Source organism: Rhinatrema bivittatum, chromosome 16, assembly GCF_901001135.1.
Source record: "Rhinatrema bivittatum chromosome 16, aRhiBiv1.1, whole genome shotgun sequence".
In the NCBI taxonomy this organism is placed as follows: domain Eukaryota; kingdom Metazoa; phylum Chordata; class Amphibia; order Gymnophiona; family Rhinatrematidae; genus Rhinatrema; species Rhinatrema bivittatum.
In genome coordinates this window covers 22,787,506-22,855,155 of record NC_042630.1, presented here as the reverse complement: position 1 = coordinate 22,855,155, position 67,650 = coordinate 22,787,506, and the positions used below count along the sequence as shown (strand labels likewise).

Here is a 67,650-nt window from a genome sequence, read left to right as displayed (position 1 = left end):
AAAGCAGAGTTGCCAACCTGAAACAGGTGGTCTCTGAGGATAGCAGGATAAGTAGCCACACACAGAGATAATGTCTCAACAGTATTCCTAGAAAGCTGTAGAAAAGCCTGGAAAGCTTTTCAGGATTTATGCAGGATTTCCCACTCAGCTGCTGCTACTGGTGACCCACTCAACATATCTGGGAACTCTCCTGCTTTCTCCTGGAGACTCTGGGAGTTTGAATTAAATGTCAGGAGAAACACCAGAAAGCTCCAGTTCCTCCCCTTCAGGAAGCCTGCAGGGAACAGGAGAGGCAGGAGAAGGGATCAGAGCTATTGTTTGCTGCTCTGTAATTTCCGCTCCAACCTTTCCCCTTGCTCAGGAAGCCTGCAGGAGCGAGCCCGGAGCACACACTGCAGATGGAAACTGGAGAGGAGCTGCAAGACACGGAGCTCAGCCTGCAGCTGTGATTCCAGGACTTGGCACATGGCTGAGGGTAGAGGGAGGGTGCCCAAGTTAGGGAGCTGTGATTTAGAGACGGGTGGGGGCAAAGAGATCGCTGGGGTCAGGTAGGGAGGAAAAGGATGAATGCAGGGGACATCTCTGGAGGAGGGAAAAGTGGTGAGGGGGGGGGAGAAAGAGTGTGGATTAGCAGGAAGGAGAGGTGGAAGAAAGAACTGATATACAATATTCCTCCCCTGCTCCCCCTCTCCCTCCTCCAGCTAATGAAAAGCAATCTCAGGGTGAACACAACTCAGATGCTCAGCTGACTGGTGATTTTCTGATCTGGAACCTTTTGTTCTGGGTTCAAACCACACACACACACACACACACACAGTCAATACATCATGGTTCCAGGTCTTTATGAAGTTTATTTGAGCACTAAGAGGATAGAACAGAGAATAAATAAAATCAGATAATACACAAGAATTAATTGCAGATACTAACAACTACTAAAGAGAATACCCACTGCCGCTCTTTCAGTATTAAGTCACTTCACCCTCTGTTGCCGCAGGTACAGACTTAGGGCCAGATTCATTAAGGTTTTTCCCTCATTTTGTGTCTATGGCAAAAACACAGAAACGGTAACTTTGAAACAGCTGCGCGGGCACATATGTAGGTGCGTATGCCAGCTCAAGTCCAGAGAAGCGTCCAATTTATAACATGCACGCATCTATGCGAATATGTTATAAAAATCAGCAATGCGTGCACGTGCGTGCAAATGCTGGCTCTACCGCCTAAATGGGGAGATTTTCTTACATACGCTCACTGACGCAATTACCTGTTTTCCTAGTCCATTCCCAGTTCGCGCATTTAAAGGCTAGGACTTCCTAACCCCCTAATTAATCTGCCTCCATTTTACCCTTTTGGCCTCACTAACTAGCCTTGGGGGTTTTTTTATTATACTAGTTACATGCCATCCATAGCAAAAGTAAAGCTATGCGGATAGGGACCCAGGGCGCTCTTGCGCGCGTAAATAGTTATGCACTGTTTTAATGCTAAAATCCAGAAACGTGCTCACCCCACCCCTTTTTTCCCCCAAAAAAGATTTTTGTGCGTGTATCATGAGATACGTGCATATGCACGTGTTTTTAAAAATCCGCATGGCGCACGCTGGCCTGAGCGACGCGCATATCTCCTGGCTCTGACACGCCCGGGCTTTTAAAATTTACCCCTTAGTGAATCAGGTACTTAAACTGTAAATCCTCTGGGGATAGGGAAATGACTACAGGACGTGTATATAATCCGCTTTGAAGTGTAACAAAGCGGAATATAAATCAATATAAATAAAAAATCAGACCTAAATATGTACATTATATATATATACACACACACACACACACACACACAGACATATATATGAGTACACGGCAAGGCAGCTGATCCAGCATTTCAGTGTTGTCTACTGATACTTTGAAAGAACACAGCAATAGAGAATACGGCGCTGCCTATGTCGTGTGGCGCTATAAAAATGTTCATCAATCAAATGGGCACATTACAAGCCAGTTTGCATAGTGTTTAATGATGTGAAAGGTAGAATGGCAGCACCTGCTGAGATGTGAGAGCAGAACGAGACACAAAGATTGTTCAGAGGCTTCAACACCCGCCGAGACGTGGACATCTGCTGAGACAGGAGAAGAGCAGAGCAAGATACCTACTGATGGGTTGGAAAATCAGATAATCGACACAGTGTCACTGAGAAGAGAACTATTTAGAGTTTCCCCTGAAGAAGCCCCAGCTGAGGGTGAAACAAGGGCATTTTTCAGGTGCTTTGGAGAGATGGAGTGCTTTACAAAGCTGAGTAAATAAGTTGGTGGTTTATATTCTCTATCAGTAGTGGATCTAAGAGAAGCGATATTTCACAGAGTTGGTTGGAAAAAAAGATGCTGTACTGCACTATTGGCCTTTTGGTGTTCTTACTTCATGAAATAAGGTTCGGTGGATATGGGCGGAGCCACTTGAAAAGGACACCATATTATATTATTGGGTTTTATACTCCTTTTGAAAAATAAGGTATTAAAATGATTTCTGCTTACTCAGTGGTATTTATCTATTGCATCATTAGAAATGTTATTGTCTATTATTTGCATTATTTATATAAATGGATATGGTTTTATGGTATTGGGATATGACTGAAAAGTTATATGAATGGTACATGAACGAAGAGTGAATGGTTTGTTTTATTTATATTTCAGATCTGTTTTGGGAATTATATTCAAGAATCTTGTAAATAAAGGAGAAATTGTGTGACTCTATACAGGAGTTCAATCACTAGGGGGTTTTTTTGTATTCTGTATGCAGCAAAAATAAATACACAAACTTACAGAAAAGCTTACATCTCCAGAGGATCGGTCTGCTCTGTCACGCCTGGGAAGTGAGCTCTCTCCCCCTCTAGCTAGCCTCATGTTTTATGCACTAAAAACTAGTAACTGCTGGGGATAGGAGCAGTGTCCCCCTCCCTCTTCTGTAAATCATCCCTCGCTCAGATTTTTAGCAATCACGTAACTGCTTGCTTTTCCACCACGGGGCTATTGGCATAACTACATTTTTCAACTTCTTGCCTGTTCATAAGCATTTTTTTTTTTTTTAGCATTTCACAGTGTAAAACTGTGAATTTGAGTTCACTAAGAGATTGGCCTGTGGCTATCAAAAACATCTGTTATAATCTATTACTCCTTTTGAACTTGTTTCCTATTTCCTCGTGCAGCCGCCGGAGTGGAAAACGGAGGCCATCGCTGGCACCAATCTAGTCCTTTTTTGGTTTTTTTTTTAGAAAATTACCACTGCAGATCGGCTGCATAAGCGGGGGTAGAAGGGTATTTGTGGCTGCTTATGCTGCTATCCTTAGGGAACTCCTTTTAAAAGGTAAGCAACTCTGCTTTGGATGAAGACAGCCAGGATAACGCAACTGTGCATGTGGGAATCCCTATCTGAGGATTGTCTTCCAAGAAAACAAAAAGCAATAAACCGATATAGCAAACCAGCAATGGGTAAGAAAATGTGGCTCAGATGGGAAAATCAGAACATTTTGCAAGAAGGTTAAAATTGTGTTGTTGGTTTTTTTTTTTTTAACTTTCCAAAACTTTCTCCCATTACAGCTCTGGACATGTTAAGGAAGTTCTACACTGAGTTGTTAAAAGGTTTCCTAGATGCTATTCCTTCTGTTATCCTCCTACTGGGAGGAATGAGGAGCCTAAGGCTAGTTCCTCGGTCATATGAGATTTGTCGACTGAGAATTGGGATGTAGCTGCAATCTTATGTCAGTCTCGGGAACAATTTTTCTTGAGTTCAGCTTGGCTTGTAAGCTCTGCATTAGAATCAGATAATAATAACATGACCTTAAAATTGTCTTTCAGACTTAGGAAAAATTATTTGGGGATTTTAAATCGGTGGTCTTTCCTGGTGTTTCTAAAGCAACCCAGCATAGGCATAGATTTTTCCTAGAGAAAAAGCAGAGGGGAATTGTTTTTGGAGCCTCCTGTTTGTTAAGGTTCTCAAGCAAATGTTATATTAAACTAGGAGATGCAGGATTTCTTTTTTTGTGATCCTGAGCAACTTGAGAATTTTCTTCAGAATAGGATTGCCAACCCCTGTGTTAGTAGAACCAGGAACAGAGTCTACTCTGGATTGAAACGTGTGTAGTATGTGCTCATTTATGAACAAAAACCTTTGAAACGCCCACCCTACTGTGGCCTCAAGACCACTCCCTGAACATCTCTATGTGTGTGTTATCTGCAGTGTGATTGCTCTCATTTCATGTGATCTCATAAGGTGCACATTTCTCTGTGATAGCAAGCTTTTAATGGCCTCTGAAATTTGATCTGAACCTTATTTTTGGGGGGGTCCTTCCTGACAGAGCCCATCTGGCAAAACACGGTCATATGTTGGGGGACTGCACCTACTGTGAAGTTTAACTAATACATTGTTCATCTAAGAATTAAATTGGATCGTTGCAAAGATTTTTCCTCCTCAACTTTTGCTGATATTGACACATACTGAATCATATGTGCATGCGCTCGGAAGTGGACCTATGCATATTTTATAGATGTACACTTTGGTGCACAGTCAAAGCCTTCAGATTTCTTATCACATCTGCTTGGGTATAGTGCTGCCCCTTTATACTCTGATCACCTTAGGGGCATTTGTTGTATTATTTTTTTTAAATAGCATCAACTTTTTGGGATACACAAACGTTAGTGCTCAACTGTCTTGTAATGACGCACTGGAGACAATTGTGTGGCGATGTCCTTTTTTAACAGCAGCTCTTTGCCAGGTAACCCTGAAACTCTCTGTTACAGTAAACTCCCCACAGCGAAACAAGGTCCCTAGCTATCAGGCTGAAGCATATACAATCCATGATTTGGTGGAAACCAACATGGATTCTTATGACAGTCAACAACATGACCTCTTCAGAGTTTCCACAAGAGAAAAGATACACTCAAACTTTCTAAATGAAATCTTACGGGCACACGCATTGCATGATATATATATAATGTGAGCACCTGAAGCATAAGTAAGGCAGTCCTCCAAGCAGCTTACATAGTAATGTGCATACAGGTCATTGCTATGGTGTGTGTTTTGGGCATACCAACTGATATGGCTATATCCACTTCATGTGAAGATCAGTAAAGCTATCAATCAAAGGCCAGAGTCCAGATGTTGACACACTGCCATGCATCAGAAACCAACCTGTGAAGAAAATAGATAACACATCACTAAGAAAGGTTGTGCCCCCCTCTGGATAATGATAAAAGTTTGTATCAACTCTAATCTAGCTATAGCTCTTGCCAGCTGTGCAGTTTGTGGATAAGGATAGGTCAATGTCCTGCCCAAGTGAAGAAATAAACAAAAATGCAAAGCAAAAATTCTAAGCCTGTTAGGAGAGCAAACATTTCAGAGATGTTGGTGAAGAACTCCATAAGTCAAAGGGAAGCTCTGTGACCAAGAGAAAGCCATGACTGGGTCATAACATAATCCACCCAATCTCTAAGTATATCACCAGGCCTTGCAGAGCCAGTGTTTGGCCAGACATATATGTGGATGTGCTCAGATGCTCAATTGTGCCTGCAGGCTTTTCATTAGCAATCATGTGAGGTCTGGTAGAATGTAAGCGGCAGCTTCATTGTTACAACTGAGGCCTGAACACCCTATATAATTGGTCTTTACCAACACAATGTCACGTAAGTCATAGAGAACCTCCCATAGCAGGGCCGAAGATACACTGGGCAGATATTCTATGCACTTCTAAGTAATCTCCCTGCCCTCTATGTATCTCAGAGTTTTACCTGGTTTGTAGAGGCCTAGATTACATATCAGCACATAAGAGCTGGGACTCCTGCAGAAGAGGAAACAAGAAAAGGCATGAGAGATGGAGAGGTTTAAAGCCAAAGGAAAACTGCACTATTCATTTCAACTATATGACAAGGCAATAAGTGCAACTTACAGGCAAAGTAGCGCTTTATGATGGTGTTTCAAACCTGGCTACTAGGGTGTGTGCTTTTTCTAGTATGTGCAGGGGGACACAATGAATACTCTTCTAGCTTCGGGATCATGTCAGCTGGGATGCCATGTTAGAGAGCTATATTATGAAGCACCCAGAACATCAGAGTTATCTCTGCCTCAATATGAGGGTCATATTTTAAGGCTCCCTCCCATTTTATCTAAACAACGAAATCAACTTTTTAACACACCAAAAGTAAACTCATTGACAGAGTGGGTACTTGTTAATGCCTCATTATACTTCCTTTCATTAGGTATGTTAGGAAGGCAACAGGTGTGAGAAGCTATGTCCAGCAGCCATTTCCCACATCACTTGTGCGAAAAAGAGTTGGCATGGTTCAGTGTGATGGCTTTGGTTTCACATATTGCAGCCTAGCCACACCATTATAAACCCCCATCTGAACTAGATGTAGCCTTCCTTGACCCTTGTAAGAACACATCTCATGAGAACGCACTTCAAGTAACATGTAGTTTACATATTAATAATCATTGTGAGTAACACTAAGGTCCATGAAGACCAGATTCCTGTGTCCAACAGTTCCCAATCCATGTTGCAAGGACCTCACAGAACCCATTAGCTTAATAATCTTCCTGATCCTATGTGACTGTAATAAGTATTAATCTTTCCATCATACCTTGCTAGGAATATGTAAGGCAGTTCTCCTGCATTCACTGGTCCAAACTCCTTTGAAACATCGTTTTGCATGTAGTCATTCGGCTACAGATTTCAGTCTTTAACAGTGCTCTGAGACACACATTTACTTACATTCTTTAGTTTGAAGAAGCTGCTTGTTAGTTGCACAGCTTGCCCCCTTGTTTGAGTATTATTAGAAAGGGTAGATATGAGATGTTAATATTGTTGCACTACAGAGAAAAGTGGGTGTGACCCTTTGTACTGAGGCCTTTGCTTTCAAGAACCAGATTCCAATTCTTGTGACGCAAGAAGTGTAATATAAGAGGTGACCTCTAATACCCATTTTGCATTTCTCCTGTCCTACACTTCATGCATTTGACAATGTGGACTCTGGCCCTCTATTCATTGGCCAGGCTCTAATATACCACCTACCTCTGTCCATAGGGCTATACCAGATTAACATAACTACCTCTCAGTGAATATTCCAGCCACATATTAGCTCAGGGCAAGGAATGTAGTAAAGTCCACTTAAAAAAAACCTCCCAAACCAAGAGCCATGATACTTGATACCTGCCACTATGTGCATGCACATTTCAGTATTCATACTTGGTTTCAGCTAATCAGTCATTCAATGCCAGGTTACACTAGGAGTTATTAGTGAAATACAGTATCAGCTATATTCCATGCCATTATCTCTTGTTAGACCAAGCCTGCATCCCATATCTCTTCCCATCACCTGTACAGCCATCCTGCAGTCTGTGCATTCCGCACTATATTTAATGTAATTGCATGCTGTTGAGGAACTGTATATACATGCAGTGTGTGACATTACAAGAAGAAGAGAGCTATGCTAACACGGGGGGTGGCCAAATGGTGTCTCGCAAACTGCATGCAGCTCTTTTGGAGCACAAACTGCAGCTTGCAAGAGAAATCCAATCTCTACTGCTGACTGTCTCCTCAGCCTACTGTACACTGTGATTGTCCCCCTTCTCAGCAGCCAGCTTGTGGGCAGAAGTTGTAAGTTTACAACTCCTGCCCAAGAATCAGCTTTTGAGAAGGGGGGGGGGGGAGGATCACAGCGTTCAGGAGCTGCCTGCCTTCACATCTGCCTACCACTCCCCAAGAAGCAGCCACACCAGCAGACCATACAAGTGTGGAATAAATTGAAGCCTGCCTGGGGGTCCCTGTGTGAGTGTAAGAATGAATGGGAGCCTACCTGGGGGGTGTGTGTGTGTGTGTGTGTGTGTGTGTGTGGTTTCCTTGTCTCTCAATTCGGCACATTTATGATAAGCTTGCAAAATCGGTGGCTTGTACGCGCCATTGAGCAAGTTTGCTTTTGCGACACGTAGTCCACTCTGGTTTTGTTGCATCAGTCCCAGCCGGTTTGCCCTCTTGAAAGGTACCTGACGGGACAAGGTCTGCCAGTCCCCGTTACTTTAGCAGTCAACCTTCAGTAGGGAATGAAGATCATGGTCCAATATAGAGAAACCCATGAATCATACATTGTTCCTCCTACCTTTATTCTCTAAGACCTCAATTTTATCTCCAACACTTATGCAGACATTTTCATTTGCGCTGTTTTAAGAACCTGTATTTCTGACTCAACCTCTGCGATTCTAGGTTGCGGGTCTAACATTTGTTTTTAATATCGGCCAGTGCCTCGTTTATCTGTTGGGTTTCAATCCAAGAACTTTTATCACCGCCACACTTACCTCTGACACTAGTCCTTCCACTCTGGTCAACACTTTCGGACTATGAGGCCCTTCTGCCATTTTTCCAGCATTTCTCCCAGCCAATTTATTTCTTTTTTTTGGCTTTTGGTCATCATTCCAGAATTATTTTTCACAACAAAATTATTCAGAAGGTTCCCACTCTCCTCGCTGGGAAAAAGTGCTTAGACTGCTTCCTTTTGTCCATCACAAAGTCTATGAATTTAGGGGGAGCACCCGAGCTGGATCAGCATGCGCCTTATCCGCGCATTGTGTCCATATCTAATGATCTTAAGGTGGCCAAACAAAAGCAAAAGCCAGAAAGATGCTGGGCTGCGTCGAGAGAGGAATGGCCAGCAGAAAAAAGGGAGGTGATATTGCACCTCTATAGGTCCCCGATGAAACCTCACTTGGAATACTGTGTTCAATTCTGGAGACCGCACCTTCAAAAGGTGTAGCTGGGTTTAAAAAAGGTTTGGATAAGTTCTTGGAGGAGAAGTCCATTAACTGCTATTAATGAAGTTTACTTAGGTAATAGCCACTGCTATTACTTGCATCAGTAGCATGGGATCTTCTTAGTGTTTGGATAATTGCCAGGAACTTGTGGCCTGGTTTGGCCTCTGTTGGAAACAGGATGCTGGGCTTGATGGACCCTTGGTCACACCCAGCATGGCAATTTCTTATGTTCTTATGGATATAAACTGGTTGCAGTCGGTGCAGAGGGTGACTACCAAAACTATATGGGGACTGACTTAAAGATAATAAACATATAGATCTTAGAGGATAGAGGAGATGGGAGAGATATGCTAGAGCCATTTAAATACCTCCATGATTTCTATGCACAGGAAGTGGGCCTCTTTTAATGGAAAGCAGAATTTAGAATGAGAGGATCTTGGAATAAGGGTGAAAGGGGGTAGATCTGAGAGAAATCTTGGGAAATATTTATTTACAGATAGGGTGGTGGATGCATTGAACAGACTCCCCATGGAAGTGGTGGAGACAAAACAATGCCTGAATTCAGGAAAGCATTGGATAAATACAGGTATCTCTGAGGGCGTCATGGAAATTGTAGTGCTGTATTAGTTGTGTAGATGGGTAGACTAGATAGGCCATAGAGTGAGTTTCTGCCATCACATTTCTGTGTTTCTAAACTCTTTATATATTGTATCTAAACAAATAGTCTTTAACAAATATAATTATAGCTTAAAAGATGCACAGAGACATAAATGCTCATTATAACCCTGTACAGATATCACATGTAACTTATTAATCTTTATGAGTTAAAACATGGTAACTGCAAGACTTTAGTCAAAGCTTGTATAAATTTAATTTTCCCTGAGCTACAGTTCCACAGACTACCACCAGAGTGCAGCAAAGGACTAGATAGAAAAGCAGGTTTTGCAAAAATAAACTTTAAAATAGAAACTAGACAGCAGGAGCAATAAATAAAATACAAGAACTGCTGAGGGAAGAGAAAAGGTCAGGAGGGGAAAAGCAGGGGCAATGACCAGAGGTATAGGAACTGATGAGAGGCGAGAGGGGGCAAGAGCGGAGAAAAGCAAAGGCAATAACCAGAACTGCAGAAGGGAAGAAGGAGCAGGTAGCAGGGTTGCTAACTTTGGTCTGTAAAAAATGAGCAATAAATTGTGTCTGCAAGTTCTGTAAAGATTTGTCTGTAAGAACACCCTGGCATTCCTTTGGTTCTGTACTTTTGAACTAAACTGTGCACAGAGAAAAAAAACTCCAAAGTTTCCTACTGTGTTTCAAAGAACAGTGGTTTGCAGGGTGTGCCAAATATGATTTGTAACCACCACACTGTGCAGAAAACAGGTCTACAGTGAGAGCACAGGATGGAAAAGCGATCAACCACAGCGTGGAGCTCAGTTCATTTGTGATTCTTTGCTATTTGAAACGCTTTCACATTATGTAATACATATAGCCATAAAAAAAAAAAAACTGGCAACCCTGGCAGGCAGGGGAAAGTGGGCAATAAACAGAGACACGGGAACTGCTGAGGGGAGAGAGAGGCAGAAGGGGAAAGGCAAGGGTAAAGGAGTTACAGGAACTAAGGGGAAAAGCAGGGGCAATTACTGATATAGTGGCTGAGGAGGGAGAGAAGGGTAGGCAGAGGTTCAGAAGTGGGTGTGTATCACTCCATGTCTTTCCCTGCCAGACTGGAGGAGGAAAAGCAAAAGCGTGGATTGCTCTTTAATAGTTTCCTGGGAATGCTACAGGCACAGCCTGCCAGGAAGTCATTAAGCTCTTGGCAGAAAAGGTTCCTGGGAAAAAAGGACAAAGCAGCAGGCACATAGCATGGCAGAATACAACCAGGGCAGAGAGGAGAGCTGGAGGGGATCAGAAAGAGATGTGTAAGTGAGGTGAAGGGGGAGGAAAAACAGAGGAGAAAGTAACTTTATCACGTACCTCCAAATGGCAGATGAAAATTAACCTGGACAAGTGCACGGCCATGCATACAGGGAAAAATAACCCATGCTATAGTTACACAATGTCAGGTTCTATATTAGGAGCTGCCACCCAGGAAAGAGATCTGGGTGTTATAGAGGATAATATATCAAAATTGTTAGCTCAGTGTGCTGCGGCAGTCAAAAAAGCAAACAGAAGGTCAGGAATTATTAAGCAGGGAATGGAAAATAAAACAGAGGATGTCCTAATGCCTCTGTATCTCTCCATGGTGAGATCGCATCTTGAACACTGTGTGCAATTCTGGTAGCCGCATCTCAAACAAATACATAGTTGCACTGGAGAAAGTGCAGAGAAGGGAGACCAAAATGATAAGGGGCATGGAATGGCTGCCCTATGAGGAAAGGCTAAGGAAGTTAGGGCTGTTCAGCTTGGGGAAGAGACGGCTGAGTGGGGAGATATGATAGAGGTCTACAAAATCATGAAAGGACTTGAACAGGAAACATGAATCGTTATTTACTCTTTCGGATAATACATAGTAACGGCAGAAAAAGCCCAAAATGGTCCATCTACTCTGCTCAGCAAGCTTCCCAAGGTAGTAACTGCTGCTCCGTGCAGGTTACCCCCATGTTTCTCTTAAGGGTAATACAAGGACTAGAGGGTACTCCACGAAGTTAGAAAGTCACATATTTAAAACAAATTGGAGAAAATTATTTTTCACATAACGCACAATTAAGCTCTGGAATTCATTGCCAGAGGATGTGGTTACGGCAGTTGGTGTAGCTGGGTTTAAAAAAGGTTTGGATAAGTTCCTATAGGGAAAATCCATAAACTGCTATTAATTAATAAGCAATAGTAGATTTAGATTTATTTAATACTTGGGAACTTGACAGGTAATTGTGACTTGGATTGGCCACTGTTTGAAACAAGATACTGGACTTGATGGACTCTTGGTCTGACCCAGTACGGCATCTCTTATGTTCTCAGTTGCAAGCCCCAGCTCTGCCACTCATGGGGGTAAGGTCTCCAAATGAGTTTGCTTTGCACATTGTTGAGTGTTATTAAACAAAGAACCCAATCAATCTGTGGATCAAGTGAGGATACATTTAAACAGTCAATTGTCCCTTGGACAAGTCACTTCGCCCTCGTATTAAGGGCCAGATTCATTAAGGCTTTTCTCCCATTTTGTATCTACGGGGGAAAAACCCTTAGTGAATCAGGTACTTAGATAGTAAGCTCTCTGGAGACAGGGAAATACCTATAGAATCTAAATGCAATCCACTTTGCAGCATCGACAAGCAGAATCTAAATCAAATAAATAAAAAATGTATCCAAGGGTTAATCACTTAAAAACTTTGTATTTTTTTTTCCCTTTTCTTTTTCTAGGGTGCATGCAGGGTGTAATGCAGACACAGATTCAGCTGTGGAAAGCAGATTAATATAACCATAGCCTCTTAGCAATGTCATACACCCCTCACCCAACTAACTTTCTCTGCTGGAACCTCAAGTGTAAGTATATATTTCAGTCCCAATTTAATTTTCAATTTGCCCTATTATATTTAAACCATTTTTAAATTCACATTTGCATGGGCACAGGAACTGCTCCATTAAGAGAATTTCATCACATCTAAGAATAAAGAAGGAAAATACATTGTTTCCAACTAAAGAGAGGAGGAGAGGAAGACTTTTGCTTACGGATACAGTTTTGCCAACTGCTGATTATACTAATCTGCTTTCCACAACAGAACCTATGTGTGGTTTAAGCAGCTCATAAGAGCACTGCACCCTGGAAAAAAAAGATACAATATATAAATAAATACAAAAAAGTGTAAAAACGTTTTAAGTCATTAACTCTTTCATGTGAATGGGGATAATCTACGGGTTGTTTTGCACACACCACGGCAGGGATGAACCTCCCTCCTACACCAGGGCATGCTGGATATTGCTTCCTTCTCTCAGTACAAGATTTACTGCTCGTAACCCTCACATTGTGCCAAGAGGGAACGGCTCCTGGCAGGACAGTGCCTGTAGCTCTGAGATAAGACGGGCTGAACAGACTGCCACCAGGAAGGATGTCTTTAATGTTAATAGTCGGAGGGACAGGCCACAGAGAGGTCTGAAGGAGGATCCTGCTAAGATGACTAGGATCAGTTACGCACGGTCCCGACCTTCCTCCCCAAAGTGGTTTCCCACTTCCATCTCAACCAAACCATCTCGCTTCCATTGCCAGATGAGCTTAAGGATTCGGAGGAATCTCGCCGCCTGCACCACCTCAACGTCTGCAGACTCCTAGTCCGATACCTGGAAAGGTCTGAATCCATATGGAAGATGGACCATCTATTCATCCTTCACAGCGGAAAGAAGCAAGGGGAAGTGGCCTCGCGGGCAACCATAGCCCGCTGGATCAAAGAAGTTATCAAGGCGGCCTACAGGGAAGCAGGCAAGCTGCTGCCTTTGCAAGTCAAGGCCCATTCCGCTAGAGCCCAGGCAGTGTCCTGGGCAGAAACCAAGATGCTGTCACCCGCCGAGATCTGTCGGGTGGCGACATGGTCCTCCATCCACACCTTCTCTAGGTTCTACCACCTGGATGTGCAGGCTCTCCCGAGGGCAGTACTAAGTGGATGTGCAGGCTCTCCACAAGGGCAATACTAAGTGGACCACGGGCAGCCTCCCACCCAGTTCGGGAGTAGCTTTTATACATCCCATTGGTCCTGAGTCCATCTGCTACATGCTAGGAAATGGAGAAATTACTTACCTGATAATTTCGTTTTCCGTAGTGCAGACAGATGGACTCCTGGCAGTGTGATCCCCATCCTCGTAGGCTGGCGTCCGTGGTGAGGAGGATCCAGGTCAGTGAGGATAGCCTCACTCCCTTGCTCAGATGACCTTCTTGTAGCCACCATCTTAGTTGGGTCCGAACTTTGTTCAGGAGCTGGAGGCAAACGGTGTAGTTCTGGGACAGCAGGTTCCATCGTGATAGTAGGGAGCGCTGTAGGAGTCTCATGTGAGCTCTTGCCCATGGCACTACTTCCAGTGTGGACACCATGAGGCCGAGGATTTGGAGGTAGTCCCATGCTGTGGGACAAAGCTCGCTCAATAGGGTTCGCAACTGGGTCATCAGTACTGATCTCCTTGCCAGTGTCAGGATGACCTTGTCTTGTTTGGTGTTGTACCAGACTCCCAGGTATTCCAGAGATTGGGAGGGTTGCAGACAGCTCTTGTTTGTGTTGACCACCCACCCAAGGCTCATGGGTTGAAATGTACCCAGGCAGCATATGGAGATGTGCTTGCAAGGTCTTTTCCATCAGGGCAGTGGGGCCCAATACAATTAATTGGGACTATTTTGTCTGCATCTCTTGGTGCTTGAGGATCCTCGCTCCTTCCATGCCCTTTCTTAAAATATCTCTTACAATGGTATGTTTTATAATACAGAGATTATTTTCATTTGTTCTTTTTCCTTTTGGTTGGGCTCTTTGCACGTTTTCTCATTATAAAACTGTAATTGAAGGATGTAAGAAAAAGTATGACTTGGATGTTTGTTGTACTTTTATTGCAAAAAAAAAAAAATAATGAAAAATGAAAGTTCTAAAAAAGAATAATCGCTTAAGACTGACACTTCTGTTAGCAATGCCTTTCTTCTCCTTTACCAAAATGTCCAGTTTTCTTGCATTGACCTTTTAATTCGTTCAAATGAGAATATCCCAGATAATGCCACTGTCATGATCTACAATTCTGTCAGGGATGTGATCCCAAAGTTTGTCTAGTATAGCAAAGTTATTGTTTATACACTTTCCAGTGGATTAGCCATGTAACTTTATTGTGCCATCTCCAGTTCTGTACTGTACAAACATAAGACTTACCATACTGGGTCAGACCAAAGGTCCATCAAGCCCAGTATTCTGGTTTCCAACAGTGGCTAATACAGGACACAAGTACCTGGCGGGATCCCAAAAGGTCAATAGATTCCACGCTGCTTATTCCAGAGATTAGCAGGGAATTTCCCCAAGGCTACTTTAATAATGAATTATGGACTTTTCTTCCAAGAACTTGTCAAATTCCTTTTTTAAATCCAGCTAAACTAACAGCTTTCACCACATCTCCTGGCAATGAAGTCCCAAGTTTAATTTTGCATTAAGTAAAAAAAAATATTTTCTCCTATTTATCTTAAACTTAGCATCTAGTAACTTCATTGAATATCCCCTAGTGTTTATACTTTCTGAAAGAGTAAATAACTGATTCGCATTTACCCATTCTACTCCCCTTGTTATTTTATAGACCTCTGTCATATCTCCCCTCAGCCGTCTTTTCTCCAAACTGAAGCACCCTAATATCTTTAACCTTTTCTCATTGAGGAATCATTCCATCCCCTTTATCATTTTGGTCACCCTTCTATGTACCTTTTCTACATCTGCTATATCTTTTTTGAGATGCGGTGACCAGAATTGCACACAATACGCAAGATGAGGTCACACCATGGAGCGATATAGCAGTAATATATTTTCTGTTTTATTCTCTGTGCCTTTTCTTATAATTCCTAGCAGTCCATTTGCTTTCTTGGATGCTGCCACACACGGAGCAGAGGATTTCAACTTATCCACAAATGTTGTCTAGATCCTTTTCCTAGATGGTGACTCCCAAAGTGGGTTGCTCTTCCCTACATGCATCACTTTGCACTTATCTACATTAAATGTCATCTGCCATTTGGATGCCCAGACTCCCAATTTCTTACAATCCTCTTGTGATTCAACAACTTTGAATACTTTAGTATCATCGGAAATTTGATCACCTCACTCATTCCCACAAAGCAGTCATTTATGAATATGTTAAAAAGCAGCAGCCCTAGTACAGATCCCTGACACGCCCCTATTCACCTTTCTCCATTATGAAAATTGGAGAAATGACTTACCTGATAATTTCATTTTCCTTAGTATAGACCAGAGCTTTCCAAACTTTTCATGTTGGTGACACACTTTTTAGACAAACATAATTTCGGGACACGGTAATTCAGTCTACTAGTAAACCAGAGGTTAAAGGTTAAACGAACGAAACATATTTCAACAATTTATGTATGTTTCCTTAAATATATACATAAATAAAATGTTTCACGACACAACCTCTCTCATGAAAACCTTAAATTTATATTAAAAATATATATTCCAAGATTCATGTTATTGTTATAATTTATGAGAAACAATAATAAAACAAATTGTCTGTCCCCCACACACTCATCTCTCTCCTCCCCCCAGCACATGTCTGGCCCCCACACACTCATATCTCTCCCCCTCAAGCACATGTCTGTCCCCCCAGCACGTTTGCCCCCGACTCACTCATCTCTCTCCCCCCAGCACATGTCTGGCCCCCACACTCATGTACCTCGTCTTTTTGATTGTTGCCAGTTAAGTGCTTCACTCCCTTCCATGATCACCAGACACTGCTGCTTGCAGTCAGTACTCCTCATGGCCAGGCCTCATCGGCAGCAGCAGCCAATGCAAGGATGGCTGGGCTCGTTCCACCCACCAAGCCCCCCCAAAAAACGCGATTGACAGCAAAATCATCCAATAATAAGCAACCCATAAACTGAAAAAAAAAAAGTGAATCTCTAGAAAAAAAAAGCCCAAACTCGCATCAGAGTTGACCGGGCTTGCGCGACACACCTGCACACTGCAGGCGACATACTAACGTGTCCCGACACACAGTTTGGAAAGCACTGGTATAGACAGATGGACTCAGGACCAATGGGTATAGTGTACTCCTCGTAGCAGTAGGAGATGGATCAGATTTCAATCTGACGTCAGCCCGAGTACATATACCTCTGCAGGAACTGCAGCTCTTCAGTATTCTCCTCAAAAAGCAATCTTGGATATATGCATGACTGAATAACTTATAAAGTTTATCAAGTTATCCAAGTTATACATCTTGGTTATCTTGATTATTTATTTATTTTTATTTATTATTTTTATTATACCGAGTTTCATGATAAGAATCACATCAACCCGGTTTACAATTAACATGTGTGTGGAGGCAGGGAGTAACATAGTGATAAACATTTCCCAATTCAACATTAAATATAGTGTGAAACTTAAAAAATATTAAAACAATAATTAGGACGTGAGAAAGTTACAAAAAACAGGGAATAATAACTTGTGATTAACTTGAACTGATTGAATTGGTTATAGCTGGAGACCACCAGTGCCCTCAACCGAGAAACGTCGACACCCGGTATGATGGGTGTCCTAATTGGAGGGAAGCATGGCTTACCTGTGAATACCTCGCTCTCGGAGATGTTGCCTGAGGATTCCATGAGTGATGGCAGCCGTGGGTGGGATGCTGGCAGTGTGATCCCCATCCTCGTAGGCTGGCGTCCGTGGTGAGGAGGATCCAGGTCAGTGAGGATAGCCTCACTCCCTTGCTCAGATGACCTTCTTGTAGCCACCATCTTAGTTGGGTCCGAACTTTGTTCAGGAGCTGGAGGCAAACGGTGTAGTTCTGGGACAGCAGGTTCCATCGTGATAGTAGGGAGCGCTGTAGGAGTCTCATGTGAGCTCTTGCCCATGGCACTACTTCCAGTGTGGACACCATGAGGCCGAGGATTTGGAGGTAGTCCCATGCTGTGGGACAAAGCTCGCTCAATAGGGTTCGCAACTGGGTCATCAGTACTGATCTCCTTGCCAGTGTCAGGATGACCTTGTCTTGTTTGGTGTTGTACCAGACTCCCAGGTATTCCAGAGATTGGGAGGGTTGCAGACAGCTCTTGTTTGTGTTGACCACCCACCCAAGGCTCTCTAGTAGAGTTTTGACTCTGTTGGTTGCCTGGTGACTTTCCTCTAGGGATTTCGCCCTAATCACACAATTGTCCAGGTAAGAGTGTATGGGGATTCCTTCCTCCCTCAGTGTTGCTGCCACTACCACCATGATTTTGGTGAACGTCCAGGGTGCTGAGGCTAACCCGAATGATAGTGCCCGGAACTGGTAGTGGTGGTCCAAGATCATGAAGCATAGAAAATGCTGATGCTCTTGATGGACTGGAATGTGTAGGTAGGCTTCCAACAGATCCATGGATGTAAGGAACTCTCCCAGTTGTATCGCCCTTATTACCGAGCATAGGGTTTCCATGCGGATGCGAGGAATCTTCAGATGGTGGTTGAACGACTTGAGGTCCAGTATGGGCCGGAACATTCCTTCTTTCTTGGGAACGATAAAATTAATGGAATAATGTCCAGTATTTATTTGTTGTGTGGGTACCGGTGTTATAGCCTCTAAGGCCAATAATCTGGTCAGTGTAGCCTCCACTGCCATCCTCTTGGAAGGGTCGTGGCAGGGGGAAACCACAAATTTGTCCGGAGGGAGGTGGTGGAAATCCAGGTAATATCCCTCTCGGATAATGGCTAGGACCCACTTGTCCAAATTTATCTCGACCCATCTTTGGTAAAATAGGGCAAGTCTGCCCCCTATAGCTTCTTCCTTTGGACGGGTCAGCTGATTTTCATTGTGGGGTGCGGCTGGGACCTGGGCCCGAGCTGGCTCCCCTTTTGTTGTGCTTGTTGTGCTTGTTCCAAAAGGACTGGCTCCTGCCTGTGGGGCGAGCTGCTTGATATGTGCTTCTGTATGGGTTGAAGCGCTGTGATCCTCTGCCTTGTTACTGGATGTGGAAGACTTAAACCTCTACCATTTTGATTAAGTTACACTAGCTTCTTATAGCTGCCCCAATAAAGTTTACATTCGTAATGTTAGTATTTGAGGCCTTGCAGAATGATCACTTACGATTGTTGTCCCATTTTGTTCCTTGTCAAGTGTTATGATCAACCATAAGCAGTGACTGTTCCGGTTTTTAAGGACTCTCTAGTGCAAGCAACTCAGAGCTGAGCATTTTCAATTGCAGGCCCACAGTTATGAAACGGCTTACCATCGGAATTTAAACTTGAATCTGTATTGACTTTTAGGAAAAAGCTGAGGGCTTATCTTTCAATGGCTGCTTTTGCCTATATGAAACGTCTTAGTTTAATCTTTTTTTTTCTTTTACTTTGCAAGCCTGAGTTTTTATATTTGTTTAGTATATTCATGTTTGTCTGTGCTGAAATTGCCGCTTTATATGGCAAGCACATGATCTGCCTTATACAAGGAATAAAGTTGTTTTAAATACATAAATAAATATAGAAACATGATGGCAGAAAAAGACCATTGGGCCTATCTAGTCTGCTCATCTTTACAATTCCTACTACTTCTTCAGAAGTGCCATGTGCTTGTTCCACAGTTTCTTGAATGCAGCTCTCCTCTTTGGCTCCATCACCTCCACAGTAAGGCTGTTCCACACAGCCACTATCCTTTATGCAAAGAAATACTTCCTTAGATTACTCCTCAGTTTACCTCCCTTTCACCCTCATCCCATGCTCCCTCGTTCCACTGAAAGAAACTTGTGCATTGATATGATACAGGTAGTTCATTAAATTATATTTCCCCTAGCCTGCCTTTCCTCGATGATATAATGTTTAGATCTTTAAGTCTATCCCTTCCCTATACAAAGACACAGACCATTTTAGTAACCACCCTCTCTGGATCAACTCCACATAGTTTATATCCTTTTAAAGATGCAGTCTCCCAGTGGTTGTACCCAGTATTCCAACTGAGGTCTCACAGGTTCTTACAGGGGGGACAATATCACCTCCCATCCTATTGGTGTCCATTTTTTTTTGTGTGTGTGGTTCTACTCCTGGCCCTTCAGTGAATACTCAACAGAAAAATTTATTAAGCAATTCCGCTTTTTACTTTTCAGCCTCTACCTATTTCTTTCCTTCACCTCCAAGTCTCACAATGCCACTTCCTTCTATCACTAATGTATTTAAAAGTAAAAGTCTTGTCCCCCACTTTTACCATATTTGCTATTTTTTTCCCCATTTGCATCTTGGCTCGACTACTTTTCCAGCTTCCCTTAGCTTTTCCATATCTTTTTCCAGCTATTACGGGATTGTGATATTTGCCCTTTTGTTATTCTCCTGTATGCTGGGTAGCCGGTCTACTTTTCTAGTTATTCCATATGATCCCCAAATTTCTCCAGAAAATGTCTGCTTTGGCTTTGTTTAATGGTGTTTTACTTCTGTAATCAATAGATTTTCCTTTTATGCAGGTTATGGCTTTGTTGATGTTACCATACTTTTCACCTTGGGAGTTAGGAAAGGATACTTAGCATAAACCCGTCTTCTGGATTCCAGCATATTCGTCCATCTCCATCATCCAATCTGGGAGATCCTCTACCAGTTCTTCCATTTCCTGGTCTCTTAGTTGCTTTCATACATAGAAAACAGAGAAATGACAGCAGACAAGGACCAAATGGTCCATCCAGTCTGCCCAGCAAGCTTAGGGTAGTATCTGCTGCACTGTGTAGGTTACCCCCATGTTTATTAGTTTCCCAGACCATAAAAGTCAGGGCCCTTATTGATTGTTGTTCATATCAGAGCAGGTTTATTGCTTAAAACTCACAGCCCATTATCCATTTTTATCTTTAAAGGTTCACGACTGTACAACAGTCCTTTTAGTTTTTTGTTTTTTTTGGTTTTTTTTTAATAGTTGCTGCGGTCTCTGTTTACTACTACAGCGGATCCATAAACAGGTTCACTATGGCATAAAATCATGGCTTGGTTATTGTCACCTGAAGATTCAGCACTATTGCTACACCATCATTTGCCCTAGTATTAAAGCTAAGGGTGAGCATTTCTTTATCCTCAGCAACATTCGCCCACTATGGATTTGTCTTTTTTTCTTTTCATACTTAAATCTGGTTGGCTTGCTGCAATTCTGTACAAAAATATCACTAGGTGGAGGTACTCAATAAGACTGGGCAAGACATTTTTAATCTATTCTGACTGCGACTTTGAGTGACCTCCTTGTCTCATTGTGCTTCAGCTCTAATTTTTGATTGCCACTGACCATGTGGAAATCACTCTCTCAGGAGTGGGCAATTCTGGTCCTTGAGGACTGCAAATCAGCCAAGGTTCCAGGATATCCCTAATGAATATGTACGGGAGCGATTTTACTTACAATGGAGGCAGGATGTATGCAAATTGCTTCTGTGCATATTCATTAGGGATATCCTGAAAACCCAGCTAATTTACCATACATCCCTCAACAGACCAGAACGGCCCGCCCCTGCTTTATTTCACTATAGCCTTAGTTCTAATCTCTGGCTCGGTCACCAACTCTCTACGTCATAGCAGGTGAGTCACTTGAGCTCCTGTGCCTCCATCCTAATCCCTGGCTGTCACTGAAACAGTGTATGACTTCAGGGGATATCATTGTGGAAAAGTTTGGGGAATATTTTATAAAAATTGGATGGGATTGTGGGGAGTGGTATATTTGGGGTATTTTATGGTATATGCGAATGATGGATGTATGATATCATGTGTGATTAAATTAAGAGGTACTTGGTATTGTGTACCTTAGCAACATATATATTGTGTGAATGATTATTTCATAGAAATTGTATTTCGAGATATGTATACTATGTAAACCATGACTGGTTTAGGTTTTTAAGTTTGTGTACAGCTCAAAAACATTTGCAATAAAAATTATTTGTAAGGATGTATGATGTAATCATATTTACTCCTATTTTTTTTTGTTATGAATGTTGATTTCAGGGCGAGTCACTTTCTCTCACGTTGCCCCACTTTGCCCAACACTGATGGGTAGGTGTTTGTATCTGAAATACTAACTCAGCTGAAAGGTGCTGCAGCTTCTTCCAGAGTCTGCTAATGAAATATCACAGTTGAAGTTAATAATAGCAGTCAGTTGCAATAAATCCTGTTTCAGGTTTACAGATGCTGAAACACTTCCAGTGCAGGCCCCAGCTGGCTATGAGCTATCAGGGAGCAGCTATGAACCTGTAGTTCTTGCTTTTCTTACAGATGAACTACAAGCCCAAGAATGAACGGGGCTAAAACCACACTCGATCAGCCTTGTTCTCTAAAAGCAAAGGACCAGTTGGTCCCCCTGGCTGAAATCTTCAGCACATAATGGTTTATGGATATTCTATATGCCTGGCATCACTTGGCTAGAGCTGCTCTAAAAACCAAAACCAAAGAGATTTATTTTGGCATAACTTGTACAATTTGATTATAACTCAAAAGCTTGAGTCTGCTCCAGCACTGGAACCCCAGCTCCTGGAGAGAAGTGGTCCAGAATACCCCATTCCTGATAAATAAAAAACTTTGATATCTCTATTTCTCATTTCAAATGGCAGAAGCAGGGGCTGCAAGTTCCACAAACGATTCAGGTGATGTTACATTCAAAAACCAAAAATAGGAAAAAAAATAAAATGAGTCTTCCTCTTGGAATTGGGTCACATGCTAGCAATGGCATTGGATCACTTCAGTCTAAGAAGTAAACTTTTCATTTCTAGAGGTGGAGGCCTTTGTTCTCCAGTACGTGCAACCATTACATAGACATCTAAATGCAAATGGATATTAGAATCATGAATGTTTCATGAAGACACCACTGAAATTAGGAAGATTAGCTATTTTTAAAAAGGACCTGCTCCTATATGCATAAATTCATTTCTTGAAGAATCAGTACCAAGAAGGGCCTAATCCACCCCTCTACCGATATTCACCACTATGGACTGTGGCAGTCAGCATACAAACTCAAAACATTTTTTGTTCATCAACAGTTTAATGGAAGAGGGAAGGCAGGATAGCAAAGAAAACATCAATTCATTTTACAGCATTTCAGCTAAGGAAAGTTTTTGGTTTCTTACATAGATAACGTGCCAAGGCACACTAGGAAGTTCTTACACAAGTTGATGGCAACTGAATGGATCTTCAGGAGCAATGCAAGGCTGTTGGAGTTAATTACATTCAAGAACATCTATAGGGTTAAAAAGAGCAAGATTCATTCAAGTTAAATGGATGCTACCACAAGCTATGGTCAACCAAGATCATCCAGTTCTAAGGACCATTAAGACTCAAAGGGGCTCAATGTTACTGAAGTCCATTTGGAGTCATCAAGAGCCCCAGCCTCCAAGGTCATTCATTTCTGAGTCAATTAAGAACCAAGGTCACAAGAGGAAATCAGTTTCTCAGGTACAAAAGTGAATCCATGACCATTTGAGGCCATCAGGAACCAAGATCAGCAAAGACTATCCAAGTTCAGTTGGCCACTGAGAACAAACCCCTTCTCTGAAGAGAATGCAACTTCATGACCCAGTCCAAATCTAAGGTCACTTGAAATGCAAAGTTTGCCCTGGACCACAGAAGACAATGTCAAGGCAACAATGAAAGGAAACACAAAACAAATAAATCAAAAAAGATACTGAGCAGAAGCCATTTTCTAGAAATTCACATACAAGACTCCAAAAGGATGCAAGCAATAACAAAATAGTACCATAAAGAGCCCCATTCATCCACCACCACCACTGGAGAGCTGGCTGGGATTTCCCAGAATACAATCAAGTACTGATAAGTTTAAACTGGTACCATACAATCATCACCATTCAGAAAGACAGGAAATATGTCTGTATTACCTATCAGATTATTTCAATAGAAATGTCTTCCAGCGTTTATGAAACTGACTTGATAAGCAGCAGCATCCCTACCTTCCAGATGTCACTTTAAGGTTGTTGAAATTCTCTCAATTTCCAACTAAGGACCATCATATTAGCAAGATTTCCTCAAATGACATTACACACTGGCCCATAATAACAAAGTCATCAGAAGTGGCTTTGCCAACCCTGCAGTCAGACTGATCCATGGTCCATCTGCAATATCACTGCCAGTATGGACCAACTGGATCTAAAGTACACTTTGAATGTGTGTGTGATGTCATTTCCAAATCTCTGCCAAAAGATGACTGCCTCTTGAAGAAATCATGTTACGCAAAAGCTTAACAGTTTAGCTCCCATGCAAAGGAAGAGACTAATAAAGACATGACGACATCACTGTTAGTTTGAATGTACCACAGCTAATGCAGAAAACTCAAAAAGTAATCAAAATGTTTTTGGGTTTTTCCCCCCAGTGGTTAGTGGCATGGGTTTGCTCTTTTCAAAATGAGCAGATTTTGAATTTGTGATAATGGCTGATCAGAAATACCATTCTAATTTAAAAAAAAAAAAAAGTTCCTTTTTACAAGGAAAATGTTTTGTTCACAAGCTGTATGTGCATAGTGTGTGCACTTTACAAGACACTAGTTTACTCAACATCCCTCTATGCCTACAAGTCTTCAGATGATGCTCATATATCACTGCTCAGCAACTTATTGCATCTTCCCTACATGGGTCTCCTCAGATCATGGAGTTGTTTTATGGGAATTTTTTTAAATGGCTCTTGCTATTCAGTTACGGCAGCATGGCAATGTGTTGTGAAGCTCAGCATGTGTTCACCCTGTTTATGACACTGCCAGGCACTCACTGGCCAGTATCATGACAAGCAGACTAACAGGCTGATCACCAGAAAGGTCTCTATTTTATTTTACTAATAAAAATATAAAGAAGTAACGTAGATCAGAGCTGAGAGTCAGAAGAGACACAAACCTAGGTATCACCCAACAGTATCATTCACACACTGTTTTAGACCAAAACCACAGTATGATTATACAAAAACAAAAAACACATTTTGCACTCTAGCCCTGTAAAGTCTTCCTTTGCCAAACAGTGAAACAGATTTTTTTTTAAAACATAATCAGAGCAGTAAATAAAACCCAGCTCTCCCTCAAAAGTAAATACAAAGAGAACATCCTGCTCTGTCACCCTTAGTCATGTTTTGAAAAATGTACAAAGCAAAAATTCTATTTTTTCCAGCAGGAGCAACCCTTAGCACAAGTAAAACATGCCGCCACAGCTACCACTCAAAACATGAAACAATAAACATTCAAAATATTACAAAATGCACAACAGCAGCAAACATTCAACATATAGAAAAACATGGAGCAGCAATAGCAACCATTCAACATACTGCAAAACACGCAGTAGCAATGGAAGGCTCAACACAGGGTAACACACATAGCAGTAACAATTATTCAACACACAGCCAGACAAGCAGCAACAGTGACCATTAGACATATGACAAAACACTTAACAAGCACTCAACATACAGCAAACCTTACAGTAGCAAGAGCAATCATTCGGTATATAACAAAGCCTGCAACAGATGAAAAGATTCAAAATATGGCAAAGCACAGCAGCAAGAGGGAGCATTCATCACACGGCAAAGCATGCAACAGCAACCATCCAACATATGGAAAAAAAAGCAAAAAAAACGAAACAAAACACATGCAACAGCAAACATTCTACAGCAAAACATGCAGCACCAATTTCCCCTTCATTTTCTAACCCAAATAAACAATAGCAAAGAAGTAGCCTCTACATTTCTCTGCATCTCTCCTTCTGATCTGCATCTTATTTATTGATGATGCACTACAGAAATGGAGAAGCAGGAGGAGGAAACGAGAGCATAAAGCAGGAGTCAAAGTTTGTTTTTTTATGGGAGAACCAGGAAAAGGAACGAGGCAGGAGGTAGCTAGAATAAGGCATGGGTAATCTTGGGGGGGATTTTCCTGCTCTCTTTACATGGTACTTTATATCTGTATAGGTTTTCAGACTTGTAGCTGCCACTTAGGCATTTAAGCTTCAAGATGGTGCATAGATCAAAATTAACACATTCTAGGTCCAGCAGTATAGGATGAGCACAAGACAGGGAGGCCAGAGAGAAACTGTGAAAAGAATTTGAAAGTAGCAGCAGTAGGAAAATCTCTGTACATAATTTACATAGCCTAAAGAGCAGTACTGATGAGGATTACAATCCCTTCTTTTTGTTTGTTTCATTGTCCGAGGAGCTATTTTGGTGCTTACATAGCCTTTGAATGCTCCCCCTGGTTTGTTGGCTCTGCTCTTATAGAAGTAGTTTGGGGCAGGGTCCAGCTGTGCTGATCATCAGAGGACCCTCCCACCATGCACGTAACGAATAAAACACAGCAGGGCCAACCAACTGAGGACTGGACTCAAGATGGGGTTTTATTTTTTCTCTCTCCTCCAAAGAGATGCATGTGACCATAATTATTTCAACAAAAAAAAAAAAAAAAAGAAAAAAAGATTTGGAAATAAAACTAATAAAGCTAATGAAAATGTTCTACAAAAAAAACCCTATCACATTGGAGATGATCATCGTTTATTTTACATTAGGCAAAAGCAAGTCTTGATATGCAAGGTGTACTGGGACAAGTACAGGGGATAAAGTCACAGCAGATGATCCTTTATTCACAGTCTATGCAGCTAAGATCTCCCCCCATGACCCAAATTAACCAGGAGAATACAAAGGTGGCAATCATTAACACAGATGCCAGTCTTAGCAACTAACCTCTGCGGTTTCAAGTCTAGGGGGACGTCAGAAATTAAGGGGAAACGTTTTTTCGGGAGGAAATGTTTAGTTAATATATATCAGGCTGGATGTTCCTGGCGCACAGCCAAGCCATGAGACAGCAGGGACCATGCAGAAGGATCCAGTGCTGACCAGCCAGCCAGATTCTTTCTGGATAACCTAGGTTTTTGGGTTTTTTTTTACAGACATGTTTTAGTTTTGCCATTTTGTGCAGTACTACACTAACTTCCATCTTTTATGCCACCTACACATGCAGCAACTCCCGACTACTGCAACTTCGCAAAGCCTGAGCCCGGATTTGGCATGTAGGGATGTTTTCACCAACATTCAATTATTTTTAGGCAGATCATGTTTGTGGTTTTTTTTTTTTTTGTTTGTTTTATCAGAACATAAGTTTACTGACAGTTGGCAACTCTGGCCAATCATTCCTTAACACTTCCTGCCATGAAAGTGCAAGTGCTCATGAGACAGCAGTGACGGAGCGCCCCTGTTATCACGAGGCGGCCAATACGTCCCCACTAGTGTGCGTGCAGCCCCTGCTATTCCAGCTGGTTCTGATCTGCCTACTGTGCACACAGTAAAACTATAAATCCCAGAATGCGTTGAAGGTTCAGACAAAAGACAGAAGCAGGCCCTCTCCTGTACCGAGAGCTCAGGCCCTGCAGGGGGAAGCAGCCGGGTGGTTTTATAACATGTGGATGGTAAACAGGGGAATAGAGATGCATTGGCAGACAGCTAGGCCAGGCCAGCCAACGCGGAATGAGAAGGGAATTCAGGGGGGCTCGCGCTCTGTAGCTGAAGGGAAATGTCCAATAAGAAAGAAATCCAGCAATAGTGCTGCAGTTTCACAATTCTCTCTCTTCATTCTCCTGAAACACAGCCCTGCCCCACCCTATTCCCATCTTATGGGGTTATCACTTGAAGCCCAGGCATGGGGCAAGCTCGACCTGCTTAACATCAACAGAACCAACATTCTGGTCGGGGGAGGGGGGGGGGGGGACTGGATTTTGGAAAGGGTTGGGGGCTGGAAAAGGTAACACCTGGATTTTGGGCTTCAAACCCACTCTGAACATGGTTGTGTTTCTTTTAGTGCAATCCCTCCCCCCCTCCCCACAATGGCTGAAGGGGGCTTTTAGTTTTAAAAACTTGAGCACAGTGCTGAGGGAAGAGGAAGGTAGACATGGGGGGGCTAAACCCTCTCCCTCGTAGAACAGAGGCAGCTATTATGCTGCCGATGTACATTCTTTTATGGCTTTCAACATGATAATCTCTCTAGTTTTAAAAATATATCTCATTTTTAAATAGAAAAAGAAAAGTCCCACGATCAATAATGCTTTGGGGTCACAATTGATCACATTACCGGCTGAGCAATGTTTAAGCAATATGGCACTCCAGAGACACCATCTCTGTCCCTGGTCAATTACTGATTGGGGAAGGGGTCAAAACAGCAGTGTTGCAGGGCTTACTTCTACGGTGGGTAGTTTATAATACTGTTAACAAAAGTGTAAAATACATTAGAAAGCTTTAACATTTAAGGCTCTCCCCAGAACTGCATAATAAAGCTTTAAACCGTCTCTAGAATTGAATACCGGGGACTTCAGCTTGCCCTGGACGGTGGGACAGAAACTGTCTGTCTGTCTGTCTGTCTTTCCCCACCTTTCCTTCGCCTCTCCCAGAACAACTCCTTGCAGATTCCATTATAAGGTCCGTACACACAGTTTCTGTCTCATCTTAACTGGAAGCAGACCATCGCCACAAAATATTTTCAGATTTTGCCAAGGCCATAAAAGTTACATAAGCTGGTCTCTCTTGGCCCTACAGGCTGCCATCAGAAGCAGGCGCTAGCACCCTGCCAACATTCCAGCAGAGAAAACAATACAGGACTGCCAGAAGAGACATGCACCCCACATAAAAATGGCTCAGTGTTAAGATCAGACCAGACCTAAACACAACCATGCTGGAACTGGCCCTTGTGAAATCAGGCCTAGGGTGGCTTTGCTTGCCTGCTGCAACATTTAGTTCTAATTTGCCCACAGGGGAAAAAAAAAAAAAAAAGACCATAATCAAGAAAGAAGCAGTTAAACAAAAGATCGGTCCTAGTTTAGCCTGTCACAGCTGAGACCGCGCCAACTGGCAAACCTATGGGATGCTTATCCAATTGGGAAGTCCTCACTTGAGGAAGGCGAGATGGGAGGAAACTAACCCCATTTAAGGGTGAGGGCTCTTCTACTCTAGTCTCAGCCAGATGTAAAAATATAGCCTCTATTTAAAAGGAGTGGGGTTTTTAAGTCACACTCTTCTGTCTCCTTTATCCTCATCACACGATTTGGGACTACGACAGCAGCTTCTGATCAGAACCCCCGAAATATCGTAACTTTCAAGAACGCCATCCCACCTACCACATCAAACCGCTGAGGGTATTAATTAAGCCAATCTAGGTTCACTTTTGGACACTGTAACCTCCAAAGCTCTTGTAAGTTTCTCATCTCTCTTTCTGGCCAGCACAAACAGGATTAAGATGACTTTGCGTTAGGGGGGAGGGGAGCATAGATAAGTGAACCCAAACCTGGTCTTTACGGTCATCGAGGAGGAGGTACCACGTTCCCTATTCTGCTCTGGATTAGAGTTCAAATCCCTCTACCAAACTTAACCAAGGCCCCAAATGACCTTGGGCATGTGTCATACTTTTTTTGGTCAGACTGAACTTCTGTCAGCATGGGAAGCAGCATGGGGGAGAGATTTCTTACCCCCACATCAAAACATCCCAAGCAACAACTGCCTCCCCCCTCCCCCTTACAAACACACCCAAACTAAAGAACATTACAGTTATTGCAGAATTGCATACAACACCCCAAAAAAAAGCACAGCCCGCATCAATTCCAGCTAGGAGGGAAGGAGGAGCAGTTTCCTCACAGACAGCCCTGGACAGGTTCAAAGACCCAAGGGCCTGACCCTCCCCCCCCCTTCAGAGGCTCTGGGGAGGTCAGAGGGCACACAGGAAAAGTCCCACAAAAGCTGCCTTCAGATCTGCAAGAAATAAAAAGGCACTTAAAAGTTCATCCTTGGGGGGCGGGGGGAACCAAAAAAAAAAAGTAAAAGTTCAAGTGATAATTCAAGAACTGAGCTATGGCACCCAGCATGTTGGCAATTCAGAACATTTGAGGCACACATCCTGGTGGTGGTGAAGCAAAAAAAAAAAAAAAAAAAATGGACGAGTAGTATCAAAAAGAGATGAAAGTCTTAAAGAAGATAGAAAGGCACAGGAGCTGCTTCCGAGGCCGGGTCTCAGTCTCCCTTCCCCACCGTTCTCTCTGTCATGCCGCTGACGTGAAGGTGAGCAAGAGGTGCAGAGGAGGTGGCTGGCAAGGACCGGACAGGAAAGCATCAGCATTCTTTATGGGGAAGAAAAAAAACCAAAAAAAAACAATAATTCGTTAGTATGGACCACAAACAGGAATTCATATAAACCACTGTAACAAAATTATTAGAAGGGGGAATAAAAGAACACCCCCAAAAGGTGCCACAGCAAGCTTTAATAAATAAATATGGACATGTACTGTAGATTTCATATTTGCTATTTATTTTATTGTTACTGCTGTCTTATGTTTGAATTGGGCTCCACCCTGAATATTGTGGAAGATGTGAAAATAAGAACTTTTTTTTTTGTTTTAAATGTAGTAACAGCCTAGTAGCTTCGGTACAGAACAGGAATTCTGCAAAGCACATTACAGACATCCTCCGGAGCACTAGTAGACCTTAAGGAAGGTAGCTCAAAGCAGTCTGGGTAGACATTGGCACCCCACCCATCTTACAGACTGCTCTTTTCACCTCCGGGGGTTCCTGCTACTGGACTGGCAAGGGGTGCTGTGGATGGGATTGATGGGCACTAGCAGAGCTGTAGAGAGTGGAGAGGGGAAGGCTGCAGATTTCTAGCTGTCCTAAACTCACTAATAAAATGAACAATCCAAACACACTGCAGCTGTACTGTCTCATAAGCACATGCTCACAGGCACCCTCTTTGGGTGGCTGCAGCTTCCAGCACTCAGGTTAATAGCCATGGCAAGGCTTCAGAACCAGGCACCCAACCAGTACAAGACCAAACTCCAAAACAGTGAATTAGGAGGGCAGAGCCTTGACGTACCAGCCATACATTTCTTATGAAATATCTCCACACTAGGCAAATGATATGCATGAGTTTGCTTACTTTAATGGCTCTTGATGATCTGCAGAGCATCTCCTGAAAACACTATGGATAAGCTCAGGTTTACATGTCTAGGCTACAGCTTAACCTGCTAAAGGCTGGCTGGTCACACAGCAAGAGTGGTGGCAGCGGTGGGAATAGAATCTGGCCCTCAGAGCAAGATCTCCGACAATGCAGCAGCTGCCACGATAAATCACCCAGCTTAAGCACCTATCAGGAGCTCCAGCACCCCTGGCCTTTTCCCCCCTCCCTCCCCAAGCAGTTAAATTTATGAGCAAGAGAGGGATATAGGTTCTTTTCATAGGGTTTTGGGTTTCAGCTCTGAAGAGCAACTAAGTAAGCAACGTCTAAATAACTATGTGAGATCCCAGTCATACATACCACAAAATTAAAGCAGAGAGTGCCTCTATCCCTCGGCTTCCCTGGAAAGCACTTATGTTTAGAGCAGCAGCTAGGACAGGAGACAGCATGAGATGCACTCAGAGGAAGAAAGAGAGGCAAAGAGGGAAGAGGCGAGAGATGGGATGGAAGGAGGCTATACCACAGAATCCGGGCTGGTTTCCAAAGCTCACTTTCCTAAATTAGAGCGCCTAGGAGCAGACGGTAGTCAAAGCAGTAATAGAAGCATTTACACACACACACACACACACTGCCTTTGTTCAGAGCGTAAATTAAAAGCTACAGTCCCTAAATTATATACTTCGCCTCCCCCCACCCAAACACATAAAAGAGTTTAATACAGTCACACAATACAGTCTCAGCCAGCATGGAGACCACCAACGAGAACATTTTTATGCCTGGTGCAAGGCAGAAAGGCCAGAAGGTGCTATCAGCAGGGGGGGGGGGGGCAGCAGTAAGGAGCCAATGGGCAGTGAGCAGCCTTTCCCCTACCACCCCTGACGACACTCCAGAGCCAGCAACTCCCACGCCCTCTACCACTAAGTCTACAGTAGCTCCATTCTGCTCCCGCGTATAACATGGAAAGATCTGTTCCCAGTAATGAGAAAAATGCAGTCTACAAAAATGGACTCCCAAGGAGGGGGTGTTTAATAGGTAGCAGGACATCAAAGCTGTTCAGAGAAAGCTCAAAAATAGCCCTAAATTCCCTGGTAAGGGAAAGAACAGAGCCAGAGACTGACACTACTGGAACTGTCGCCTTCCAAAATCCCTATTACACAATTATATGGGACGGGGCCTAACACGAGGAAGCTGAGGAGGCATAGCAGCAGGGACGTCATGGACAACACAGACTCCTCCCCTCAACTTGGACTCAAAAAGATCTATTCTAGAGCATGCACATGGCTACAGGTAGGGCAGAGGTGCAAGGTAGTGCTAGGATTTTCCTCTGTTATAAGATGCCAATCATCCCATTTTAAGGGGTGCAGATGGCATCAGGTCAGAGACATGGCCTGGTTTTATCACTCTGGACAAGTAATTCCAATGTCAAATTTAAAAAATAAATAAATAAATAAATAGATTAAAAACCAGGACTGGCTCAGCCCATCCCCAAGGACTTGGAGCCTGCTATACATTTTCTAAAATATCCCACTGCAGGAGAACTTGAAACAGTCACAGAATGAGCCCAAAGAATTCAAATATCACTCAAATAACCTAGGTAGAAAAGCACATCCTCCCGAGCAATTCTGCTTGCCACGGTCATACAAGAATTGCTGCTAGCTTTACCCCTTATTCAGTAAGGGGTAATAGCGCGTCCAAATGCCGGCGAAGAGTGCGCTGTATCGGCCCGTTAAGCAGTTTAGGGGGAAGCAGCCCCTGCATATGCAGAGACCCTGTTTACTGCCCCAGAGGTTTTTCCCTGCCAATATCTTTATAACTAACTTCAAGCTTGCCCTGCAGCAGTTCTGAATAAGGGGTAAAAGCTAGAGCGTCCAAAATGCGCGTCCAACCCCCCCCCCGAACCTAATAGGGCCCGCAACATGCAAAAATGCATGTTGATGGCCCTATTAGGTATTCCCATGCGATTCAGTAAGTAAAATGTGCAGCTAAGCCGCACATTTCACTTTCAGAAATTAGCTCCTACCCAAAAGGTCGGCGCTAATTTCTGCCGGCACCGGGAAAGTGCACAGAAAAGCAGTAAAAACTGCTTTTCTGTGCACCCTCCGACTTAATATCATGGCGCTATTAAGTCGGAGGTCCCGAAAGTTTAAAAAAGTAAAAAAATAAAATAAAATTTGAAGTCGGCCCGCGGCTTGAAAACCGGACGCTCAATTTTGCCAGCGTCCGGTTTCCAAACCCATGGCTGTCAGCGGGCTCGAGAACAGACGCCGGCAAATTAAGCCTCGGCTGTCAAACCCGCTGACAGCCACCGCTCCTGTCCGAAAAGTCGCTAGGGACGCGCTAGTGTCCCTAGCGACGCTTTTTACCACCGGGCCTAATTTAAATAATTTTTTTTTACTGTATCGCGCGCATAGGATGCTGGGAGAGCGGGCGCTTGCCCGCTCTCCCGCATTTTTACTGTATCGGCCCGTAAATAAGAAATATTCAAGTTCTATAAAGTGCAACAGTGCCACAAATCAGGAACTCAAGCAACAGTGGAGTCCTGTTGCACAGAAAATCAACCAGCTCTGCAGAAAGCTCCCTGCACTCACACATCCTGCCCCTACCTCCACCTGGGCCATGCTGCCCCAGGCATCTCCCACCCCCACACACACCGCTCTGCCCCAGGCTTCTCCCAGTCCTCTGTCCCCAACCTCCACAGTGCCACGCAGACCCAGGCTTCTCACTCCCAGAAAGGAGCAGACAGCTGCTGCTTCTGTTTCGCTTGTGCAATGCGTAACTGATCCCCCAAACACTGGCCACTTTGTGTTGAAATAGCTAAAAAAAAAAATAAAGTTTTAAAACCACACATTCTTGGGGGGGGGGGGGGAAAAATATTAACATTTGTTAAAAGCAACAGTGGTAGTGGTGGTGAAACCGCTCTGCTTTCCTGGGTGCATTCCCAGCCTGAGAGAAAGAGAACCAGATCATGTGAAGCTTTTGGCATGGATAACCCAAGTTCATGGACAGTTTCCTGGAAATGCTTCCTGCCTCCTCCCTAGGCCAAAAGTGCATAAAGGCAGCACAAGACCCAGGCACTGCTGGAGAGCCCGTAGTCAAGAACAGCATTCAGAACCAAGAACCGAGAGAGAGAGAGAGAGAGAGAGAGATCACAGACCGATGCAGTCCATGATGCTGACAGCATCTCTTACCAAGATGGCTACACCCAGCAATTTTAACAGCAACTTATAACCACAGTCAATTTCCTGCAGCAACGCAGGGGCAGATTCTGAAGCAGGAGTTAGCAAGATTCTGCAGCAGCTTTGCATAGATTTAGACAAGGCTAAAACTAAACTATATGTAACCAAACATACCAAAAGACATAGAAAGGCAAACAAGAGGAAACATTTAATAAACTTGCCAGTTACAGGCAAAAGGGCAGTTTCAGCCATGAAGGTACTAGCTCAACCTGTTCACCCTGGCATCCCGTAACCAAAATGTAAGCTGTGCATACAGGAAACTATGGCGTGCACAAGGAAAATGCAATGGTGCTTCAGAACACACCACGCACAAGAACTGTCTACTACACTGCACTGCATACAGCCTGCAAAACGTTAGAGGGAACGTCGCCCCCTTTTCTCTGATGCAACACTATGTTGGGCAGGGGTGGTAGCCACTAACATTACAGAGGCTGCGAGAGCGCCTACTGCTCCCCAAAAGAGCTCATACCTGTGCCCCACAGCGAGCGTACAAGGACCCCATTCACATGTCACCACCACCACAGGCTCGACAGCGCTTGCACTACTGCTATGTGGTCCACGGTCTCCCCTGCTACAGCAGGCATAGGCTCGTCCACTTTCTTGCCTGCTGAACTGTTTGCTAGTTTCTCAGCACATTGGATTCTCCCCCTCCCTGTACACGTTTTTGGTTTCATGGCTAGCCTGCCTTTTTGGAAGTTTTTCTTCACTTGGTGCTGGGTGTAATTGCCTCATTTTTATCACTTATGCAGTCTGAAGTTTGTTTTTGTTTTTTTCTGGTCAAGTATTCTATGCTACCCCTGGAGTTGGGGGCTAGTTTTCTATGAAAGAGCCGAGTAAAGAACTGTGCGAGATCAAGTGAGAAAGCATGCGAGTGTCTGCTACAGAGAGAGAGTTCTGAGTGCCTGAAAGCAAGCGTCAGAGAGACCAGCGGGAGGGAGGGTGTAGAGCAGGATTTCTGTATTTGGAAGTGTTGCCCCAGTTTGTGCATTGTATGATTGCCTCACATTGCCGGACACAACAGCCTACACCTCATCTTAAATTCCTCTAAGACTGAAATCCTACTCATCTCTCCTGAGAACAACACCTCCAACAGTACTCTTCCTACCAATCTGCCTACCACACAAGCTAGAGACCTAGGAGTAATAATAGACAACCGGCTAAACTTCAAGGCACACATCAACAAAACAACCAAAGACTGCTTCTATAAACTCCAGGTCCTGAAAAGGATAAGACCTCTTTTCCACGCTCAAGACTTCAGAACGATCATCCAAGCAGTCATTTTTTCGAACTAGACTATTGCAATTCCCTATTGCTAGGTCTACCATCATCATACTCCAAACCCCTACAGATGGTTCAAAATTCAGCAGCCCGAATCTTGTCAGGCCCAAGGAAAAGAGACCACATATCCCCCGTCCTGAAAGAGCTTCACTGGTTACCCGTCTACTTCCGCATCATGTACAAAGCCATAACCATCACCTACAAAACTATACATCAACTCACCACTCTCGATCTTCAATTCCCTCTCCAAACACATAATTCTACCAGACCTACTAGAGATGCTTATAGAGGCTCCCTCCAAGTTCCCCCAGCGAAAACGACCAGACACATCACCATAAGAGATCGCGCCACCTCCACAGCTGGCCCTCTTTTGTGGAATTCCATTCCTACAGACCTCAGACAGGAGCCCTGCCTCCCAAATTTTAGGAAAAAACTTAAGACTTGGTTATTCAAACAAGCATTTCCGGACACAACCCAATGACACATTCCAATGACTCCTAAAACACCATTCCTCTTGTATATAACATTTATTTTGTATACTATATTTAAATTGTATATTGTTTAACCATCTCTTTTCTCTCCTCTTCTTCCTTCTCCTAGTTCAGCTACCCTTGTTAAATGTAACTGTACCTTCGGACACCACAGTTCTAGTTTTTGTATATAATGCACTCCTGTTCGATGTAAACCAGCAAGATATGTTTTTCATGATTGCCAGTATATAAAAACTCTAAATAAATAAATAAAATAAAAATTTTTGTTTCCTCTCCTACATCTTCTCTAGCCTAGAGTTGGTGTCTGGTTTTCTATGAAAGAGAAGCCATAGAAACATAAAAATGACGGCAGAAGAAGACCAAACGGCCCATCCAGTCTGCCCAGCAAGCTTTCGCAGTTTTTTTTTTCTCATACTTATCTGTTACTCTTGGCCCTTAGTAACCTTTTGGTTCTATTTCCCTTCCACCCTCGCCATTAATATAGAGAGCAGTGTTGGAACTACATCTAAGTGAAATATCTAGCTTAATTAGTTAAGGGTAGTAACCGCTGCAATAAGCAAGCTACACCCATGCTTATTTGTTTACCCAGGCTATGTAATTCAGTCCTTGTTGGTTGTTGTCTATATATAGATCCACTTTTCTTCATTTCCCCCCCTGCCATTGAAGTCTGTATATAGATTCACATTTCTGCATTCTCTCTGCCATTGAAGCAGAGAGCTATGCTGGATATACATTGAAAGTGAAGTATCAGGCTTATTTGGTTTGGGGTAGTAACCGCCATAACAAGCAAGCTACTCCCCGCTTTTTTGTGAATGGAAATCCTTTTTTCCACATTACCTCTTGCCGTTGAAGCTTAGAGCAATGTTGGAGACGCATTAACAGTGTGTATGTTTATTGAATAAGGGTATTATTTGCAGGTAGTAGCCGTCATTCCCGTGAGCCACCCACTCTTCATTCACATCCTCTAGACTTTATGGATCCACAGTGTTTATCCCACGCCCCTTTGAAGTCCTTCACAGTTCTAGTCTTCACCACTTCCGCTGGAAGGGCATTCCAGGCATCCACCACCCTCTCCGTGAAGAAATACTTCCGAACATTGGTTCTGAATCTTCTTCCCTGGAGTTTTAAATCGTGACCCCTGGGTTCTGCTTATTTTTTTCCCCCCCGACAGAAAAGGTTTGTCGTTATCTTTGGATCATTAAAACCTTTCAAGTATCTGAAAGTCTGTATCATATCATCTCTGCTCCTCCTTTCCTCCTGGGTGTACATATTTAGATTCTTCAATCTCTCCTCATAAGACATTCAATGAAGACCATCCACCTTTTTGGTCACCCTTCTCTGGACCGCCTCCATCCTGTCTCTGTCCCTTCTGAGATACGGTCTCCAGAACTGAGCACAGTACTCCAGGTGAGGCCTCAACAAGGACCTGTACAAGGGGATAATCACTTCCCTTTTCTTACTCGATATTCCTCTCTCGATGCAGCCCAGCATTCTTCTGGCTTTAGCTATCACCTTGTCACATTGTTTTGCCAACTTCAGATCGTTAGACACTATCACCCCTAGGTCTCTCTCCTGCTCCGTGCACATCAGCCCTTCACCCCCCATCGAATACAGTTCTTTTGGATTTCCACACCCCATATGCATGACTCTGCACTTCTTAGCATTGAATCTCAGCTGCCATATCTTAGACAACTCTTCCAGCTTCCTTAAATCCAGCCTCATTCTCTCCACTCCTTCCGGCGTGTCCACTCTGTTGCAGATCTTAGTGTCATCCGCAAACAGACAAACCTTACCTTCTATCTCGTCCGCTATGTCGCTCACATAGATATTGAACAGGACCGGTCCCAACACTGATCCTTGCGGCACTCCGCTTAACACCGCTCTCTCTTCAGAGTAGGTTCCATTTATCATCACACATTGTCTTCTGTCCGTCAACCAGTTTGCAATCCAGGCCACCACCTCTGCACTCACTCCTAAGCTTCTCATTTTATTCACCAGCCTCCTGTGTGGGACCATATCAAAGGCCTTGCTGAAATCCAAGTAGATGACAGAGTGCTCTTCCTTGATCCAATTCCCTAGTCACCCAGTCGAAAAAGTCAGATTTGTCTGACAGGATCTTCCCCTGGTGAATCCGTGCTGCCTCTGGTCCAGCAATTCTTCACTGTACGTAGTTCACTATTCTTTCTTTCAGCAGCAACTCCATTACTTTTCCTACCACTGAGGTGAGGCTCACCGGCCTGTAGTTTCCAGCCTCCTCTCTGCTCCCACTCTTGTGAAGCGGGACCACCACCGCTCTTCTCCAATCACTTGGCACCACTCCCGTTTCCAGGGATCTATTGAACAGGTCACACAGCGGACCCGCCAGCACATCTCTGAGCTCCCTCAGTATCCTGGGATGTCCCTCATCCGGCCCCATGGCTTTGTCCACTTTCAGTTTTCCCAGCTCTTCTCACCTATTCTCCTCTGTAAACGGAGTTACATCTACTCCACTCCCCTCCAGTTTCTTGTTAACTAGCGATGGTCCTTCTCCTGGGTCCTCTTTAGTGAACACCGAACTGAAGTATTCGTTTAGTATTTCTGCCATTTCTTCGTCTCTCTCCACACATTGATCCTTTTCACCTTTCATTTTCACTATACCACTTTGAACTTTTCTCCTTTCTCTGATGTATCTGAAAAATGTTTTGTCACCTCTCTTTACCTCTTTGGCAATCCTTTCTTCTGCTTGAATTTTTGCAGTCTTGATTACTTTCTTCATCTCCCTCAGTTGTACCAGATATTCTTCTTTGTGCTCCTCCCTTTGGGATCCTTTATATTTTTTGAATGCTGTTTTTAGCTTTTATTTTGTCAGCCACCTCCTTTGAGAACCATATAGGTTTCATTTGCTTTTCTTTACTTTTCTAACATATAGATTAGTTGCCTTAATACTTGCTCCTGTGACAAAGTGTGTGTGTGTGTGTGTGCGCGCGTGTCAGACTGTCGATCAGCACAAGGCAGCCACACACCCATCTCCTCCCTAGTTCACAATCTGCACCACCTCTGCACACCTGCTCTTAGTCCTGATACAATCAATCACTGAGCGCTATGTGAACCCTGCACCAGTGGAAAGTACACTAATCAGCAAAACCTTTAAACATCCATTTCTAGGGTCCCACTCTGGGTGGGAAGTCAGCAGATGAGACTAAGGATCCAAACACAATCACCAACAGCCCCCAAAATTCCCAGGATATAGGTATTTTCCAATCACAAATATTCATTCTATGTAATGCTTGGGGATAATTGCACGAAACAGCAGAGACTACCACAAGAAGCTTGCTGGGCAGACTGGATGGACCTTTTCTGCTGTCATTACTATGTTATATATTACCTAGGAATTACAAACACAAAATCAACAGGAATACTATACGGTTCAACGATAACACTGCAGCCTCAACATAACCATGCTTCAGCAAAAAAAAAAAAAAAAAAGGAAATTTAAAAACTATTTCTTAAAATAGTATGAAAGCCTCTGTCAATGACACTTGATCACAGATGCTCTTGTATTCAAGAGTCACTTCACGGAGGAGAGGAACCACTAGCAGATGTGAATCTCAGTTCCTTACCAGACACACAGTATAATTTAAGCTCAAATACCCCACAGGTGGTACTTTATATGTTTTGAAGTTATTAGAAGTGTTTTATCTACTATAGATCACCACCCATTCTCAGAGAACTCTCAATTTGTCCCATTTGAATTTTATAATTTTGAGTGTTCTATTTATGCACTAGAATATGCTATTTAAGTACAATTGCTTACCATAAACTGTTTTCTGTAGATAGCAAGTTGAATTAGACATATGTGGGTGAAGTCGTCCAGCGGCACTGAACAGGCTTGTCTCTCCAAGCTAGTAGAACTTTGAGCTCTATTGAGCATGTGCAGGAGGTTTCCGCATGACCATTGCTTACTCAATCTGTTTTTGTCCATGCACAGCCCAGACAGTACTCAAGTATATCCATATATATTTATCAGGTTCTTTTATAATATTGTTTTATATAATATGCACTTTTACATTAAGATGTTATTTTTAATATTTTTAGGTACTTTTAACAGCTATATTCAAGTATTCTCTTTCTTTAGATAGTATTTTAGCTGTTATTACTATTTATTGTATTTAATGTATTTCCTTGTCTAATACGATTGTAAACTGTTGTGAAGGCTCGTCCAATGTGACGGTATATAAAACTAATAAAACCATAAAATATCTCTTTTCTTCATTTTAGTTGCTTTGCTGCCATGCAGCATACATTACAGCACTTTACTGCTACCAAATAAAAAAGGGAAAAAAAGGCAAAAATGCCTTCTAGAAGTGGCCAAAGAATGACATCTATGGTATGATGAAGTCGCGGCTGTGAATATTTCCTCCTGCAGGGCAGTGTTGTCTGCCTCGTCGGGAAAGGAGTTTAGCAGGAACCCTCTGACTCCCCGCAGGCCTAAACCAAAGCCATGGGATCAAGGGTCATAACTGCCCCACATCGAGCCAAAACCCTGGTTGAGGAAATAGAAGTTGTCATCGCACAGTGCGCGGAGGGATGCGCTCGACATGCAGCGCACGGATTCATGCAGCTGTTGAGGCAAGGCCACGCTTGGACATTTGCTGACTGGTTTATTTTATCTTCAATTTTCACAGCCCTCGAATGATGGAAAAAACTTTCACAGCACCTCCCTTGAACAAGCTTCAAAAAAAAAAAAAAAAAAAAAAAGTGCTTCACCACTCACACAAATATACAGCGCCTCACTGGTGACTGAACAAATTTCAAAAGTAGGTTCAGATGCAAATGCATCTTAACAAGAGTTCTCGTGCAAGCGAACACACTGTTGAAGTTTGTTAGGGATCGCTACTGAAGCGCTGTATATTTGCACGGGAGATGTTATACTTTTGAAGCTTATTTACAAAGACAAGAGTAAGTGTATACAATAGCTATAAAGCGACTCATTTCAAAAGAATACAATAAATCACACATTTTCTTTATCAATCAAAACATACATACACACATGTATGTACATTTAGGGTGCTTCTGTAATGAAACGGGTTGCAAATTTAACAAATAAACCTTGATTACTACATCACTAACCAATTCAAGAGGAGTTCCTACTTTTTAAAATATTAGACATCAGAGTTTGGAAAACTAGGTTGCAGTTTCCTTGGGTCTCACCAAGTCCATCTTTGGGGTATATGAGCTTTTGTTATGCCATGTCCCCAGTGGCACCGTGAGAGTCCCATCTGCAAATAGTTCTCCATGAAGAGACCCTTGAACAAAAGAGCATCTATGATCAAGTATCCGATTTTTTCCAGTTCCCCTGAATCAGGGGTGGCCAACCTTTCGCATACCAAGAGCCAAGGAATCAGAATGCACAGGACCAGAGAATCTCAGATTTTTTAAGAGACTGCAGGGGAGGGGGTCTCCTTCAATTCTCCTATGTCTTCCTTAACCCCCCACCCTGTCCTCACCGGTCTCACTCTCAGTTCCATCTTGTTCCCTCCAAATGTCTTTCTATCTCAGATCCCAACAGTTTTATTTTCTCAAACCCTCCTAACCCTTTCCTCAGTCTCTCCCTACCCGAATCTCACCTTGACCCCACCAGTCTCTCTCTCAATCCATCCACCCCTCTCTCTCCATCCCACCATGTCCCCAGCAGTCTCTTTCAGTCTTCCCAGTACTCTTGCTCTCAGTCCCTCCAACTTGTTTCTACAAGTCTCTCTCAATCCTCCACCCTGTTCCCTCCAGTCTCTCTTGGCAGCCCCAGCATAATATCCCCCATAAGAAAAATGATGGGGGCTTAACACCTCTTTCCCTGCCCCCTCTGCACCATTATCCTGACTCCCTCTTACCCCCCCCCCCTCCGCATCTCTCTCCTCCCCTATGCCCAGCACTAGTATCCCACTGTTCCAACTCTTTGCCCTGCCCCCAACCTCTCTCACCTTCCCTGCACCCTTATATTCATCCTCCTCCATCACTCTTTCTGGCTCACACACCCTTCATCACCACTATTTGTCTCTTTCTCTGAAACCTTTCACCACTACCAATCACCAACTCTGGATCTCTGTCTTCTGGTTCTCATTCTCTTTCCCCTTTCATCACCACATCTGGTGTTTATCTTCCCTCTCCCCCTTCAACTCTGGATCTGTTACCCTCTCTATGGCTCTTCCTACCCCTTCACCATGCCTGGCTCTCTGTCACACAATTCTCTCCACCCACAGTTTTGGACTCTTTCATGTCCCCACATCTGGGGACACACACACACACACACACACACACCCCTTCCCTCTGTTCTCTCCCTGGCCCCCTCACACTTACTGCAAAACACATGGCAGCAAGGTCTTTGGGGAGGAAGAAGATGCCAGACCGCTCACTTTGCATGACAGATTTCATAGAGTAGGGGAGAAAATTGACATTCAGCCCTTCGCTACTCAATCCTCTCCATACCTCCTCCCCCTTTTGCATTCACACTTCTCACGCTGCCCCCTCCCCCATCAAGGTAGTCACCCTTTTCCTTTGCCACAAATCATTCTGGCCTGATTGGAGCTCCCCCCTACCCAAGCCCTGGGAGCACAGTAGTCAGACAGGCTTGAAACTGTTCACTCCAGCCGCTCCATCCACACCAGGCAGCTGAACAGCCCTTTAATCCACTGATCAGTTGGCATGGGAACAAGAGGGCAAGAGCCACATTTTGCACATAAGAGCTGCACGTGGCGCAGAGTCACAGGTTGGCCACCCTTGCAATACACGGTCATGTCGGGGCTTCAGTTTTATTTTTGAACCACTTCTTTTAAGTAAATAGTATTTGTAATCAATTTTTTGTTTTTAGAAGTGATGTGTGTGAAATTTATTGATTGCTTTTGTAACTATAGGGAGGGCAATAATGAGAGCCCTTTCTGCAGGTAAAATATTACATTAAACAAAAAAAACTTTTCTATTAATTTCCTTTACTTTAGTCCTGGCTAGACCAGTCCAGACAAGTGGGTTATGTCCCACTTCCAGAAAATGGAGACAATGGTGCTGCCTTCTGCTCTTCGGTAACCGCGTCAAAGCTAAGACAACTGAAGGCAATTATTTTGGTTTCCAAGTCGCCACCACTCGCACAGAGAAGCCTGAAATCCGGGACTCAGCATCCCAGAAATGAGTGGAGTACAGTGGGCTCTGAGAGAACAAGACCCTGTGACTCAGACGCCCAGTTTTCCCCAAACCCCACTTCCAGAGAAGCCAGAATCCCAGGAAAAAAAATCGGATCACAGACGGCTCTGGCAGAATAGACACCCACTCTCCCTGCTGGTACCCTTACATAAATGCATTTTCTGCACTGGAAAATGAAGAAGTCCAAATAACAGAATATGGAGTGATGTCTCAAAGAGAAGTAGTCACCCAATGCACCCAGAAACCCTTCAACATGATTAAATGACTTAAAAGAAAGCTGCTTCTGCTGGGAGATTCAAATGAATCAATTTGGGAACTGATTATGATGGGGACAATAGTTAAATGCCTTCCAAGATCCTTGGCTAACAGAAATGCAAACAAAGTGGTCAACGCAATTATAGAAGAAAGTAAGAAATCTGATATCAATGTTATAAATCCACCTGGGGACCACTGACCTTGCTAGAAGCAAATGCCCATAAAGTACAGAAAGATTTCCAAAATCTAGGAAAAATGATTAGACACACGGCAAAGACTATTGCCTTTTCAGAAATATTATCTGTTTATGGAAAGGAAAGGTCATGCCATATAGATAACGTCAATGCCTGGCTCAAAACCTGGAATATGGATTTGGATACATTGGAGGCTGGGGCCATGTATGGAGCAACAAGGTTATATGGTAATGTTGGCCTACATTTGTCTGAGGCAGAAAAAGAGGATGCTATGTGAAAAAATTCAGATCATACACTATTAGGCATGTAAACTAAGGAATAGGGGTAGCAGAAGGTAGCCAGGGAACTTGGCATGTCACGCCCCCCCCCCTCCCCCACAGGAAGAAGGTGGAGAAAGTAATAAAAACAATCAATCAGTTCAAAAATGTAGAAAAGATGTCTAGGAAGAGCAGCTAGAAAGCTAGGCCTGCAAATGCTCAGTCTGGGTAACAAAATCCCAGACTTGCAGGCCCTAATGGTAGAGGCGGACTTGGACATTGTTGCAATTACAGAGACATGGCTAATTGATTCTCATGATTGAGATATGGCCATCCCAGGCTATAACTTGTTAAGAAAGGGCAGAGGACAGAAAAGGGGGAAGAGTAGCCTTTATGTCAAACACAATATCCAAGCAACTGAATTGCAAGGGACGTAAGGTGGAGAAGAAGCATTGTGGACTGTCCCAAAAAAAAAAAAAAAAAAGGTACTTCCCATTTTTACTGGTTTGATCTACAGGCCACAGACAAACAAGAAACTAGACGGAAAACTCATAAAAGACATCCAAAAGGTGGAAAAGAACAGCATTAGAGATTTTAATCTGCCGGATGTGGATTGGAGCAGCCCTTCTGCGAAATCTACGAGAAGTAGAGAGAGACAGTGGATGCCCCTTCAAGGGGCTCAGCTCAAGCAAATGGTAATGGAACCCACGAGAGCGGGTGCGATACTCGATCTAGCGCTTACTAATGGGGATAATGTCTCTAATGTTCAGGAAGGAGCTCACCTGAGCACCAGTGATCATTAGACGGTACGGCTCGATATCACGAACAGGATACAGAGAAGTCACACGAAGACGCGAGTCTTGAATTTCAAGAATACAGACTTCGTCGAAATGGGGATGTATCTGGAGGAAGAACTGGAAGACTGGGAGAAAATGGGTGAGGTGGAACATCAATGGGCCAAATTAAAAGGAGCTATTACAAAAGCAACATATCTATATATTAGGAAAGAAAAGAAGAGTCCGAGGAAAAAGAAACCGATCTGGTTCTCTAAGGAGCTGGCTGAAAAAACTGAAGGCAAAAAGAGAAGCATTAAAGTATAAAAGATCCCAAAAAAGGGAACGAACACAGGGAAGAATATCTATTAAAACTGAGGGAGACAAAAAGAATTAAGAAAAGCAAAAATGTGAAGCAGAAGAAAGGATGGCCAAAGATGTAAAGTGAGGAAACAAAACATTTTTCAAATATATCAGTGAAAGAAGGGAGGTCAGAAGTGGTGTAGGAAAATTGAAAAAAGTGACAAGAAGCAATGTGTGGAGAGTAATGAAGAAATGGAAGAAATATTAAACAAAATACTTCAGTTCAGTACTCAATAAAGATAACCCTGGAGAAGGGCCAATCCTGATTAACAAGACTGTAAATGGAAATGGAGCAGATGAAACTCCGGTTACAGAAGAGAATGTATGGGAGGAGCTAGGCAAACTGAAAGTGGCCAAAGCCACGGGGCCTGATGAGGGATATCCCAGGATACTGAGGGAGCTCAGAAACATGCTGACAGGTCTGCTGAAGGGCCTGTTCAATAGATCCTTTGAAACGGGGGGAGGGGCTGCAGGATTGGAGAAGAGCGGTGGTGGTCCCGCTTTAAAAAAAAAAAAAAAAAAAAAAATGGTAGCAGAGAGGATGCCGGAAACTATAGGCTGGTGAGCCTCACCTCGGTGGTGGGAAAATTAATGGAGAGGATAGGGAACTAGCTACAATCCGGTGGGTTGCTGGACCTAAGGCAGCATGGATTCATCAGAGGAAAGTCCTGTCAGACAAATCGGATTGATTTTTTTTTTTTTTGATTGGGTAACTAGAGAATTGGATTGAAAAGAGCAATAGATGTGATCTACTTTGATTTCAGCAGAGCTTTTGATGCAGTCCCACACTGGAGGCTTGTGAATACAAACAAGAAGCTTGGGAGTGAGCGCCAAGGTGGTGGCCTGAATGACACATTGGTTGACTGATAGGAGACAGCTTGGGATGGTAAATGGAACCCACTCTGAAGAGAGAGCAGTGTTAAGTGGAGCGCTGCAGGGATCGGTGTTGGGACCGATTTTCTTCAATATCTTTGTGAGCGACATTACAGAAGGGATAGAAGGTAAAATCTGCCTATTTGCGGATGATACCAAGATCTGCAATAGAGGCCCCCTTGCTTGTAGCTGCAGAAGCTCCAGGAAATGTTCAGGCTCCCGGCATGAACACACACAGGACACCAGATGCCGGTCATGGTTCTATCAAGCTATCCAAGACTGCTGGCTCCCGATTTCTTCCCCACCCCCCACCAAAGAACTTGGAGCTTCACTGGGCTGATCTGACATCCATTTGCAGAGGTGCCCCCACCAACCCATAGTAAAGCAAAGGCTGCTTCATTAATCCTAACACTTCGGGGTCTCAAGAGTATCAATTCAAAATATTCATCTATACATGATGCTAGGTCCTGCAGAAAAACTCCATCCAAGACCAAATTTGACTCACTTACCAGGGTAACACTATTTACATCAAAAGAGAGCCAAATAAAGTTACCCAGATAGAAATGATGAGAAAGCAAATAAGATGGAGGCACATATGGAAAACTTAGTGATAAGATAAATATAGGAAAACTCTGTCCGATTATATAGTCAAAAAAAAAAAAAGGCAATCCTGCACATTGTCATCAGATAAAAGCCATAATGACCTCTAGAGGCAAGCAATCATTTACCAACATTTTTTTTTTTTTTATCTTTTTAATGCACATAAACATATATGCTTAACTTATTCCAATGTGATATGTGTGGATTTTAATTCTGGAACTCAAGGACACTATCTGATGTCATTACTGGAAAAGGTTCAAAGTTGTCAAACCTTGTAAAACCTAATACTGACAGTGTTTTGGCAGTGACTGCCCTGCATCAGGGGACTCTTTCCAAACGATAGAGATACATAGATATACATACACACACACACAAATAAAAAATAAACTGCCAAAAAAAATAACACTACAATTCCAAAATAACTCACATAAATACCATAAAATTGGACTGCACATCTCCCATATAGTCAAAGCATACAAAATGGCTGTGTCACATGCCTACTAATACTTCATTTCCTATATACCATCCCACCCAATTACAAACCCTGCCCAAAGCGGTTTACATTTTTATGAATATTAAAAGTTAAAAAATAAAACATACTTTAAAAATGAAAGCAAAACCAGCCTAACCTCCTACCCAGTTTCCAACCAAAAGAACTGAACATTTCCCCTCCCATCCCCCCAAAAGTGCTGACACTCTTCTCCAATTCCTACCTAACACGTAAACACACTCCTGCATAAACCATCAGACTCCCACTCACTTTCTTGCTAAGGGCCATGTAATTTAGTTCCAAACAAAATCCCCATAGGAGTTGATTTCTATAAATTCAGTACCTAGTACAGAAAAAGCTCTCCAATAGCTTAAACCACCTTATGCACGTCCCTCCAAGATGGTTCCTGTAAAAAAAAAAAAAAAAAAAAAGCCCCCTCAGCAGACCTTAAATTTCTTCCAGGAACAGAATGCATCAAAAACTGTCATAAATAACCCAATCCACTACCCCTAAGAATTCTGAATATTAAAACCACTTTAAAATTGTATCTGAATTGCTAATTCCGTTACATTGGCCCATGGTTACACAATATATACGATTTAAACCAATGATCGCACTCACCCGCTGAGAAATTCCACACACACACCAGCCTCGCTGCCATATTCTGAACCAAGTAAAAGGATGAAGACTCCTTATCTGGCAAGGCTATTGATTCCAGATGGGAACTAGGATTTGAAATTGTTAAGATCTGAGCCACAGGTTCATTGTTTTGAGGACAGTCAAGTCTTGCTGGTTTAAATAAAGGCACTGAAAGTGAATGGCATCTCTCAAATAGCTTTTTCCTCCTGCACTAGCTTAGCTGTGGTCCAATGATATCTTTTTTATTATCTTGTGCAATGGTATCTATGACTTATTTTGATTATATTTTTGAAAACAGTGTTTGATTTTCTTATTTTTATGTTTATATCTCTTTACAGTTTGGAAGGAACCCCTGATAAAGGCAATCACAGCCAAAACACTGTCAGTGCCGGGTAGTATTTACAAGATTTGACAACTTTGGTGTGTTTTTTCCAGTAATGACATCAGACAGTGTCCTTGAGTTCCAGAATAAAAATCTATGCAGACCACAGTGGAACACAAGTATATTTTTTATGTGCAGTGAAAAGATAAAAAAGTGGACATTGGAACAATGTTGGTAAATAATTGAGGTCATTATGGCTTTTACCTGATAATACTGTAAAGGATTGTCATTTTTGACTATACAATCAGGCAGAGTTTTCTGGAATCATCATTTCCAATCCCTAAGTTTTCTATATGTGCTTCCACCTTATTTTAACATCACTTACCAGGGTACCTAATGACTACTAGATTCCTTCAGCTTGTTCACATCATAAACTGATCACCAGTAGCCAAGGCTGCCTTGTAGCACTAGATGGCTGGCTCTGGCCCTCAACGCAGACTTTGACTTCTGTCCCCATTTCAGCTGCCCCAGATCGTAACCACCCTCTGAACCCGTAAGGCTCATGTCTACACTGCTAAATACCACCAAAACAAAGAAAAAGTCAATAGTTACCCCACAAAATGATTACAGAATCGAAACAAAAAGGGGATCAATCAAAGGCAGCCATGATGAAAAACAAAAACCATCATAAATCCTAAGCCTGACGGTGTATCCGCTATGTGGAAGCAGATCACCCGGACATCTCGATCCATTCACCTTATCAAGGGAAATTTTTTTTTGAAAAGTTATAATTTTTCATTAGATATTTTATTTGCAAACTATAAAAACCTTTCAAAAAAAAATTTCCCTTGATAAGGTGAATGGATCGAGATGTCCGGGTGATCTGCTTCCACATAGCAGATACACCGTCAGGCTTAGGATTTATGATGGTTTTTGTTTTTCATCATGGCTGCCTTTGCTTTATAATGATTGCTCCCCTTTTATTTCGATTCTACGCTGCTAAATAACCATGAAGACTCCAAATCTATTCCCTGCAGGAGACAGCTTCGAAAAACTACCTGGGTCAGGCCCCTTCTAACCTTGCTAGAGACAGGGACTCCGTTCTGTGACACTGGCCTACTGGAAATCACCCTGATCCTTGGGAGGCAAAGTCTACTGACCTACCCAACCCTGTCATACAGCATGCTAACATCTCCACAGGTATGGGAATGGCTAGAGAGGAGCAGGAGAAAGGAAAACAGGCACAATAACCGGGAGATACAAGAGTCGCAGAGAAGAAACGGGGCAGCCAGAGGCACCAAAAATACAAGGGAGTCTCACTCATTCCTCAACGAGCTCAAAGACTATGAAAAATATAAGGCTATACTACTAGGGGTGTGGAACAGACCTAAGCCTGGACAACCCATATCCTTAAATCACAGACTTCTCCCTTAACAGTGTCTAGACTAGAGCACTCCTCCTGGACTCAGAGAGTGTGCCAGCCAAGTCACCGTGCCGAGTTAGCAAAACAGGATTACAGCGCTTTGTTTAAACAAGAGAGAGACTTCTCTGCCCTGGGCCATGTTCCAATCAAATCCCCTCCCCTGCTGGTGGGTCCCATTAAAGCCATGGTGCTGGAGAGTATTCAGCTGGCAACCATGGCAAAATGGACCCACTTCCTGAAGAGGTAATCACTGTTTATAAAATTCATCCTGCTTAATGACTTCTACAGTTAAAAACATGAACACAGCACAGATATCTTTCCATGTCCCTGATTCAGCTATGTGTAGAAATAGCCCAATATTTAAATCAGTTACTATTTTCCATAAGAGTGACTGGGACGGTGCTGGCTCAGAGAGCAGTGCCCCTCCCCTAACACCATGTTGGTACAGCACTGGCTCAGAGAAAAATAACTGAACTAAGCCTATCCCTTTTCCTCTTGTTGCATCCAATCCTCCCATTCAAGTATTGAAACTCCCCCAGTCCTATCAGCAAACCCAAAGAAAGCAAAAAAGAGCTACCTGTACCATCCTTGCTACTCTTCTGGCTGCGGAGTTCCTCTGACTTGTTGAAATCGATGCTGGCATAGGAGTTGAGACCGACAGTTCCACAGGTGCTGCTGTGAAGTTGGACCCTCGATTGCACAGGGGGACCTTCCTTGGCCAAATCCAAGTCTATATAGTTTAAGCCATGCTCCATGGCTGCGGGGTCATGGTGGGGGAGGCTTCCCAGTCGTTCGTTTGCCACCGTGACTATGGTACCAGGCTCAGCCTTCGACCAGACATTCTCAAAGGAAGCAGAGCTGTGGCGTTTGGCATGGTCAGCGAAGGGCAATGAAATGGGAGCAACAGCACCTGCAGGCACAGACAGAAAGGTCTCCGAGCAATGGCGCCTCCGGCTCTGAGGGTCCACCCGGATTAATTTTGGCCCCTGGCTGGGGTTGGGGCTGAGCCTCTGGGCAGAAAGGGGACCCAGGTGCTCTATCAGGTTGGTCTCTGGTTCTTTAGGGGAAGAGGACTTGGGGGTCTCAGCCCCTGCACTGAAAGCCATCTCTGTGTAGTCACTCAATGTGGGCGATTTCATCAGGGTAAGGCAGGGGTCTACGTCCTCTGCACACAAGCATTCCTCAGTCATGTCCTCGCAGGGTTTCCTCTGTGGCTTGCAGTCCACTATTGTTCTTCCATGAATCTGAGAGCCGGTGGGTAGGCCCAAATCCATATTCATATATTCAGTTCCTATACAGGAGACAGGCCGTAGAAGAGTTCGCCCAGGAGCCGCTGCCTTGAATGCAATACTAACATACTCCCCTGGGCTCTTCGGTTCTGGAGGCAATGGGCTCTCCCGGACTTTGGGAAGTGTGTTAGCTTTAGAGACATCAATGAAGAGGCTGACTGGCCGGCGAGGCTTCCCATACTTGGTTTCACCCTGCTGGGCAAGACCATGCTGTATCTGGCTGTGGTGGTTGTGGTGGCCAGGGTCATCCAAGCTCTCACTACTAGTTGATGAAGAGCAGGAGACATGGCTGGAGGAGCAGGTAGATGGGTTGGATACCATTGTCTCAATCGAAGCATGTTTGTAAGAGCGCGGCAAAGAGTAATAGGAATAGACCATCTTAGGAGGATCATCTGCCAGGTGAGGACTGGTATCAGGCGGGGTGCTGGATGCTGATCGGCTTTGAGGAGACATATTCATATAGTCACTACCTGACATCTTGCTGTCATTGCTGCCCACGGAGAACTTGTCCCCATGAGCCCAGCTGCGGCGGTAGGCAATGTTGTCTGGGGAGCAGCTCCCATTAGGTGACATCACCATGTAGCCGCTGACCTCTGACCTGGCACCTTCAATGTGCCGGGGAGGAGACACACTGTTGGGTGTCATTGGCATATAGTCGTCACTCTTGCCCTGACCAACAGGCAAGACGCCCGGCAGCATGGTCATGTAGCCATTATCTGTGAGGCCCATCTTGCCAGTCTCTTGCTGAACCTCCCCATGACCCATATCCACAGTGTCCGGGTAAGATGATCCCCCTATTTTTACAGGTGTGGTGAAGGATTCTCTGCTTGGTGTCCGCACCATCATAGTGTACTCTTCACTATTCTGTCTCCGAGGCATGTTTGATGTTGCCTTCCCTAAGGATGCCTGTTTATTCAGGTTTCGATCGGTTTTACCATCTTTGCCAGAAGCCCACTTGGACAACCGCCTATGACACTGTCCTTCCTGAGAGAGAGAGCCTCGTATGGCCATAGTAATGTAGTTGAGGTTACTGTCCTCCAAGGATGAAGGCAGGTAGCTCATTGGATCAAAAGAGGCCCTGGAGTAGTCACTGGGGCTGGATCCACACTCGTCTGAGGATATGAAGCTGTAGTCATTGGGGGACTCGGAAACAGAAGTGCTCGATGTTTGGGTGTAGATGCAATCTGGACCAAGACTGCTAGTCCTGACTGGACTGGGCAGGGAGGTCAAAGAATTTGAAGGCACTGGAGTACATTTGATATGGCTCAGAAGAGGATGAATCTTGGTGCTCCCATTGCCCTTCAGTGACTTAGCACAAAGGGTAGGTGTAGAACTGGCTGAACTCCCCTCCTCAGAGGCTAGTCTGGATCCATCACTCTCTTCAGTGGCCATATTCACCCTTTGGAAGTCATGCTTGGGTGCTGGTGATGCACTGGGGACATCAGTCGCTGCCCGGGACCTTCGGGAAAAACCCACCTGACTGGGGGGTGGGTTAGTATGGTGGCGGCGGGGTGGCACAGAGATAGGGTTAGAGGTGAGCGACTGGCTTTTACTACGCAGTCTGAACTCCTCACTTAACGCCTTCATGGCCTCCAGGACTGTCTCATGCATATTCTGGGCTACCACAGAGTCCTCCACTTGCATCCAGAACTCGCCAGGTCCTGTCACCGCTGAGCGGGCCCACTTCAATAAAAAAGTAGTTTTTCTGAGTGGCCACACCTCCGAATGTTCATGAGCTGGGAGGACCACAGCTGCTACATCAGAGTTCAACTTCACAAAGTTGATGGTCTTGGCCGTGAGGCAGAGCCGGTAGACCCCCACCAAATTCTTGGCCTGCCCTAGTCCCTTGGGCCGCAGACTCACTTGCCAAACTTCTTTAAATAATGGCCCTGGAGTAGGGATGCCATACTGCCCATGCTCTGTAGAGGCTTTATCTGCAAGGAGAGGGGAAAAACAAAAATAGGATAAGGAAATTATATTCAACACACAATTCTTCCTGAGTAGCCTCAATTGATCTTCCACAAACATTGTGTGAGTGGGATGTAGGGGGGTTCTCTGTCTGTACCAGAATATCAAGGGGTAATGCAGGACACAAATGAAGAGCTTTAAAAGAGCTGTGTATGTGAGATGACGGGGAGAGAACCCTTCGTACTTGAATATCCGAGGGAGCTGCATGACAGGACTGAGGTACCCTGGATACAGGAAGCTAAACACATTTACTAATATATATATATATATATATATATATATATATATATATATATATATATATATATATATATATATATACACACACACACATACATATATATATATACATACATACACACACACTTTCTGTTTGATATATATATCAAACTATATATATCAGAAATCCTGTGCATAAATGCTATTTTTCCTTAATATATATCAAACAGAGAAAGTATTACTGGAAAGCTACTGCTGCCCAGCCACTCAGCCCCACTTAAACGTCTCCTTGTGCGTTAGCAGCTGTGTGTTTGCCACCATCAGGGAGCACAAACCAGGCAAGTCAGATAACCATCTCCTCCCACCCTATGCTGCACACACACTGAATGCTGTAAACATGGTGAGAGGGGTGGGGAGAGGAGGGAACAAGTGGCCACTCAGCAGAACCAAGCGCCAGACAACAAAGCACAAGCTGGCAAAAGGGATCAGACAGAAAAAGAAAGGAGGAAGAGAAAAATCTGTATTAACTGTGCTTTACAAGATCATCTCTTCGGTCCCAGCAATGCCCCTTCTCAGATGGATAAGGTCAAGACAAGGAAAAAAAAAAAAAAAAAAAATCTCGGCACACCCTGCCCTTAGTTTAATATTTTCTCTGTGCAAGAACAGACTGCAAACATTAAGGAAAAATAGCATTTATGCACAGGATTTCTGAACCGGTAAGACACAAATCTGCCTCTTCCCAAATCATTCTGAAGGGATCTTTAGGGCTGATAATCCTTTCAATAACCTCAACCTGTGTAAGTCTTAGAACTGAGAGGTGAGGGGGAGAGGGGAAACCAATTCATGGACCAACAGCTGGACAAGCAGTAAATTATTCCCTGCCAGGCATGCCAGTGCTAAACACTCCCAAGGAAGTGAAAAGAAGAAGCATGCAAGCACAGTAATTTGGAAGGGTCATATTTTATGTAGACACATCCGGCACAACATTGGCCTGTTCAGTCAAACTGGAGACACCTCTCTGCCACCAGAGGGAGGATCTTGGAGCACCCTGTGTAGTGCTACAGTCTAGTGCTGCAGACCTGCAGAATAAGCGCATATGTAGGTGTGTGGCGGTGGGGAGGGGGCAATGTTAAAAAGATGGATTTAGGCTTATTAGAAGTCAGCCCTTCTCGCCTTGATTTACCTCAAAAGTTAAGCAGGAATTTATCAGAGGTACACCAGTAATTCTGCAGATTGGCTTTAAAAATGGTTTATAAAAAAAGCAAATAGACTGATTAATCAGTGACCTTCAGATTCTCCTGTGCACGTGCCAGACAGGGTAAAGGAACCCTGACCTCAGACGATTAACTCATCTGTGGTTGTTGGGGCAGACACCACCAGCACAGAGAAATCTCTCTTCACCTATCGTTTACCCAATCATCTTATAATCCAGCACTTTTACCTGTTCATATCTCACGGTGATCTCACATTTCTTACACCCAAACATTTTACTTAAAGATCTACAATGACAGGGTGAGATTACCGCACAGCATGAGCTGCTGCAGTACAAGCTTCCCTCACGCACTGGGGGGAGATATGCATTTCCCAGCTATGTGGCGTGTAAGGGAACCTACGGCACTTGTCCCTAGTCAGTAGGCCACCAGACTGCAGTCATATTACAAGGCACAATTAGACGCTTGGGCAGAGGCTAAAATGAAGACGCTGATAGGGTATGTACAAGAGAGGAAAGAAAGCAGACACGAATGGGAAAAAAAAAAAAAAGGGTAAGGGAAGTGAAAAATAAAGGACCCGCATTAGAGATGGGGACGGAAGCAGTTGAAAAGAGGCAAGATCAAAAAGATGAAGGAAGGGCTAAAAACACAAGAGAGCTACAAGGGACAGAACAGCCGCCGAGAGCGCCTTTCTGCCCACAGAATGCAGCTAGAGAGGTACAAGAACCCCAAGCTCTGTCCCCTGATCACACAGCATTACTGCCATTCCTTTCCCCCCCTCCAATACCACAGACACCTCATGTCACTTAAAGAGAACAGTCCCACAGATATCTGCAGATAAACGTTTGGCCCACCCAGTCTCTTTGGTTGCCCCCACCCTAAACTGCTGTAACTAAGGGTCTCTCTCCCCCGACTACCATCAGTACATGCCTGGCCACCTGCAGGAGAATGCGCATTTGTGTCCTAAACTGGGAAGTGTGGCCAACTCAGCCTGCTGCCCAAGCTAAGAACATACGGGCCAATCCTGTAAAGTGCGGCTGCGTTTACCCTGCTCCTAAGCCGCTTTTAACTCACGTTCCGGCCGCGTTAGCCCTTCCTGCGATCCCGAATCCCCTTTAACCTACTCCTACCGCGTCCTAAATTCCCCGGGTAACCCCTTCCGCCCGCGGCATGTATATTGCATGCAAACGAGCGAATTAGCGCGATATTGCATGCAAACGAGCGAATTAGCTATTCCCCTAGCATCCCGTAACCCGCGCCCCGACTAACGCTACCTTTCCCTGCCGCTTTGTCGCGCGTTTAACCTGCAAACTTACCGCCTACCCTGACCCAGGCGGTAGAGGCAGGGGTCAGGGTAGGTGGCAAGCTTTCCCCCCGCCCCCGCTCACCTGCCCCGGCCGCGATCATGGGTGCCGGTCTCCGTGGCAGCCCCAGTCCTCTCCCCTGCTCCCGAAGCCAAAAAAAAAAGCTTTTTTTTTTTTTTGGCTTCGGGAGGAGGGGAGAGGACTGGGGCTGCCACGGAGACCGCTTTCCCCCGTGCAAGTAAGTTGTTTCGCCGCTTGTCTCTTCTCCCCCCTCCCGGAGCAGGGCGCGAAAAGCCGCCTTGCTCCGGGAGGAGGGGGGACACTGACAGCGGCGAAGCTTTCCCCCAGCCCGGACACCGGCGAAGCCAGAAGATAGCGGCGGAGAAAACGGCGAAACGACTGTCAGTGTCCCCCCTCCTCTCGGAGCAGGGCGCGAAAGCCACCTTGCTCCGGGAGGAGGGGGGACACTGACAGCGCACAAGCAGCGATGGAGAAACGGCGAAACGACTGTCAGTGTCCCCCCTCCTCTCGGAGCAGGGCGGAAAAGCCGCCTTGCTCCGGGAGGAGGGGGGACACTGACAGCGGCAAAACTTTCCCCCAGCCTGGACACCGGCAAAAAACTTACTTTTTTGCAGCCACGAGCACGAACACGATCTGGCCTGCCTTAGCTCCTCCCGACAAGATGGCCGCCTGCACGGGGAAAGCGTGCAATTGGCCGCTGAAGACCGTGACGTCACGACATCACGTCTTGAGCGGCCAATTGTACTCTTTCCCCGTGCAGGCGGCCATCTTGTCGGGAGGAGCTATCGGAGCCAGATCTTCGCCTTCCTGCTCGTGGCTCATGGCTGCAAAATTGTAGTTTTGCCGGTGTCCGGGCTGGGGGAAAGTTTTGCCGCTGTCAGTGTCCCCCCTCCTCCCGGAGCAAGGCGGGCTTTTCGCGCCCTGCTCCGAGAGGAGGGGGGACACTGACAGTCGTTTTCGCCGTTTCTCCGCCGCTGTCTTCTGGCTTCGCCGGTGTCCGGGCTGGGGGAAAGCTTCGTCGCTGTCAGTGTCCCCCTTCCTCCCGGAGCAAGGCAGCTTTTCGCGCCCTGCTCCGAGAGGAGGGGGGACACTGAAAAGTCCTTTCGCCGTTGCTTCTGCGCTGTCGCCGCCGTTGCTTCCTGGTATCTGTCATTTCAAATGACATTTGAAATGACAGATACCAGCGTGGCGTGAAGCCTTAGGCCCGCGCACCCAGGATCCTGTATAGGCGCTCTATCCAGTATCCTGGTTTGCGCGGGACTAAGGCTTTTCGGACGCGGCTTACATTTACATATAATTAGGCTTCAGGATCGCGCGGTAGGTGAGCTGCTCTGTGCGGGCGGTAACTGCGGGTGCCGTAGGCACTAACGCAGCTCTTCCTACCGCACGATACAGGATTGGCCCGATAGTAATCTCCTGTTATAACTGCATCGCCGTTAATCTCGCCTTAGTTTCTTGGGACCTTGATATAGCTCCATACTGCAGATCAGTTTCCCCCTTTTAACCTTCTTCTGTTCCAGACTGACCATATGGTTTCTGTAACAAGACCAAGTAATCCTCCTTCCCTTTTATTTTAACTATTTAAAGCATGTGAAACATACAAAAAGAGCAAAAAAATAGCCAAAACTAAAAGACAGCATACAAGTGATAAAAAACCAAAAACTGAAATGGACCCCAAATCCCCTGTTCTCATCTTCTTCCTCTGTCACAGAATTCTTAAATTCTTTCACAGTCGAGTTACTATTACCTCAGCTTATGGCCTTTGTAACCACCAGGGCAACTATGCAATTGCCCTGTGCAGTGCTTCCCAAACCTGTCCTCTAGGACCCTCAGCCAGTCAGGTTTTCAGGATATCTTACATGAATATGCATGAGATAAATTTGCATGCAATGGCGACAATGCATGCAAATCCATCTCATGCATATTCGTGGAAGATATCCTGAAAACCTGACTAGCTAAAGGTCCCAGAGGACAGGTTTCACAGCCACTGGTCTAGCATATCTGGGGTACAGAGGGGGAGGGAGGTAAAGCAAAACAAAACAAAAACAAATCCTGCCGCTGGAAGGAGAAGCAGACCCCCAGGGGACATGTTGGCACTTTAGGAGGGTAGGTTATTTTTGGATGGTGTCTCTCTATAAATAGCCCCAGAGTATTGAGACATGTGTTAACATCCAGTTGCTCTAGGGAACAGTTAGCGACAACTAAGTTTGTGCTATTTGGAAAATAATGCAGCTGTGGCTAGCCTTGTAATTTTATTTGCATAGGATTACCTATGAATTAGCTGGTTTGCATGCATTAGTAGCTGCTTTGCATGTATAAAATCTATTTTCTATGGGGGAACAGATTTTTGATCAAAATACTGCTGAAATAAACAGCATGTTACATGCGATAATAGCTTATTGCAGCTTAGTAAATGAAGCTATAAGTTTGTACCCAAGGCACTGGGTGACTTGCTGCCATGGGAAGGACAAAGAAGAGAGTGATTGCGGCCCAAGCACAGGGTGGGTCGCTTCCAGAACAGCTGATGGCATGCTTTCTTCAGAAGAGCTATGGATCTCAAGATCCTGCAACAACCGAGGTTCCCAATCAGTGTGCCGGGAAGTCTGCAGGTCACCAGGAGAGAGAGAAGAGGGGAGCAAGTCTGTCTCTCCTCCCCCCATCAGCATTCGGTACCTTTCAGTAAGTAATAAGGTAAAAAACAAGGGACAGGAAAAGAGAAAGCATGAGCAAGCAACACTGAAGGTCAAGGGGGCACCAAGGCTGGTAACAGGCTACAATTCTCCAGAAGCCAACTGGGGCAGTGCCAGCAGATTGACCTTGTTAGAAGGTAACGTTGGCTTTTTGTAAATGGCATTAAGATCTGCAAAGAATGAAAAGTCTCATGCATTTGGGGTATAGAAAGGCCAAAGGAACTGTGCATAATAGGGGGTGAGAGACTGATATGCGTGCACTGGGAAAACCTTGGGGCAATAGTGCGATGATCTGAAGGTAGCGAAGCAGTGGCGCAAGGTGATGACCAAGGCCAGAATGAGTTAGGCTGCAAGAAAAAGGAGGAGGAGATAATGTCCCATCTCAAGAAGGTGAGAGGGTTTTTTCCCTTTCTAATTTCTCCTCCCCTCTACTATACAGTATTGTGGGCCATATCCCACAATACAGTAACCCTAATACAGGATTTCTTTAATTTGTTTTACTGGAATTCCTGAATGGGTCAATTGAATGCTTTTGTTGCTATATTGGAAACCCTAGCTAGTCTTGTTTAGCAAGTTATGTTTTATGGAATTTAGTGAAATTATATAAAATTAAAAAAAAAAAAAAAAAAAAGGTGAGATAACAAAGAAGTCCAGGGAAAAGCAATTAAAATAGTATGGCATTTGCACAAAAAGGCCCTATCAGATGAGACTTAAGAACCTAAATATATACTCTCTAGAGAAGAGACAGGGAGACACGACAGGCTTATATTAAAAAGGTAGTAATATTTACAAACAAAACCAAACTATCAAACCCATAACAAAATTACTGCTAACATTTTTATGGTGTGAGCAGCCTTCTTAATTCAGACAATGCCGCTTCAACGTGCTTTGCTTAGGAACTTGGCCACAGAGGCAGACCCAAGCTTTATCCCCAATGTGTCTGTGTGCATCAGTACCCCGGACTGCAAACTCAGGGCCCAGCATTGGCTGTCATCCAAATCCAATTCCCCTCCCACCATCAAAGTGGAAAGGTATTAAAACTGCAAAGACATCTCTTCCAGGGAAAGGAAGCTGTAGAACTATCATGATAGTAGACCGAAAAGCACGAGAACATATTTTTTCTTGGAAAGGGTGGCAGATGCCTGAAATGCCCTCCCTGAAGTGGTGAAGAACCAAAAAAAAAAAATTATTCAAAAGGGCATAGGAAAAACACAGAAGATTCCTTCTGGCAAGAGGACAGAAGTGAAGCACTGGGGTAACCCTGGTCAGTTTCTACACAAGGGTAACCTGCACAGAACAGCAATTACATCCCTAAACACTTTGCTGTGCAGATTGGATGTGCTATTTGGTTTGTATCTGCTGTCATGTATTTACAATGCATATGTTACTACACCATCCAGCAGGGCCTCGCAGACCTAGATAGCTAAATGTTCAGACGGCAGCCTCACTGGTTTTGGTGGCTGCTTGAATTGCTGCATGGTTTAGAGGTGAGAAGGGAAGGAGGGTGGGTGTGGGAATTTGTAGGTTTGCCTGGGAACTAAAAAGGACTTTTTTTTAAATAAAATGTCTATTCTGCCTCATCCAGGATAAAAAGCAATATCCTACAAGCAGATAAGCTTCCATGGGTACTTGCCAGGTTCTTGTGGCCTGGATTGGCCACTGTTGGAAACAGGATGCTGGGCTTGATGGACCCTTGGTCTGACCCAGTATGGCATTTTCTTATGTTCTTATGTTCATGGCTGGTGACTGGGATATATCCTTAGCAATGTAGACTGCAATAACAGCACAGACTGAATGGGGCAATTACACTTTTTCTAAAATCTTCTACCAGGTTACTAGATGACCAGTAGGGGGAAGAAACAGGAAGAGACCAGAGGCTGCTGGCAGAGCCCATCCCCCTAGCAGCCAGAGAATGCAGGAGAGGGCAGAAGCTGTTGCATTAAGAGGGAAAGGGGGAGGGAAGTCAATGCTGGGTAAGTGTGGGGTGGTGAACGCAGGAGCATGTGCCACTGTCGAATGGGTGCAGAGTAAAAGAAAGCACACATTCGCTCTGAATGAGCATGGGGTTTAAACAGTTGGGAAAAAAGCGCTGAGCAACTGGCAGGGTGAAGACAGAGGGTGCTAGGTGGATGAGCAAGGCAGAGAGAAAATGCTGGCAATGAGGAAAGAAAGCAAAAGCTGGAGCTGCTGCTGGTAGATATAAGGGGGCAGAGGAGGAGGAAAGGAGTAGGGGAGGGAGACCCAAGGCACATAATACCCTTGCACCAGCCCTGCTACAGGCCTAAATTGCCCATCCTACTACTGACACTAATCTCCCTGTGCCGAGAGCCATGATACCTGCATACTCAAGATTCTAATCCCACCACTTACACTAATCTCACTATATGATCCTAGTACAGGGGTTTTCAACCATGTCTTGGAGTTCCTCCTAGCTAGTTGAGTTTTCCCAGATATCTCCTAATGAATATGCATGAGAAATTTGCATGATTGACACAGTTGCATGCAAGTCTATCATATGCACAGTCACAGTCCCTGATTGAAACAAAGTCAACTGCCTAGGGCAGCGTTTCCCAACCCTCTCCTGGAGGCACACTTATCCAGTCAGGTTTTCATGATTGTCCCAATGAATATACATAAGATAGATCTGCATACATTGGAGACCCATGGTATGCAAATCTCACTCATGCATATTCTTTATGGATATCCTAAACATCCAACTGGCAAGGTGTGTCTCCAGAAGAGAGTTGCAGGCCGACACAGTACAGTGCAGCCAAGCTGCACATTTTACTTTAAGAAATTAGCGCCTACCCAAAGGTAGCCGCACATTTTACTTTAAGAAACTAGCGCCTACCCAAAGGTAGGTGCTAGTTTCTGCCGGCACCGGGAAAGTGCACAGAAAAGCAGTTGAAAACCATGGCCTAGGCAATTGGCTTTGTTGCCTTTGCATCAATCAAGGCCTGTGAACATGCATGAGATAGTTTGAAGGCATCAAATATCCAGGCCAAAGAGAATCCTGCTTCTGCTTGTGTTAAAGCCATGCGACAGCACAGCTTCAAAGGGGCACCACCATGGCACTCTACTTATGGGCACCAAAATCTTAACTCTGGTCCCGTGCAATTATTGCTGGGTATCCTGAAAACCAAAAGGTACGCAGTCAAAAGATTAAGGGTTATTATTGTTTCATTTTAGTGCAGACTGTTTTGATTTATTGTACACTCTAAAATTATCATACACTAACTAGAACAAATGACCGCAACTGGAGAAGGGTAAACTGTGGAGTGCCTCAGGGATCTGTACTAGGATCAGTGCTTTTTAATACATTTATAAATGATCTGGAAAGTGGGGTGAGAAGTGAAGTGATCAAATTGTTTTGTAGATCAGCAGGCTACAAATTTTTTAAATAAAATAAATATTCTGAGTTGTTATATCACAAGCAGATTATGAAAACTTGCAAGAGGACCTTGTGATACTGGAACACTGGACATTTAATTAGCAGATGAAATTTAATGGGGGACAAGTGCAAAGTGATGCACATAGGGAAAAGTTACCCACATTATGATTACACGATATTAGTTTCCATATTTGGAATTACCCTCCAGGAAAAGAACCTGACATCATAGTGGAAAATACTTTTAAATTCTCAGTTCAGTGTGCAGTAATGATCAAAAAAGTCAAACAATGTTAGGAAATATTAGGAAAGGAACAGAGAATAAAAAGGCAAAATGTCCTAATGCCTTTATATTGCTCCATGGTGAGGCTGCAACTTGAGTACTGTGTGCAGTTCTGGTCACCACATCTCAAAAAATATATATTTGTATTGGAAAGGTACAGAGAAAGGCGACCAAAATGATAAAGGGAATGGAGCAGCTCCACTATGAGGAGAGGCTGAAGAGGTTAGGGCTGTTCAAGCTTGGAGAAGATACGGCTGAGGAGGAAATGAGAGAGGTCTATAAAATCATAAGTGGAACAGAATGGGTTATTTTCTTTCACAAAATACAAAATCTAGGGGACATGCCATGAAGTTAGTAAGTAGCACATTTAGAGAACATTATTTCACTCAAGGAACAATTAAGCTCTTGAATTCATTGACAGAGGATATGGTTAAGGTAGTTAGTGTAATGGCTTTAAAATGTTTTTGGACACGTTCCTGGAAAAAATAAATCAAGAAACTTATTAACCAAGGGGACTTAAGAACTAGCCACTACTTTTATCACTGCATGATAGCAGAATGGGCTCCATTTACTGTTTGGGATCTTAGCAGGTACTTGCAACTTAGACTGGCCACTGTTGGAACAGAATACTGGGCTCTACGGACCCCCAATCTGACCCAGCATGGCAAATTCTTACGTTTTTATGGCTAGTGCAGGGGTAGGCAGCTCCGCTCCTGGAGTGCCACAGAGCTAGTTTTCAGGATAGGAGCGTGCCAGCCTACCTACGCTCCTCCCACAGCGCGAGAATTCCCGCCCCTCCCGCCAGACTGCCACGCGGAACTGCCGCAGCCCCGCCCCCCAGCGGCGTCTCTCACCCTCCGCAGAGCAGTTCCTGGAGCGCCGCGTGCCACTGCTGCTGCTCCTCCTCGCCGTCGGCCACCACCCCGAAGCTGCCGTCGCGGCCGTAGAGTACAAGCAGGAAGCCGGTTGGCGCGCGTCTACCCGTTTGTTCACCGCCAGCGCGCCCTCCAGCGGGCACGCTCCGCCGCGGCGGCGCTCCACCTCCGCCGCCGCCAACGGCCGCCCGGAACTTCTTCTCACTCTCGTAGTACTCCAGACGCGCAGGCCCTAGACCACTCGCGCAGCGCAGAACGAAGAACCGCCGGCGCGAGGACTTCTGCTTCCGCAAGTAGCCGCACTTCTTCACGTCCCCGGGCAGCGGCTGCTGCTCCATCCCAGCACCAATCGTTCAAATGATCAATAATCAATGGTCCAAAAAAGACAAGTGCCCTTCCAAAGCCGATTGCTTTTCAGCCTGCACGGTCACCCTTGCATTTTATGTTGCATATAAAGTGTCAGATATCCTTGACAATGTTATAATCCGATTGTTATCGTGTACACTTCATTCCCCCTCCCTTAAAATTCGAGCCCTGGGCAGCAGTGCCCATCCATATAATAAAAGTACCAATCTCCTGCACAGTAAGTTTCGTATTCGGAAAAGGTCAAGGTCCTCCCTATCGCTTACATCTTGTTTTGTAAACAAATTAAGATCACTTTCAATTTTCACTCAAATAAGAAGAGGGTGCTAAAACGCAAATTCAGGTTTAAATCACACGTTTGCACTGAAGATGATTTGATTTCAGGAAAGAATTTTGCATTACGCCACTGTGCACGTTCCAGTTAATTTTCCAAAATAGCTAAATTGCCATCAAATACAGGGGTGGATGGAATGTTTGGTGACTTGATCCTTCCATTCTCCACGTGCATTCAAAAAAGGTCTAAATAATTATCTTGCTACCTTTGCAGTCTTGTTAAATTCATTTGCCCTGCAGTTCATTCTGATATAGTCTGTTTTGGGGAAAGGGGGAGGGGGTTCACATTTAAGATGAGGTCCCTGTATCCATTTGCATATAAAAAGCTTTTACATTTGCAAGAGAAGATTTAAAAAAAAAAATCCACGTACAGCCAGCAAATGATAAATAGTCGTTTTCACCACCTTCTTAGGCTGTTTGTCATCGCGTTTTCATTTTTGACCGATTTGCTGTTGAGGTTTTAGTCACCAGTTAAAGTCATTTAAACCCTCCATGTGCTTGGTGCCCCTGCAATGGCAGACTTCGGTCTTCCAGTTGTATCTCCTTGAGCCAAATAATCTTTGGCCTCCCTTTTATTAAGCTTGCTTCCAGCAAAACCAAAAAGATATCTCGTCCTAAATCACTTATGTGCAAAACAGCTGCTTTGTTGATTTGGTTTGGGTTATTCCACACGTATAGAAAAGCTGATTTGCTTCCCATTCAGCAGGGGATGCATCTTCACTTTCTTTCTCAAGCTGCAAAAAAATACAACGTTGCTTAGCCAGAAAAAAATGAACGATAAATATTTCGCACATTTTTTTTTCTAAAGCTACAAAGATAGAAAAAAAAAAGTATAAATCTAAACACATAGATCAACAGACCAAAATTAGATCTGTCCACTATACATGTCGCTCTTTCCTGCAGGACGGTTAGACGAAACTGCAGCTTGACAGCGGCAGCGAAAAACTTTGCTCAATTTTTCTCCCTTGTCTCTGGCTTGAATCGGTCAATTTTTTTTTGGTAATGTGGAAAAAAGTGCCACATGGCTCGAAGTTAAAACTGCCTGCAGAAAAGAGTTACTTAAGACTTCGGGGGGCGGGGAGGGAGGTGTTGCGATGGTTTTCTCTCTTGTTGGTTTCAGGTCAACAGATGCAGAAAGCGAGATGTGCGAAGAAGGGGGGAAAAAAATCCCTTGGAAAACCACAGAAAGAAAGAAAAAAAAAGAAAGAAAGAAAGACACAGAACCCACTGCAGATGAGTCCAGTTGTCGCTGTTAAGGCATTTTGGCGTCCTCTTCTTTTGCCGGGGGGCTGCTTAGAGAAGAGAATGGGGGAGGGGCGTGTGAAGCGCGGTATTTTCCCTCGCCTTTCCCCCCATTCACCCACCCCTGGCCAGCCCTGGGCTGTCTGCTATTCTCAGCATTTATAGACGCCAGCTGAAGGCAGGCAGAAAGACTCCTGCTGGGTCCTAAAGAGCCCCGGCTCTGGCGTGCCTCTGCCAGAAAGCCCTGCGCCCTCTGCATTTTGCTGGGGTCTGGCTCGATGTGACACTCCTGTCCCACGGTTAGAAGAGGCTTGTTCATTGCTTCGCCAGGTTTGACTTTTGAGTGCAGCAGGCCCTCAGACTGCCAGATGGTATCTCAATTAATAACGGCTTGTCCGGTTTCTCAACCTGGCTTCTGGGTTTCTTAAGTTATTATTCTTTATTTTAGCTCCGCAGGTTTTCTCCGACTCCCTTGAGCTATGGTGCACTGATGAGCCTTCACTAATGCACAGGGATTGCCCTACACTACCATCTTATTTTCATGACCACCTCCACCCCAGTCATCACAGTGAGGGTCTGTGGCTGGGGGCCCCCAGCCATGGCTCCCTCCAAAACTCATTATGCAACACCCCCCGAGTGTGGCCACTAGGTGTCAGCAGCTGAGCAGTGGCAAGGTGTGCAGCATCCCCAACCCTTGACAGCTTGGGAAAAAGCGAAGGCCCCACCTGGGAATCAAATCCAGGTCCCTTTGCTTGTCAGTGCACAGTCCTGCTTCTGTGTGTTTCTGAGGACACAATTTTTCTTTTGGTTTTCTCCCCAAGATATTCTGCTTTTTGGCTATAATGTTTTCCATATTCCAGGTCTTCAAGCAACTTAGATCTCTTTCAAGCAGTTTAAACCCCCTTTGGCTTTCTCTCACTTCCGTAATAAAGATTCTGGTGCCGGGAGAGGCCTCATTGTCACAAGAAGAGACTCCCTTGGCTGTCACAGGAAGCCGAACGTGTCACAGGGGGGGTAGTGTTCAGATAAAATCCTGACCAGATCTTCAGTGAGACCACAACAGCCAGAGTGACCCACCCCATGAATTGGGGGAAGACCAGAAAGCTAGAGACCAGGCAAGAGGTAGCTGACTGTTCCTGATGTTTTCTGTAATTGAGCAAGCAAGGAGAATAAAGTGCTGTGCCTGGAATCAAAAGAGTCTGCTGCCTGTGGTGTGAAAGCTGCTTAAGGTACACTCGAACTGGGGACACAACTGGGAAGACTGTCACTGTTGCAGAGAGACTCCCCTGTTGTCGTAGGAAAAGGGCGAGAATAGACTTTATTATCATAGGTACTCTCCCAAGGCTGTATAATGAGTTTTGCACTGGAAGGACAGGGGAATCACTCTAGGCGAGCTGCCCATGGTAACTAGCAAAGCACAGCCCTGCCCTCGCATTCTTCTCTCCTACCCTCACTCCAGATCCTCTAAACTTGTCTGTCCTGAGCCCTCAGACAGCTGAGAGGCCAACACTGCCGACAAATAATCCAAGAGAAAAGGGAGGGCAGGATCACTTGTCTAACTTAACTGACCTCAAAGGAACAGATGCAAAAAAAACTGCCGAGGCGAGTTCCAATCTCTTTGTGTGCCCCAGTGCCGAGAGCACAGAACCGCAGACCCAGGCTGCAGTCCCACCACTGCAATCTATCTCCTCAGAACACAGAGTAGTGACACCTGAGCTGCAGGTTCCAATCCCACCCTTGCCACTTAAGGCCTCTCTTGTACCACTGTCAAGTCTTTTATCTTCCCTGTACACAATTTTAAATTGTGAAAGGCACCTCTTCCTGGGTCTCAGTTCTACTCCGTGGCTCTGTCATTGACTCTGTGTGTGAGTCAATGACAGAGCCATGCTCCATCACTCACTTTCTCCCTTCCCTTTACAGGCCAAATTGACTATCAGAGAGATGGTAGCCCCCTACCTCCTGTTTTGCTTATTCTTAGAATCAGAGCTCAAAGTTGGAAACTTGCTGATGGGCTGTAGCATGAATCCATTCAAAGTAAAGTTAAGAGCTAAAGGAAGCAGGAGAAATAAGGCTGAGCAAGAAGGACACCAACCTGGGCACATTATAAGCCTGAAAAAAAATTAGTGGTTCAATGTATTTATTATACATTTCTTTAACCAGCCAGGGGCACAGCTTGTAGTATTGTGATTGTTGTGTATGCCTTTTAATGTGTATTCTTTATTTTATGGGCCATCCAGAGCTGTAAGTTATGCAGAGGCATACGGATATTTTAAATAAATAAATGAGTGTCCAATTTGTGCATGCATTGCATTTCTTGCTCATCCATTGGTAATCCACTCTATAGAGCAGTCCAATACTCTATTGTGCCATGCTGGGTCAGACCAATTTGTCCATTGAGCCCAGCATGCCGTCCCTGACAGTGATCCAGTCTCAATCACTTCAAAGTACCTGGCAGATCCTGATGGAGAAATCTAATGCTTTGTGCTCATGCCCAGATGTGGCAATCTGCAAGGCTACCTGGCAGACAGCTGCAATGGATCTGACTTCCAAACCTTTTTAACCAGTTATAACCACTGGCCTTCATCGCATCCTCTCAGTCATCTATTCTCCAGGCTGAAGAACGAAGAAGAGCTATTCCATTCCTTTCTCTGTACCGTCCTTTTCGGGTTCTGCTGCATCTTTTTGAGATGGAGCTTCTGCTTAGTCTTGAGGGTGGCAAAAAACTGCCTCAAGAGCTTGAAACACTTACCCAGGATTCAATATGGGCCTTTCTGCACAGCAGTTTCCATAGGGTTGAGCTTTCTGTACGCCCCAACCAGGGCAGAAGGACTCCAGTGTTTAGCACCTTAATTCAAGTCTGTGAACATTTGGTCTACTACAGTAACATGATAAACAGTGGAGAGTGTGCTACAGCTCAGATAAAGACACTCCCTGTGATATCCCACACCAGCCTGCTTCCAGCTCTGTTTATAATGCATCAAAAGCGGTGGCCTCTAGGACCTGCTAGGTAAGGCTGCAGTTACAAAGATTGCAGGGAAGTTTATAAATCAATATACAGTCTATGGCTGATGTCTTCTCAGCCAATCAGATTTGGCCTTTCAGCCTGTCGGCCGCTGGCTGCCTTTTGTTGGCCAATAGCGGTCCAGCATCCAATGTGCTAGCCAGAAAGATCTATAAATGTCAATTAGTGCCTATAGGCTTAGCCAATCAGATGAGCTCTGCTCTATAGAGTCTAATTCCTATTAACCACCATTAGAAAGGAAAATATGTATTTTAAAACTCACACTTATTTGAATCAAACTCACGCCTATTCATTGTCAGTTCAAGGTAAGATACCTTCAGGTACAATAAGTATTTCGCTATCCGCAAAAGGTTTACAAATCTAAGCTCCTGGTCTCAAAGGCAAAAGGAAACTGCAAAGGGTACAGGGGACAAAAATGTTATGGAGCACAGGCAAAATGCAAAGACTGCAGTGGCTGAAAATTCTACAGGAGACTCCAGGAAATGTAGAGAGCACAGGGCTGAAAACACCAGAGGGAGACTCCAGCAAGTGTAGAGAGCGCAGGGGCTGAAAACACCAGAGGGAGACTCCAGCAAGTGTAGAGAGCACAGGGCTGAAAACACCAGAGGGAGACTCCAGCAAGTGTAGAGAGCGCAGGGGCTGAAAACACCAGAGGGGAGACTCCAGCAAGTGTAGAGAGCACAGGGCTGAAAACACCAGAGGGAGACTCCAGCAAGTGTAGAGAGCGCAGGGGCTGAAAACCCAGAGGGAGACTCCA

The 67,650-nt window shown here is 44.3% G+C and overlaps 1 protein-coding gene across 1 annotated transcript; it reads right to left on the bottom strand.

Annotated features, from left to right (window-relative positions):
* Positions 1-26,386: 26,386 nt before the first annotated feature.
* Positions 26,387-64,010, bottom strand: LOC115077979 (insulin receptor substrate 1-B-like). The gene is given in 6 exon segments (XM_029580477.1): positions 26,387-29,491; positions 46,645-46,707; positions 49,263-51,908; positions 61,914-62,022; positions 62,025-62,081; positions 62,083-64,010. Coding segments are annotated over 5 exon segments (3,027 nt in total). The 5' UTR covers positions 62,272-64,010; the 3' UTR covers positions 26,387-29,491; positions 46,645-46,681.
* Positions 64,011-67,650: the final 3,640 nt, after the last annotated feature.